Source organism: Aulostomus chinensis, chromosome 15, assembly GCF_037954235.1.
Source record: "Aulostomus chinensis isolate RoL2024-O1b breed Wild chromosome 15, RoL_Achi_v1.0, whole genome shotgun sequence".
Taxonomy (NCBI): Eukaryota; Metazoa; Chordata; class Actinopteri; order Syngnathiformes; family Aulostomidae; genus Aulostomus; species Aulostomus chinensis.
In genome coordinates, this window is record NC_141334.1 from 24,838,359 (window position 1) to 24,910,447 (window position 72,089).

The 72,089-nt window shown below is 43.3% G+C and overlaps 7 non-coding genes across 7 annotated transcripts; 6 read left to right on the plus strand and 1 right to left on the minus strand.

Moving 5' to 3' along the window:
• Positions 1 to 5,443: 5,443 nt before the first annotated feature.
• Positions 5,444 to 5,515, minus strand: trnam-cau (transfer RNA methionine (anticodon CAU)). The gene has a single exon. It is a non-coding gene; the product is annotated as a tRNA-Met (tRNA).
• Positions 5,516 to 16,590: 11,075 nt separating this feature from the next.
• trnam-cau (transfer RNA methionine (anticodon CAU)) lies at positions 16,591 to 16,662 on the plus strand. The gene has a single exon. It is a non-coding gene; the product is annotated as a tRNA-Met (tRNA).
• Positions 16,663 to 17,532: 870 nt separating this feature from the next.
• Positions 17,533 to 17,605, plus strand: trnaa-agc (transfer RNA alanine (anticodon AGC)). Its single transcript has one exon. It is a non-coding gene; the product is annotated as a tRNA-Ala (tRNA).
• Positions 17,606 to 29,403: 11,798 nt separating this feature from the next.
• Positions 29,404 to 29,476, plus strand: trnaa-agc (transfer RNA alanine (anticodon AGC)). The gene has a single exon. It is a non-coding gene; the product is annotated as a tRNA-Ala (tRNA).
• A 15,265-nt stretch (positions 29,477 to 44,741) lies between these two features.
• trnam-cau (transfer RNA methionine (anticodon CAU)) lies at positions 44,742 to 44,813 on the plus strand. The gene has a single exon. It is a non-coding gene; the product is annotated as a tRNA-Met (tRNA).
• An 8,763-nt stretch (positions 44,814 to 53,576) lies between these two features.
• On the plus strand, positions 53,577 to 53,649 carry trnaa-agc (transfer RNA alanine (anticodon AGC)). The gene has a single exon. It is a non-coding gene; the product is annotated as a tRNA-Ala (tRNA).
• Positions 53,650 to 53,943: 294 nt separating this feature from the next.
• On the plus strand, positions 53,944 to 54,015 carry trnam-cau (transfer RNA methionine (anticodon CAU)). The gene has a single exon. It is a non-coding gene; the product is annotated as a tRNA-Met (tRNA).
• The last annotated feature ends 18,074 nt before the right edge of the window (positions 54,016 to 72,089 follow it).

Genomic DNA, 72,089 nt, shown 5'->3' on the forward strand with positions numbered 1-72,089 from the left:
TATTCAACCTCACAGACGGAGATTGTACCTTGCAGGTTGCAGCTCCTAGACTCTGGAACGCTCTCCCATTGGACATGAGGACACTGTGGACACCTTTAGAAGAAGCTAAAGACCCATTTGTTTGGTAATATTATTGTTCATGATGGAATCGTCCCTCTGTACCTGCCCACACAGGTCAAATGATTCCCTCTTTAAAACAGCTCTTCCATTACATGGATGTGCATCACAACAGTCACAGCTCACAGATGCTCCTATTCCCTCCAGTGGGAGGCACTACAAGTGACTGATAAGGGTCAGGGGGTCAGGCTTCGTTGAAGTAATGGATCTGGATGAGGTTGTTAGGGGAGGGATAAGGTAGTGGCAAAGTTCAGGCTGTAGTGGTGCTCAACAGGGCAGGACAAAACATAACATCCTGATGGCATTGAGTGTGATTTCTGCAACAACCAATCAATGACAGCGGGTGGTGACCTGCTCATGTGACGCTTGTGTTGATGATTACTGGGTCTCCTCGATGCTCATTTATCATGAAATGAATCTCTCTGTGTGAAACACCTGAAGACTCCTGAGTTCTTTCACATGCTGGCATCTTTGAAACTCCCACTGGAACATTCACAACTGCTCCGTTATGTCTTTATATTAGAGGTGGACTTTTAAGATAATCAAGGGCTCCAGACTAAACGCTCAAAGGACCGGCCAGGGCTCAGAGCTGTTTTTGTTTCCTTTTCTCTTTTTTTGCCCTTGTGTGTTCTGTTTCTGGTTCAACAGTACGTGGCACTGTAAAGTGTCATGCAAGTCCAGGTCTCCAGCAATTCACGGCAATTTGCAGGCAACACAGAAAACTGGCCATGAGCCTACCCTAATCCTTCCAAATGCAGGGAGTATTTCAGCCGTCTTTACGGTCTGCATGAATGGCAAAAAGGCTTCTGGACTGCAACTGGTTCTGGTTTTATCAGCAACTTTGACTGTTTTTGGACCGATCCTGTCCTTCACAGATCTGATGGCCCACACCCCAACATGAAAGGTGTTTGACAAAACTTCATGAAGTTCATTGCTTTTCATTCTGATTGATGCTCATGTCAGCATGACCCTGAGCCAGTAGCCACTCCCACTCATCATGAAGAGCATCTTTCCTCCCTCAATAATTTACCAGCCACCAAACAGGTGTCAAGTACTCCAGGACATTACACAGCAAGACTGTCAAAAAAACCTGTTTGTATGTGTTTGCACAGGTGGGTTCTGTCTGACTTGATTACTATTAAAATACTTCCTGCTAGTCAGTTTAGTCACTCACTTTCAAAGGGTTGTCTGTGGAATCTAAGAGCCATCTTTAATTGGTAATGATTTTATTTTAGCACATTGTATTTTCCTTGTTGAAACTTGGTCAGAGTCTGAAGTTCCTCTCATTCAGGCATCCTCATGGTCATAGTTTTTGGAATAATCTTAGGCTCTCTGTTTTGAGGGGGGGCTGCTTCACTTGGATAAATGCTGAGTGGAAATGGAAATCCTCTACAGTGTGATCTCGTTATGATGAAGGATCTTTTAAAGGATTTTAACAGAAGAGGAACGATCTAAGTACTTCTCTCAACTTACTGCTGCTAACCCCCATAACCCTAGGCTGCTTTTCAAGACCATCAGTTCCCTGATCCACCGCCCTCCTGTGACTGCTGAAGTAACTTCTTTTGAGAGATGTCAATCTTTTCGTTCCTTTTTGTTCATAAGGTCTCAAACATCAGAACCTCAAATGTTCCATCTCTGTTTACTTCATCATACAGAAAACTGGACCACACCTTCAGGTCTTCACTGTAACAAATTGCTGTGTATTTACGGTGGATTTACAACAGTATTCTACTGTATTTCATGACAATTGTAAAATACTGTTCAATATTCATCTCTTTCATGTAAATTAACAGATAAAATGGCCAGTTAACAATGACATCAAGACAACGGTCAGATAACTGAATTTAACAACACTAAACAGTATTTGAAATGAATTACTGTAAATTTACAGTGGATTACAACACTATATTACAGTACTTTATAATAATTCTGAACTACTGTTTTATATCCATGCTTACATGTTGATTAACAACTAATGCTCAGTCAATAAAAAACTTAATTTCACAGCATGAAACAGTATTTTCTTCAAACCAGTGGAAACCAGTGTCAATTGCAGCCAGAGCAGCGCATGGAGAGCAGGGAAAGTAACAAAAAAATAGGTCTCCACTATCAAAGACACACATGCCCCAACATCCTTCTTCTTTAAGCCTGAGAAAAAGGTCAGAGAGAATAATGTGATGATGCATCTCAAGCTTCCAAATGGAGTCACAACAATAGGTCCAGTAAAGATGAGGAAGCTGGCCATAGATTTGTACACTGATCTCTTGAGTGCTGGAAGCTGTGAACTGGAGTGTGTGGAGGAGATCCTGGAAGGATGACCATAGCTGAGTGCAGCACATGCTCATGTCAGCATGACCCTGAGCCAGTAGCCACTCCCACTCATCATGAAGAGCATCTTTCCTCCCTCAATAATTTACCTGCCACCATACAGGTGTCAAGTACTCCAGTACATTACACAGCAAGACTGTCAAAAAAACCTGTTAGTATGTGTTTGCACAGGTGGGTTCTGTCTGACTTGATTACTATTAAAATACTTCCTGCTAGTCAGTTTAGTCACTCACTTTCAAAGGGTTGTCTGTGGAATCTAAGAGCCATCTTTTTTTGGTAATGATTTTATTTTAGCACATTTTATTTTCCTTTTTGAAACTTGGTCAGAGTCTGAAGTTCCTCTCATTCAGGCGTCCTCATGGTCATAGTTTTTGGAATAATCTTAGGCTCTCCGGTTTTGGGCGGGGGGGGGGGGTCTGCTTCACTTGGAAAAATGCTGAGTGGAAATGGAAATCCTCAACAGTGTGATCTCGTTATCACAAAAGTTTTAAAAAATGGACTCAAAGTGAGCTGGGTAGGACGCTGTCACAGAAGCTGAATGAATGAGTGGGTTCTCTATTTCATGTGACGTGGATGAGAGTGAAACAAGAACTTCCTGGATCCAACAGGATTTTAGTTTGTTGGCATTTTTTCAAAGAGACCAACCAAATCTCTTAGTGGTGCAGATGTCTGATGACTCCACAGAGCAGACTGGAGCGCTCAGCCTCACTCACCTGTGTGAGCCACAGCAGAGCCACCGTGTGTGATGGAGTTTCATTTTAGGCTCCAAGAGACTGGATTTAATTGGTGTTTTGTGTGTTTTGAGACCAACTGGCAGCGATGAATGAATGAACCATTGTTCCATGAGGGAGCTGGTGTCAGGTCAGTCACTGTTTCTACAAGACCTCCTGCTTCAGAGACAAATGGTGAAACATTCAAGACTCAAATTCCTGTTCTTGTCACAATCCTGCACTCCTAAAGCAAAGCCTGTTCAATAAATGGTAGAGCAGAGTGGTGCAGCGGAAGCGTGCTGGGCCCATAACCCAGAGGTCGATGGATCGAAACCATCCTCTGCTAAATGAAAAGAACAAAATAAACCTGTTTGTTTAGAGATGTTTATCTGTTAAAACAGGGTGGAAAAGAAACTGGTCTTCCTGCAGAACCACAAACCATTCTGAGTGTTAATAACAGTCCACTTTTGACTGAAGCAGAAGTTTACTGATAGAGGTGTTCAATTTAACCTCACTGATAAATTTCCATTTTTATACTGATGATCTGCAATGGTACGAGGGGGGTGGAGCCTATCCCAGCAGCTTTCGGGCGAGGGGCGGGTTTTATCCCGGATAAGTTGCCAGTCCATGGCGGGGCCAACACATATAAACAGAATGATTAAAAAAATGTTCATTCCCAGTTTTCAGTTAGAGACAGGATTTAAGTGTGGAAGATTTTTTTGTATCTTCAATTTAATTCTAAGTGTTGTAAACTGTTTCAAAACAATTCTACTGTGAAACAGTTCAAGTGTTTTCTAATGAAGCTGAATGTTCTCTTATGTACTTTTTTATTGTGTTTCTTTCATGTCCTCCTGAGATTAAAGACAGAATTCTAGGTACAAATAAATACACCATCAAAGCCCTGATGACATCATCATAAATTCTGACTTTGATCTGGAGGCTCTTGCTTCAAATAAAATCAGTTGTTCAGGGGAAAGTCTGCACATAAACACACAAACAAACACACACACACACACACACACACACACACACACACACACACATACACACACACACACGCTCCCAGTGAATAACACATATTTGTCATCACTTAAACCTCCAATGGACGATTCAAAAAGATTCCACATGTTGGTCAACCAGAGAAGCTTCAACTGGTGAATCACACAACCATGCATGAAGGTCAATCTGCATTATCTGCTGTGGCCATTAGCAGGGGAATTAGCTCAAATGGTAGAGCGCTTGCTTAGCATGCGAGAGGTAGAGGGACCGATGCCCTCATTCTCCAGAACACTTGAGCTTCTTCTGTTGTTGACCAGAGGAGCTGCTGTTTGAAGAATGCTGATGTTTGTCCACAAGTGTGAGAAAGTATCACCCTGCTACTGGAAATGTGAATGAACATGTGCTCAGGTCAAAGCTGGAATGAAACCAGTGACTTTGAACCACCCACATAGTGAAGGAGTTCATCCTGCAGGTTGAGGGCAGCTTTTAAATTAATTCAACATTGATTATGACCTTCATGCATGGTTGTGTGATTCACCAGTTGAAGCTTCTCTGGTTGACCAACATATGGAATCTTTTTCAATCCTCCAGTGGAGGTTTAAGTGATGACAAATATGTGTTAGCCAGTGTGTGTGTGTGTGTGTGTGTGTGTGTGTGTGTGTGTGTTTATGTGCAGACTTTCCCCTGGAACAACTGATTTTTTTTTAAGCAAGAGCTTCCAGATCAAAGTCAGAATTTATGATGATGTCATCAGGGCTTTTATAGTGTATTTATTTGTACCTAGAATTCTGTCTTTGAACTCAGGAGGACATGAAAGAAACAAAATAAAATGTATATAAGAGCACATTCAGCTTCATGAGAAAACATTTTGACTGTTTAATAGTAGAAGTTGTTCAGAACACTTAGAATTAAATTGAAGATACAAAAATTCTTCCACACTTAAATCGATCTGAAAACTAGGGATGAACATTTTTAAATCAGTTTGTTTATATGTGTTGGCCCTGTCAGGGACTGGCGACCTCTGCAGGATAAACCCCGCCCCTTGCCCGAAAGCTGGTGGGATAGGCTCCACCCCCCTTGTACCATTGCAGATCATCAATATAGAAATGGAAATTTATCTGTTAGGATAAATTGAACGCCTCTATCAGTAAACTTCTGCTTCAGTCAAAAGAAGACTGTTATTAACACTCAGAATGGTTTGTGGTTCTCCAGGAAGACCAGTTTCTTTTCCACCCCGTTTTAAAAGATAAACATCTCTAAATAATCAGGTTTATTTTGGTCTTTTCATTTAGCAGAGGATGGTTTCGATCCATCGACCTCTGGGTTATGGGCCCAGCACGCTTCCGCTGCGCCACTCTGCTCTACCATTTATTGAACAGGCTTCGCTTTAGGAGTGCAGGATTGTGACAAGAATAGGAATTTGAGTCTTGAATGTTAGTTCAAAGAATAACATTATAAGAGAATTAGAATGTTAGTTAGTCACTGGGAGTGTGTGTGTGTGTGTGTGTGTGTGTGTGTGTGTGTGTGTGTGTGTGTGTGTGTGTGTGTGTGTGTGTTGATGTGCAGACTTTCCCTTGTAACAAGTGATTTGATTTGGAAACCATCTTTTCTAAATCTTACTCCAAAGACCCTCGTTTGCAACTTTGTACCACAGTTGTGTCCTCATCAGGCACCACAGTATCCAGTATGTTCAGTTCAAACAAGTCGTTCTTGATTGATGTTCATGTTAAATATTGATGTCATCATTGATTCTCCTAGAATCATCTGAACAAACCCTCCCTCAACATCATGAAGCAAAACATATTCACATTAGTGATTCCATTGATGAAGTGAAAAGCTGAGTTCTTCATACTGGTTTGATAGGATTAACTACTGTTGGCTCTGTAGTGGAAACAGCAACCTGTCAGGAAACATGAGTCAGATCAAAGTACAGCAGCATCTGAAAAGAGCACTTAAAACTTGTGGCTTCCCAGACTGGACCTTTGTAAAATCCTCTTCCAGGTCCAGAAAGGAGGAGAGCTCCAGGAGGAGGGAAGATGAAGAAGGAAGGAGAAAAAACATAGTGATCCCCTATGTGGCAGGGGTTTCTGAGAAATTAAGGAGAATCTATAATAAGCACCGCATCCCTGTGTCTTTTAAACCAGACAACACTCTGAGACAAAGACTGGTTCACCCCAAAGATCCCACCCCTCACAGCCAGAAAAGCAATCTGGTATACGCTGTCAGATGCAGTGAGGCCTGCACGGATCTCTACATAGGGGAAACCAAACAGCCCCTCAACAAGCGCATGGCCCAACATAGAAGAGCCAACTCTGGAGGACAGGACTCAGCGGTTTTCCTCCACCTCAAGGAGGAAAGCCACTCCTTCCAGGACGACCATGTCCAAATCCTCGACAGAGAGGACAGATGGTTTGAAAGAGGAGTTAAAGAAGCCATCCACGTCAGGATAGAGAAACCATCTTTGAACAGAGGAGGTGGACTGCGACATTTCCTTTCACCTATTTACAACCAAGTCCTTTCAAAGCTTCCCCAAAGAGCTCAGCTGAAAGACCCATGTGGAACGGCTGATGCCAGCACAGCCCATTAGCATCTGAGTGGTCGGTGAAACTCCCTAACGACCACCCCTGAAACTCCCTGACACCGCACAACGACTGTCGTTTGGGGAGGCCAGGTGAGTCTCGGGAGGGTCGTTTCCACCACAATAGCACTGACAACTCCCACATAGGTTTATAAGCTGGAGTTTCCACACTCTTCACAGGAACTGAAGAAGCCTCTCGGATGAGAGGTGAAACGTCTTCAAGATAAACTTACGTCCAGTTAACCAGATTTTACTTCGCTTCGATCTACGATGACCTGGATGAATGAGAACCTACACAGACATCAAAGTCAAGATTAAAGCAAGAGCCTCCAGATCCAAGTCAGAATTAACGATGATGTCATCAGGGTTTGATGGTGTATTTATTTGTACATACAATTCTGTCTTTGATATCAGGAGGACATGAAAGAAACAATAAAAAGTATATAAGAGCACATTCAGCTTCATTAGAAAACATTTTGACTGTTTAATAGTAGAATTTGTTCAGAACACTCAGAATTAAATTGAAGATACAAAAAATCTTTCACACTTAAATTCTGTCTCTAACTGAAAACTGGGGATGAACATTTTTATAAACAGTCAGTTTATATGTGTTGGCCCTGCCACGGACTGGCGACCTCTCCAGGATAAACCCCACCCTTCGCCCCAAAACTGCTGGGATAGGCTCCACCCCCCAAGAACCTTTGCAGATCATCAGTATAGAAATGGAAATTTATCTGTGAGTTAAATTGAACACCTCTAGCAGTAAACTTCTGCTTCAGTCAAAAGAAGACTGTTATTAACACTCAGAATGGTTTGTGTTTCTGCAGGAAGACCAGTTTCTTTTCCACCCTGTTTTAACACATAAACATCTCTAAACAAACAGGTTTATTTTGTTCTTCTCATTTAGCAGAGGATGGTTTCGATCCATCGACCTCTGGGTTATGGGCCCAGCACGCTTCTGCTGCGCCACTCTGCTCTACCATTTATTGAACAGGCTTCGCTTTAGGAGTGCAGGATTGTGACAAGAACAGGAATTTGAGTCTTGAATGTTTCACCATTTGTCTCTGAAGCAGGAGGTCTTGTAGAAACAGGGACTGACCTGACACCAGCTCCCTCATGGAACAATGGTTCATTCATTCATCGCTGCCAGTCGGCCTCAAAACACACAAAACACCGATTAAATCCAGTCTCTTGGAGCTTAAAATGAAACTCCATCACACACGGTGGCTCCGCTGTGGCTCACACAGGTGAGTGAGGCTGAGCGCTCCAGTCTGCTCTGTGGAGTCATCAGACATCTGCACCACTCAGAGATTTTGTTGGTCTCTTTGAAAAAATGCCAACAAACTAAAATCCTGTTGGATCCAGGAAGTTCTTGTTTCACTCTCATCCACGTCCCATGAAACAGAGAACCTACTCATTCATTCAGCTTCTGTGACAGCGTCCTACCCAGCTCACTTTGAGTCCATTTTTTAAAACCTTTGTGATAACGAGATCACACTGTTGAGGATTTCCATTTCCACTCAGCATTTATCCAAATGAAGCAGCACCCCCCCCCCCCCCCGCCCCCAACCAGAGAGCCTAAGATTATTCCAAAAACTATGACCATGAGGACGCCTGAATGAGAGGAACTTCAGAATCTGACCAAGTTTCAACAAGGAAAATAAAATGTGATGAAATAAAATCATTAACAATAAAAGATTGCTCTTAGATACTACTGTTACACCGGCCTGCGCTCCCCTTCCATGAACCAGTCTGCCATCCAGTCCCCCATCAAGCTGGCTTGCTCTCCCTGCCTCCCCTTCCAGATGCTTCCTTCTTCAGCTGTTATTAACATTTCCATGTTTCTCACATTCTGCATTGTAAACTGTTTTCTTGTCCGTAACAACATCTACTGCACGTCTGTCTGTCCTGGGTGAGGGATCCCTCCTCTGTTGCTCACCCTGAGGTTTCTCAGATTTTTGCCCTGTTAAAAAGGTTTTCTATGGAGTTTTTCCTCAGTCCTTCCCTGTCCTTCACCAGATGGTGACGGAGGAAGTGAGGATGGACTCAGTGATGGCTGTGTAGAAGTGCACCATCATTGTCTTTGGCAGACAGAATTTCTTCAGCTGCTGCAGGAAGCACATCCTCTGCTATGGTTTCTTGATGAGGGAGCTGATGTTTGGCTCCCACTTGAGGTCCTGGGAGATGATGGTTCCCAGGAAGCGAAGAGACTCCACAGTGTCAATGGTGGAGTGACAGAGGGTGATGGGGGCAGGGCTGAGTTCTTTCTTAAGTCCACAACCATCTCCACTGTTTTCGAGCGCTGAGCTTTCAGTTCACTGGAAAGTCCTGAGGCTCGTCCCATTCTGAAGCAGCAGCTGCTCCAAGCCAGCCAACACTTTAACTCTCTTGTGTAGGAGTGAAGAAATCAAAATCAAAATTAAGAATTATGACTTTTTTATCAGGGCACATTTCTCCTGATTCTGATTAAAAAACGTAACAGATCCCATCATTTAATTTTCAGGAAATGTTGATGACACACGGGAAATTTTTGATTTTGTGCCATCAGTCAAGCGCCAGCTTAACATGTGAGAGGCAGCAGGATCCATACATGTATTAATTTTTACAGTAGCAAAGGGAGGCAACCTTGTAGGATTCAGTTGAGTTTTGTCAAAGGTTCACACTTAAGGTGTGAAAACGTTTGAGTAAGAAGTTTGAACTGAACTAGCCAGGAGTTGAACCTACAATCTTCTGTCCAGTCATGACCCCGGGGTAACCAATAGTGACAGATCTCCCATCAATCCATCCATCCATTTTCTACCACTTACTCTGTTAAGAATCACGGGGGGAGGGAGGGCGGGGTGGAGCCTATCCCAACAGCCTTCCCCCTGGATGGGTCACCAGTCCATGGCAGGGCCAACACATAGAGACAGACAACCATTGGCTCTCCCAGCCACGCCTACAGTCAATTTAGAGTCTAGATTAACCTGGTCCCCTCTTGATGTCTTTGGACTGTGGGAGGAAGCTGGAGTAACAGAGAGAACCCAAGCAGGAACAGGGAGAACATGGAGACTCATCCAGAAAGACCCCGTGCTCCAGCCGGGGCTCAAACCAGGAACCTTTTTACTGTGAGGCGAAAGTCCTGACCACTGCACCACCGTGCTGCTCTGATTGAATCCCTGACATTGAAACAAGACCTTCATGTATTTATGGATGACATCACAAATACGAGCCTTCACAGTCTGTCAGGTGGTAGAATTCAGTCACCACCAATGACATCAGAGTCAGAACTTAGACATCAAAGCCAGAGATTAAAGTCTCTCTTCTAAAAAGGGGAATACAGTGTAATATCCTGCAAAATATTAAATCGGTTCCCATCCATGGAAATATATTTGTAATATTGTTTATGGTACTGCAATAATAATGGAGCATCTGTGACAATGTAATGATAGATATTTCAAGGAGTAAAAAGAATTCTGATCAAAGAATTTTGAGATCAGTTTGATCCTTTGTGATGGGAGGGGAGGCATCGAGGCTTCTCTCTCTCTCTCCTCTCCTGCATTGCATGCTGGGAGTCTGAGTGTGTGAGTGGCTGTGGAGTGTTTAGTGCAGCTGAATGAGGGGGGAAACTTTGTGACACCTTGTTTCCAGTTTCTGCATGTTTTTCTTGGTGACAGGTAAGAGGTGTTTAATTCAATGATTTGTGGTTCTTGTTGAAATGACTTAATCAGTGGCGTTTGTGCTGGGAACCATGGTGTCCCTCCCTGAGGAGGGCTCGCCTCCCATGTCGATCAGACACGGGGTCAGAGTTGTGGCTGATGCTCGGGACACTGGGGGACAGGTTCAGCTGATCAGATGGGACACAGTAACATCACGTGGCTCTCGGATGAGTAAAGCCGTGGGGGCTTTGTCCGGGAGGAGTGTTTGGTTCACCTGTCGGTTGACAAAGTCCTGGTGCTTGATACCGTTTCACGGCTGTATGTGCCATCGACCCGTATCACCATGTCAGGTGTTCTCCTTGGGACTCGGCGAGAGCAGTCGCACTCCTCCTCTTCTTTTCTGTCTGACTGTCATTCTTTGTGACGCAAATGGCACGTACTATCCTCCCCCATGTGTTCCTGACCCCTGCCTCTGCCCTCTCCACCTCCCTTGGGGTGGCAGCGCCGACCTTGTAGTCTGGCTGCAGGCCTCACTCTCACTTGCCTCTACTGGGTCAACGGACTGTTCAAGTTTAGCGTACATTCACAACAAATGTATATGTGCTGCTGTTAATTCTGAAGTGTACCATTATTACAATTAACCTGTAATAGTTGTGACTGCGTGTGTTAGCTGTATCAGGCATTTGAGTGTGGAATGGAATTTCCCCTTGGCGATTAATAAAGCATCTATCTATCTATCTATCTATCTATCTATCTATCTTCCTCCTTTCATCCCAAACCAGATAATTGAAAAAGAACTGACGTGGTTGCAAGTGGTTTCAGAACAGTTCGTCTGGGCTGTAAAGACGCCAGACTGCAGCACGTTTGCCATGGTTCAACATTATGGAATATGAGATGCCAGACTGCAGCACGTTCAGTCTCTGAGGAGGCAGGGGTTCATGTATTTAAATGATCCCTTGCAAACTCTGGAGGTGTCCTTTAAAGTAAAGTTTGAAAACAGGTTCTACACTGTGTATGCTAGTTCTGGCAACATGAAATGCTTTGAATGGGGTGACACTGGTCACAAATGTTCATCCTGCCCACACAGGGACCAAGCATACAACAACAGGCTTCTTTGGGCCACAATGTCACCTGTAGGTTCCTCAGACCATCATTTGCTTGTGGTAGATACTTCCTTGCAGGTGACTTCTTGACACTGTCCATACTGGCATTTTAATGTGAGGCTGATTCATAACCAAAATTTTGAACAGTTCTTCTCTGATTTCTGGGGGCAGTGGAGGCTGAGAAAAAAATGATTTTGAAAACTGAGCTTGGTGGTGGGAGGTCGAAAAAATCACAAATCAAAATTTTCATCCAGCAGTACACGAAACACACGGGTGGCATGGAGGATTTGAACAGCTTGAGAAAGAAGTTAAGGTCCTGGAAGATGACGACACACGAGAGAAAGATGGCAGAACGCTCCCATTGCAAGGCAGGTGCGACCGGTGCCGGAAACGCCACTTCAAAATTAATCAATAATCGACCTGGTTTTTGTTTTAACATTAAGATTAAACAGCGCAGATTTATCACTGATTTGATACAGTCGGCCATAATTGCAAGTTACATCGTTACAGTTCTGGCTTTGTCTGTGCATTGTTGTTGGATAACAACGAATCTACACCAGCAAAAACAAAATGAACTTGCTACCTTTGATCCACGGAGTCAATACATCTCATACTCCATGATGTTGAACCATGGCAAAGCGGCTTCCCCGACGAGGCAGATTCCATCCAGGGAGAGAGAAGGACCATCAGAACAACTGAGAAGATCTCTCGGATACCTCGTTATGACGCTGCTACTTGCAGGAGATATCCACCGAAACCCTGGGTCTATCTTCAGTTGTCGCGGTGACCTATGGGCTGCTTCTAACAAAGCACTTTAACCTCACTCAACTAATCCAAGGCCCCACCAGAATCACACCATCATCTCAAACACAAATTGATTTCATATTTAGTAATAAGCCAGAGAGAATAACAAAAACATTTAATTTCTTAACTGGATTATCAGATCATAATTTAACATTGATATCAAGGAAATTAACAAAACAAAGGTTTATGTACCGACAGGAAAATAGAAGAACCTCAAGTATTGTACCAAAGAGACTTATTAGTGAATTTGAATGTCAGTTTAAGCAACAGAATTGGAATGAGATCTTGTCTACTAGGGAGCTTGAAAATGCCTCTGAGAACCGAATGACTATTATTAACAGGATTAAGGCGATTTTAGCAAAAATGTTACATTCTCAAGAAAAACCAAAAATCTACCTTGGCTTTGTGATCAAGTTTGGGACTTAATGCGTCAAAGGGATCACGCATTGAAAATTGTACTTAAATCTGGGTTAGCAAGTGATAGGAGAACCTTTCAGCAGCTACATAACAAAGTAGTGAATAAATTGAGAAAGGCCAAAGCAAATTTTTTTATTAACATTATAAATGACCTAACCCTAACCCAGGGAACTCCAGGAAAACGTGGCAAAATATGAATAGAGCTCTTAAGAAAGACAGCAATAAAAAAATATACTGGGTATGAATTGCAAGTGCAGGGGACCCTCATCCAGGACAAAGTCCAAATTTCCAAGAGTTACTTTATTGATTCAGTTCATGATCTAGCATTAGGTTTTGGCGCAAGAGAGAAAATCATTACATTTGTGAAAGAAGATATTCCATCCTTTAACATCTCAGAAGTGGCAGAAGTGTCTGTAGCTAAAATCCTGAAGCAGCTCAGAAATTCCAAGGCAAATGACATTTTTGACTGTGACTGTGCATTTGTTAAAAAGTTTGCAAATATTCTTTGTTCTCCTATTACTCACTTGGTCAATTTATCCATTGCACAAACTTACTTTCCTACTGCCTGGAAGACAGCAGTAATAACCCCCATCTTTAAATCTGGGGATGCAGCCAATGTCTCAGTTCATAGGCTTATCAGCACCCTCCCTACCATCTCTAAAATAACTGAAAGGGTTGTATGTGACCAGCTGATAGCCTACTTGGAGGGCCACTCCCTACTGCACCCTATGCAGTTTGGATTTCGGGCAAATCATTCAACGGAAACGGCCTTTGTTACTTTATAGAGCAAATTAAATCTAAGCTTGACGGAGGTGGTGTAGTTGGTGCTGTCTTCCTGGATTTTAGGAAGGCGTTTGACACAGTAAATCATGTTTTGTTGTCCAAACCCTCACAGCTTGATTTCTCTGCGAATGCTTTGTCATAGATGGAATCCTATTTAGTTTCAAGAGAGCAGTGTACAGGAATTATTGACACATGCTCCACCCTGTCTAATAGCACCACTGGAGTGCCCCAGGGACCAATTTTATTTAGTCTATATTAATGATGTACCCTTGATTTGCCCAGATGTTCACATGCCAATGTATGCAGACAATAGTTATTTATGTCCATGCCAAAACTAGAGAACAAGCTGCATGAAAACTTACCTCAGCCTTAAACAGAGTGTCAGATTGGCTGACATACAATTGTCTTACTCTTAATGTGAGCAAGACAGTAGCCATGTATTTCTCCATCAAGAGGTGTGATGTAGATCAGCAACCTGACGTCCTTGTTAATGGGGAGGGCATAAAAACTGTTGACAGTCTTAATTCTTTCAGGTCCATTCATGTCAAGAAAAACAGATGATAATGAGCTTGATTTGTTTATTATAGTACAATTGGCAGTATGGCTCTGTTCAGGGGAGTCCCCTGATAATTTTTCATTAGCACCATGAAAAAGGGGACCAGCAGCATGAGGGAAGGTTCTCCCAGTTTAAGACTGGAAGAGCAATCATACCCCTGTGAAAAGAGCAAGCGACATGACATGGAACGAACTATGCCATGTATACACGACAAGGTGGAGCTCGGGAGGTGGAGGGTAGCAAGTTGCAAGCAGGAGCAGGAGCAGGAGCAGGAGCAGGAGCAGGAGCAGGAGCAGGAGCAGGAGCAGGAGCAGGAGCAGGAGCAGGAGCAGGAGCAACTGGAGCAGCAGATAACAGCAGGCAGAGCAGCATAATCCAGTAGCTAGCAGAGCGGTAGCTGAGGCCAGATGATATTTAAGTTGAGAGGGGCCAATCAGAAGCGAGGGATTTGATCAGTTGATGCGGAGCAGCTGTAGATCGGCTGATTGATCAGTTGATTGACGGACAGGAAGCCAATAGCGCTTGACTACCATAGCCTGACAGAACTAACGCTGACGCTCGATGTATCTGGGTGTCATTAAGAAGACTGGATTATTAAATGTCAAGCTCTCTCTTTCTCTCTCGCTCGGATATGTGCGTAACTTGGTGCACACACTTTTGGTAACAAGTCACCTGTTGAGTGAGTCCAGGTGGTTAAAAACCCTCCACACCAGACAGCTGCTGTGTTTGTGGGGCCCGTGGATCCTGCTGGAAGAAGCAGGATGGAGCTCTGAATGTTTCCTGTCTCAAAGAGCTTCTCTGTGCAGCTCACATCCCCTCCTAAAAACATGAACCCATCAGATTCAATGTTGAACGGTGTCGTCTAAACTGTTTAAAAAGCCGTCCTGTCCAAACATTTGTTGGTGCAAAGACATTTAAAAACACAAGTTGAACATTTTCCAAAGCTGCTCTCTCTTTCTTTCAACACCTGGAATGATTTCCTCCAAATCCAAAGAAACCGGTATAAAAACCTCCTGGAGAATCAAAGTCCACCCTCTGCTACAGCTGGACTTGGGACTTAAAATGACCCCCATTAAAAGCCTTCCTGCCTTCCCATTCACTGACTGTTGTGCTGTGGGTCTCCTGGACAAACATGGCGGGGATCCTCTTGATCTCCATGAGTTTAAGAAGAGCAGCTCTTTTAAAATCGGCTCTGGCTCCATTCAGGTTTAGAGAGCTGCGATTAAAATCACACATGAATGAAAGAGGAAACACAATCAAACATTTCAGCATGAAAGAGGAGCGGATTTTAAAATTCATCATTGCCACCTCCAGGAGGGAAGCCTCCCGTGACCCAAGAGGCTCCAGCTGGTAGAGCTCTCTCACATTTCTCCACCACCTCGCAAACCTTAGCTGTAGCATCCAAGCCAGTGCCACCCCCCCCCCCCCCAGCCTCCTCCACACGATGACTTCATTGAATGACGAAAGGGCCTCATCAAGAGCTCTGTCAGGTGCCTCTGCTGTGGAGGGTCTATCTGTCCGTCCACATTCAGACTGAAACAACGACTCTGCTAGAATCAAACTACTCAGGATGAAACAAACCAATGTTGAGATCAAGGAGCAACTCACCAGCTGATCAAGAGTCCTCAGCACCAGTAAAGCCTGGTCCTGGTCCCTGGGTGGGCTCCAACCACCAGCCTCTGGGTTAACAGCTGAGCACTGACCGATTGCACCACAGAGACTCTGAGTCTCCTGCTGTTCATGAAGAGTTTTCAGACTAAATTCAGTGTGTGAGGTCCACACTGCACATTTGAGGGAATATGAAGGACAGATGAGAGTCTGATTGTCATGGCGAAAGCCTTCACCACCAGAGCTGAAACAGCCCACACCATCTTAACCCCCCCAGACCAAACAGGCTTCACCAGAAACAGACACACCTCAAATAACATCCATTGATGATTCAATCTGATTAATAGAACATGCAAACAAACGAGACAGTGATATTGTATGATCAGATGCTGAAAGATATTTACACGTTTTTTTATGTTCTGGTTTGTTTGTGTTTATCACACAAGTTTTAAAAAATGGACTCAAAGTGAGCTGGGTAGGACGCTGCAGCTCACAGAAGCTGAATGAATGAGTGGGTTCTCTTTTTCATGGGACGTGGATGAGAGTGAAACAAGAACTTCCTGGATTCAACAGGATTTTAGTTTGTTGGCATTTTTTCAAAGAGACCAACCAAATCTCTGAGTGGTGCAGATGTCTGATGACTCCATAGAGCAGACTGGAGCGCTCAACCTCACTCACCTGTGTGAGCCACAGCGGAGCCACCGTGTGTGACGGAGTTTCATTTTAGGCTCCAAGAGACTGGATTTAATTGGTGTTTTGTGTGTTTTGAGGCCGACTGGCAGCGATGAATGAATGAACCATTGTTCCATGAGGGAGCTGGTGTCAGGTCAGTCCCTGTTTCTACAAGACCTCCTGATTCAGAGACAAATGGTGAAACATTCAAAACTCAAATTCCTGTTCTTGTCACAATCCTGCACTCCTAAAGCAAAGCCTGTTCAAGAAATGGTGGAGCAGAGTGGCGCAGCGGAAGCGTGCTGGGCCCATAACCCAGAGGTCGATGGATCGAAACCATCCTCTGCTAAATGAAAAGAACAAAATAAACCTGATTGTTTAGAGATGTTTATCTGTTAAAACAGGGTGGAAAAGAAACTGGTCTTCCTGCAGAACCACAAACCATTCTGAGTGTTAATAACAGTCTCCTTTTGACTGAAGCAGAAGTTGACTGATAGAGGTATTCAATTTAACCTCACAGACACATTTCCATTTCTATATTGATCATCTGCAATGCGACAAGGGGGGTGGAGCCTATCCCAGCAGCTTTTGGATGAGGGGCGGGATTTAACATGAATAGGTCACCAGTCAATGGCAGGGCCAACACATATAAACAGACTGATTATAAAAATGTTTATCCCCAGTTTTCAGTTAGAGACAGAATTTAAGTGTGGAAGATTTTTTTCTATCTTCAATTTAATTCTAAGTGTTGAAAACTGTTTCAAACAAATTCTACTGTCAAACAGTTCAAGTGTTTTCTAATGAAGATGAATGTGCTCTTATAAACTTTTTTATTGTCTTTCTTTCATGTCCTCCTGAGATCAAAGACAGAATTCTAGGTTCAAATAAATACACAATCAAAGCCCTGATGACATCATCATAAATTCTGACTTTGATCTGGAGGCTCTTGCTTCAAATAAAATCAGTTGCTCCAGGGGAAAATCTGCACATAAACACACAAACAAACAAACACACACACACACACACACACACACACACACACACACACACACACACACACACACACTCCCAGTGGCTAACACATATTTTTCATCACTTAAACCTCCACTGAAAGTTTGAAAAAAGATTCCACATATTGGTCAACCAGAGAAGCTTCAACTTGTGAATCACACAACCATGCATGAAGGTCAAGCTGCATTATCTGCTGTGGCCATTTGCAGGGGAATTAGCTCAAATGGTAGAGCGCTCGCTTAGCATGCGAGAGGTAGAGGGATCGATGCCCTCATTCTCCAGAAGACTTGAGCTTCTTCTGTTGTTGACCAGAGGAGCTGCTGTTTGAAGAATGCTGATGTTTGTCCACAAGTGTGAGAAAGTATCACCCTGCTACTGGAAATGTGAATGAACATGTGCTCAGGTCAAAGCTGGAATGAAACCAGTGACATTGAACCACCCACATAGTGAAGGAGTTCATCCTGCAGCTTGAAGGCAGCTTTTAAATTCATTCAACATTGATTACGTTCCCGTCTCCTGCTGAATCACCATCCAGAACCTGGTCAAGAGGAGACTAGAGTTCAGGAGGTGATGTGACGGCTGGTTGGACAACTTAGCATCCAGAGCTGTCCAGTCTGAGATCCCAACTCCACACCATCGAGAGTCTCCTGAATAATGTCCTCAAGCAGCAGTCCCTGTTTGTCTCCTGGCTGGACGCGCTGCACCTGGATGGCCTCGCAGCTCTGAGAATCCAGCAAATAGTGTTGCTCTTGGCTCATCTGATGTCCATCCTCTCCTGTGCACGTCGGTTATGGAGAAGGGGAGACGGATTTCTTTTCCTCAATTCTCTCTAGACGACCTTCTTGTGTGTCAAACTACTTTGCTCAAAGAGCTCCCTGACCCAGTGGCCACAGGTGCCTCGACTTCTCTGGAGCAGCCCGTCCTGAGTGGATCCAACGGTTTCCCATGGGAAACGCTGTGATTGTCTCTCTCCTCTTGCTGTGTCCAACTCTGTGAGCGCTTCTACTGGTCTCTCGCCATCGTCCCTGCTGCTAGCCAAATCAGGCGATATACCAGTCTTGTTGTCATCGTCCCCATTTAGTAGTATACCTGTCTCATTACTACGCAAACCCCAGTGTTCTGATCTTTTGTTTATTCCCCAGCTCCATGGAAGTCCTCACGACCAGAGTTCAGATTATCCATATCTTGCTTTACCAGAAAAGTCTCTTCTACGCACAAAATGTCAGCGTTCTCCAGGAGCTTGTCTATAACAAAACGTTGGGCTGTAAGATATAACTCTAATACCAGTCATAGGAACAGACATAATATCTTTTCAGCACCTCGTTCTCAGGCATAGATATTTTCCTTGTGTCTTCCGGTACATTCCTTGTATCTGCAGCAGCCCTGGGTTTGCAGTCCTTATAGAATCATCACACTAAAAACCCTTCAGGCCACAGCTGAGGCTCGTTCATTTCTTCCACCTCTTTGCAAACGGCAGTTATTTTAAACAAGCTAAATTGGTTATGATCAAGGGCTATCTTTCACATGGGAAGTCGCGTTTTAGCTTTTCTTCCAGACAACTAGCCAGTGGTGACATCACCTCTAGCTGAGACTTGCCAGTTGATACTGCTTCATTAAACTCTGCTGCCTCTGCCACTGCCCTCGCTGGTGAGGCTGACCGCAGGTTTTCTCTCTCATCTGAACTCTCTGTTTACGATGGTGGCTGAAATCCTTGTCATTGGTGATTCAATCATCAGGTCTGTTGAACTCCAAGGTGCTATCACTGACTGTCTTCCTGGTGCCAAAGTTATGGACGTTATCAAACTGTCCCCAGTACTCATCGATCTCCACCCATCAGCTCAAATTCTGATTATACAGGTGTGCACCAATGACGTCATGAGGAGTCAGTCAATCACACTTCATGACCAACTCCAGTCTCTTGTAATTTCAATTCTGTGTTTCTTCTGGCCCCATCCCTGCTCCTTCCAAATGCAGGGAGCATTTCAGCCGTCTTTACCGTCTGCATGAATGGCTGAAAGACTTCTGGACTGCAACTGGTTCTGGTTGCATCAGCAACTTTGACTGTTTTTGGACCGATCCTGTCCTTCACAGATCTGATGGCCCACACCCCAACATGAAAGGTGTTTGACAAAACTTCATGAAGTTCATTGCTTTTCATTCTGATTGATGCTCATGTCAGCATGACCCTGAGCCAGTAGCCACTCCCACTCATCATGAAGAGCACCTTTCCTCCCTCAATAATTTACCAGCCACCATACAGGTGTCAAATACTCCAGTATATTACACTGCAAGACTGTCAAAAAAACCTGTTAGTATGTGTTTGCACAGGTGGGTTCTGTCTGACTTTATTACTATTATAATACTTCCTGCTAGTCAGTTTAGTCACTCACTTTCAAAGGGTTGTCTGTGGAATCTAAGAGCCATCTTTTATTTTTAATGATTTTATTTTATCACATTTCCTTGTTGAAACTTGGTCAGAGTCTGAAGTTCCTTTCATGAAGACATGTCCTCATGGTCATAGTTTTTGGAATAATCTTAGGCTGTCTGTTTCGAGGGGGGGCTGCTTCACTTGGATAAATGCTGAGTGGAAATGGAAATCCTCAACAGTGTGATCTCGTTATCACAAAAGTTTTAAAAAATGGACTCAAAGTGAGCTGGGTAGGACGCTGTCACCGAAGCTGAATGAATGAGTAGGTTCTCTTTTTCATGGGACGTAGATCAGAGTGAAACAAGAACTTCCTGGATTCAACAGGATTTTAGTTTGTTGGCATTTTTTCAAAAAGACCAACCAAATCTCTGAGTGGTGCAGATGTCTGATGACTCTTCTTCTTGTCACAATCCTAAACTCCTAAAGCAAAGCCTGTTCAACAAATGGTAGAGCGGAGTGGCGCAGAGGAAGCATGCTGGGCCCATAACCCAGAGACCAATGGAACAAAACCATCCTCTGCTGAATGAGAAGAACAAAATAAACCTGTTTTTTTAGAGACGTTTATTTGTTAAAACAGGGTGGAAAAGAAACTGGTCTACCTGCAGAATCACAAACCATTCTGAGTGTTAATAACAGTCTACTTTTGACTGAAGCAGAAGTTTATTTTATATACATATAAATTAAATGAATATGTAAATATATATTTTTGAAGGAGGCTGCATGGTGGTGCAGTGGTCAGCACTGTTGCCTTATAGCAAGAAGGTTCTGGATTCGAGTCCCGGCTCGGGCACGGGATCTTTCTGTGTGAGTCTGCATGTCCTCCCTGTGCCTGTGTGGGTTCTCTATGGTCGTCTGGCTTCTTCCCACCATCCAAAGACATGCAATTGGGCACTTGGCTTATTGATACTCTAAATTGACCGTAGGTATGAAAGTGAGTGTGAATGGTTGTTTGTCTCTATATGTTGGCCTTGCGATGGACTGGTGACCTTTCCAGGGCAAACCCCACCTCTCACCTGTTGATGCTAGGATAGGCTCCAGCCCCCTGCGACCCTTAAAGTAGGAATAAGTGGAAGACAATGGATGGATGGAAATTTATAAAGGTGTTTGTGATTCAACCTAACAGATAAATTCAATGTCTATACTGATTATCTGCAATGGTTTAGGGGGTGGAGCCTATCCCAGCAGCCTTTGGGCGAGAGGTGGGGTTCACCCTGGATGGGTCACCAGTCCATGGCAGGGCCAACACATATAGACAGACAACCATTGGCTCTCCCAGTCATGCCTACGGTCAATTTAGAGTCTGGTTTAATCTCTCTGGCAGAATGAGACCTGTGTCAACGTTAAACATGTCAGCCCACATAACAAAGTCACGAGTCTTGTGGGAAAGCAAGCTGTGACGGCCTCCTGCCTTACTGGGTCTGCTTATGTTGTTTTTCCCCATGTCTGATGTTCTGTTTGTTTCCCTGCAGGCCTCAGGAGGAGGGGCCAATTAGTCCAACTGCGAGCACCTGGCCAGTGCTCCCAGGGGTATAAAAGGCTGGCTGATCAGGCCGTTTTCTCTCTTCCTCCACATGCCCGGCACCTTTTGGTTTGGTTGCCTTCGGCCATCTTAGCATTTTATGTTCACACCATACAACACTCTGCACACCATGTCCCATACATACACCACTGATGACACACCTCATACCTGTATTGAGTGTTTTTAGTTATCCTTTCTTTTGTTAAGTAAACTTATCCATTTCTTTATAAACTACTGTGTCCCCCCCTTTTTTTTCTCATGGCTCCTGAGCCAAGTCATGACAAAGTGGGGGCTCGTCCAATTACAGTGTAATTGTGTAGATTGTAAGCCTTGATTGGTTTTGTGATGGTAGTTAATCTGCTAGGGTGAAGCACAGTTTTTTGAGTTGAGAATATGATTGGTTTTTGTTTCAGTGTTGTGGCCAGGCGGTTTAGGTAGGTGTCAGTTGGTGCAGATTTGTTTGTGAGTGCATTATTCTCTGTTAGACATAGCGGCGGTACCCCTTTGGGTTCGTCTTTTTTTTTTTCTTGTATTGTTGCAGTAAACGTGGTTGGAGCAACTGCTCGGGAGCACTTTCTGTAGTTGCAGGGAAGTTGCCATTTTTTGGTTGTTTATCTGCGCTAGCGGAAGCCAGTGCATGAGTACCCGCCGTTAGAACTGCATGAAGGTTGAGTCGAGTTAGATTTGGATAGGTAGAGGGGATAAGCACTGTTTGTGGGTTAATTTGGACCCTGTACCCACCGTGTTGGCACTTGCTTGGCCCTCTGTGGCTGTGGCGTTGTGGGGTTTAGACATTTGGTTTTGTTGCATGATGGCTGATATTACTAATTTTGTTAGTGCTCCATCAGAGGAGTTTTTGGACAGGTGTACAAAAGAGCAGTTTTTAAGAATAGCAGAGCATTATGACATTGGCATTCCTGATAAGCGGTTGAAAGATAATAAAGTGATATTGAAAGCAAACCTAAGGGAAAGTGGGGTTTTGGCTCTTCAGGAAGAAGTATCCGCCCCTCTGGTGTCTAATCTAACTTCTGCTGCTGGGTTGATACCATCAGTTATGGCGACTGGTGGTTTGACATTTGACCAGCAGAAGGAGTTGTTGTTGTTGCACTTGGAGCATGATGGCATAAGACACAAGGCTGATATTGAAAGGGACAGACTAAAGCTTGAGCGGGCAAAGTCGGTTTCAGAGCAGAGGAAGCTTGACTTCATTGAGAATGGGAGGTTGGCTGCTGATGGTTCTTGGGAGGTAGAGCAGTCCTCCTTTAGTCTTGGGTCTACAGAGGAGTCTTTTGATATTTTGGGCAACCTGAAACTGTTGCCAAAGTTTAATGAAAAAGACCCAGAGACATTTTTCTCTTTGTCTGAGTGTGTGGCCGACACAAGGAGGTGGCCGGAGCCTGCTCGTGCTGTAATGTTGCAATGTGTGTTGATTGGGAGAGCCCAAGAGGCTTACTCATCTTTGTCTTTGGCAGAGAGTCAAAAGTATTCGATTGTTAAATAAGCTGTATTGAAGGCGTATGAGTTGGTCCCTGAAGCGTACCGTCAGCGTTTCCGTACATGGAGGAAAGGGGATAAAGAGACACATCTGGAGTTTGTTCGTGATCTAACTGCTCACTTTAGTCACTGGTGTTTGGCCTTGAAGGTTGAAAATTTCGAAGCGCTGTGCGATTTGATAGTCTTGGAGCAGTTTAAGAATTCCATCCCTGAAAGTATTGCTACATATGTAAGTGACCAAAAGGTAAAAACTGCTGCTGAAGTGGCTGCTTTAGCGGATGACTATGTGCTGACGCATAGGCGTAATTTTGGTGGTTTGTGTGCTCGCAGTACTGGATTTGGGGAAGTTTCAGGTGGTGTGTATTTTCCTACCCAGTCATTGAAACCTGACGTGAGGGAGCGTAGCATGCGCAGTGCTGATAGGGTCTGTAACTTTTGCCATAAAAAGGGGCATTGGAAGGCAGATTGTTATGCTTTTAAGTCTAAGGCTAGACCAACTGGTACGGTGGGGCAAGCAAAGGGTGCATGTCTAGCGGTGCCTATGTCAAACAGGTCATCTGTGGGGGTAGTAGGTGATGGGATGCGGGAAGAAGTGCAGACTGGTGAACTGGATTCATTTTTACCTTTTGTATCGGAGGGTTTTGTCTCTCTTGTGGGAAGTGAGGTGAGGGTGCCTGTTGGGCTACTGCCTGATACCGCTGCTTTCGACGCTTTGATCCAAGCTTCAGCATTGCCTTTTTCAGAGGAAAGTGATACTGGGTGTTCTATTCCTGTGCTAGGAATGGGGATGAAAACTTTGCAGGTCCCTTTGCACAACGTCATGCTGTACTCTGACTTGTTCCAGGGCCAAGTTGTTGTTGGTGTGCGTCCGGCACTGCCTATCAGGGGCATCACATTGATTCTGGGTAATGGTGTGGCAGGAGGGCACATTTGGGCAGATGTTCCACTGCCGCCCCCTCCTGTGGTTTCTTCAGTTCCATTGGTGAGACAACCTCTCTCCATCTCGCAGGAAGACCTGAAAGCAGAACAGCAAGCTGATCCGTCTTTAAAGGGTTTGTTTGAGCAGGTGCTTCCCGGTGAGGAGGTAAAAAGTAGCTCTCAGGGCTACTTCAAGCATAGTGATGTGTTGGTACGAAAGTGGGTGCCTCATGGTGACAGTTTTTTTGGGGACCCCATTATTCAGATTGTGTTGCCATTTAAGTTTCGGGAATCAGTGTTGAAACTAGCTCATGAGGAATCTGGACATTTGGGGGTCAGGAAAATCTATGATATGGTTTTGCGAAATTTCTTTTGGCCCCATTTGAAAAAGGATGTTGCGGCACATATTAAAACATGTCATACTTGCCAACTCACTGGGAAACCCAACCAGAGCATAGCTCCTGCTCCTTTGTCACCCATTTCACTGTCTGCCAGCCGTTTGAACATCTGATAATTGATTGTGTGGGTCCACTTCCGCATTCGAAGTCTGGTGCAAGTTATCTCCTAACAGTAATGTGTCAGAGTACTCGTTATCTGGCCGCATACCCATTGCGCACTATTACAACAAGGGCTGTGGTTCGTGCTCTTCCAGTTTATTTCTATTTTTGGTATCCCAAAGATCATCCAAACTGACCAGGGGTCAAACTTCACTTCCCATCTCTTCGCTCAAGTACTGAAACAACTTCATGTCAAGCACAACAAAGCATCTGCTTATCATGCGCAGAGTCAGGGTGCGCTAGAGCGGTTCCTTCAGACTGTGAAGTCTCTGTTACGTGCTTATTGTACTCAGATGGAGAGGGATTGGGAGGAGGGGTTGCCCTGGTTGATGCTAGCTGCTAGGGAGGTAACACAAGAAAGTACTGGTTTCATGTGGGAAAGCAAGCTGTGACGGCCCCCTGCCTTACTGGGTCTGCTTATGTTGTTTTTCCCCATGTCTGATGTTCTGTTTGTTTCCCTGCAGGCCTCAGGAGGAGGGGCCAATTAGTCCAACTGGTAGCACCTGGCCAGTGCTCCCAAGGGTATAAAAGTCTGGCTGATCAGGCCGTTTTCTCTCTTCCTCCACATGCCTGGCACCTTTTGTTTTTTTTGGCTTCGGCCATCTTAGCATTTTATGTTCACACCATACAACACTCTCAACACCATGTCCTATACATACACCACTGATGACACACCTCATACCTGTATTGAGTATTTTTAGTTATCCTTGCTTTTGTTAAGTAAACTTATCCATTTCTTTATAAACTACTGTGTCTCTCCCGTTTTTTTTTTCTCATGGCTCCTGAGCCGAGTCATGACAAAGCAAAGTACACCACACATACACTTGGTACAGAGACGCACACATACAGACAGCCAAGGTCCAAGATGTGACCCCTTGATGGGCTCCTTTGATGTGGACAGCGACTGGACAGGAAGGGTCCTGGTGGAGATTCCCCATCAAGAGCATCATCTCCTGTAAAACAAAAAGGAAATTTACATGCTTCTGTGTCCCTGCGGCCTCTCCTACATTGGCAAAACCACAAGACCTTTAAAAACCAGAATCACAGAACACAGGTGCGCTATCCGCAACCAGGACCCTTCCAGTCCAGTCTCTGTCCACTTCACAGAAGCCCGTCACGGGGTCACCTCATTAAAATACATTGGGATTGAATCCATCAAACCCCCTCACAGAGGTGGGAAAGTGGACACGTTACTCCTCAGGAGGGAACTATTCTGGATAAAGACATTGGGTACTCCAGCATCGAAAGGACTTAATGAGGACTTCAACATGAAGCCATTCCTATGAACTGTTCATGGTCCTCTTTCTGCGATGTTTGAGTGACTTTTTTGATGGCCTTGCGGCCATCGAAATAATTTCCATGTGGTTTATGAAGGTGGTGTTTCATGTACCTCTGACTTTCTTATTTATGTGCCTGCGAGATTCTGCTACTATATTTCTATCTGTGTACTGCTTCAATACAATGGATATGACAGGTACCTTTGGTCCTGTCTAAGGATGGATCAGTTTAAATTATCATATAATTTAAAACATCTTTAGATTCAACATGTTAAATAACCATCCTATTGATAAAGCAATGTCTTAAAGATATTAAGAGGCGCCTCTATATTCTACTAGATTTATACCGGCCGGCCGGCCTGATATGTTTTCCATCTGTTTTAATTTAAAGTCCTATGTATATATGACATAATTATCTTGTGTTTTTTGATGGTTTTATTTTTGTACATATGTATGTATTTGTCATGGTGTGAATAGTGGAAAAAAAAAATTCCTGATCATGTGACCCCTCAGGGTGGATTAAATAATGGAGTCCTGTACACAGGATTTAGCCTGAAGAAGAGCAGCTACGCTCCAAACGCCGCTGTATGGTGATGTGCTAAATAAATGCACAAAGGTGAGCTGATGTGTGCGGACTCTTTTTTGCCTTTCTATATTGATGTGTAGTCCAGCGCCTATTCATGAATTGTGTGCAACTTCTCTACTTTTGCATATCCAGGAATGTCCAATTCCTTTCTGGTACTTGAAGATAGTATAACGTCCATCACGTCACACAGACACACACACACACACACACACACAAACTCACAGCCTGAAATCAGTATAAAAATGTATATCATCTTCTGTATCATTGGAAGACATCTCTGACTGCATTGCTCGTAGGGTTCATTGCTGAGAATAAAGAGGTCCCCCATCTGGCACCTGACACTCAGTCGTCTGATTCCTCTCATCCACCTTTTTCTGCCACGACACCTCATCCCCTCTTGATGTCTTTGGACTGCGGGAAGAAGCCGGAGAACCAGAGAGAACCCACACAGGCACAGGGAGAACATGCAGTCTCACCCAGAACCCACACAGGCACAGGGAGAACATGCAGTCTCACCCAGAAAGACCCTGTGCTTGAGCCAGGGCTAAAACCCAGAACCTTCTTGCTGTGAGGGGACAGTCCTGACCACTGCACCACCGTGTTGGATTTTCTGCAAAATCATGAACTGGCACTTGACAGTGAGAGCATTCAAACCAAACATCCCAGTGTCATCAACATTTCTGTAATTACATGATAGAAGCTGATGAGTTTTTGTATCAGAACAAGAGGAATGTGCTCCATGGAAACAGTAACAATTCTTTATTTTGATTTTGTCCTTCACTCCTACACAAGAGAGTCAAAGAGTCATCTGGCTTGGAGCAGCTGCTGCTTCAGAATGGGACGAGCCTCAGGACTTTCCAGTGAGTGCTGCAAACTTCCACCAGCGCCCACTGCCAGCACGTCTTCATGACGTAGCTGAGAAGAACTCAACAACACCAGAGCACTGAAGAGGATCAGAACACTTCTTTGCTTCCTCATCTCTGTCTATCTGTCTCACCATCTGGAGCTGGGGCCAGGACCTTCACATAGTTTTTCTCTTTTTTTCCAAAAGTGAATGACAAGACTTCCTCTGTATATTAGAATATGAACTACTTAAAACTGCTCATCCCCAGTTTCAGTTAGGATTAAATTGAAAATACAAAAAAAGCTTCCAAACTTAAATCCTGTCACTAAGTGTTGTAAACTGTTTCAAACAAATTCAACTGTTAAATAGTTCAAGTGCTTTCTAATGAAACTGCATGGGCTCTTATATACTTTTTTTGTTCCTTTCATGTCCTCCTGAGATCAAAGACAGAATTCTAGGTACAAATAAATACACGATCAAAGCCCTGATGACATCATCAGAACCCACAAAGGAACAGGGAAAACATGCAGACTCTCCCAGACAGACCCCGTGCTCCAGCCGGGGCTCAAACCTGGAACTTTCTTACTGTGAGGCAGCAGTTCTGACCACTGCACCACTGTGCTGCCAGTAAGTCCATTACCCAGAATTCCTCACTCACAACAGTCATTCCATTAACAGCTCTTATCGTTCAACAGTGATACACTATGACACACCACCTCTCCATGTTTGAGATTGGCCATTTAATGCATGTGTCCAGGGCAATGCCCCTCCCCTTCATGTATTCCTTAAACAAAATTTCCTGGATTGAACAGGATTTCAGTTTGTGATTTTTCAAAGACAACAAAGAAATCTCTGTGGAGTCATCAGACATCTGCACCACTCAGAGCAGACTGGAGCGCTCAGCCTCACTCACCTGTGTGAGCCACAGCAGAGCCACCGTGTGTGATGGAGTTTCATTTTAGGCTCCAAGAGCCTGGATTTAATTGGTGTTTTGTGTGTTTTGAGGCCGACTGGCAGTGATGAATGAATGAACCATTGTTCCATGAGGGAGCTGGTGTCAGGTCAGTCCCTGTTTCTACAAGACCTCCTGCTTCAGAGACAAATGGTGAAACATTCAAAACTCAAATTCCTGTTCTTGTTCCAATCCTGCACTCCTAAAAAAAAGCCTGTTCAACAAATGGTAGAGCAGAGTGGCGCAGCGGAAGCCTGCTGGGCCCATAACCCAGAGATTGATGGATCGAAACCATCCTCTGCTAAATGAAAAGAACAAAATAAACCTGATTGTTTAGAGATGTTTATCTATTAAAACAGGGTGGAAAAGAAACTGGTCTTCCTGCAGAACCACAAACCATTCTGAGTGTTAATAACAGTCTACTTTTGACTGAAGCAGAAGTTTACTGATAGAGGCGTTCAATTTAACCTCACAGATAAATTTCCATTTCTATATTGATGATCTGCAATGGTACGAGGGGGGTGGAGCCTAAACCAGCAGTTTTCGGGTGAAGAGCGAGGTTTATCCTGGAGCGGTCGCCAGTCCGTGACAAGGCCAACACATATAAACAGACTGATTATAAAAATGTTCATCCCCAAGCTTCCATACTTAAATACTGTCACTATGTGTTGGAAACTGTTTAAAACAAATTCTACTGTTAAACAGATTTTTTGTATCTTCAATTTAATTCTAAGTGTTCTGAACAAATTCTACTGTTAAACAGTCAAAATGTTTTCTAATGAAGCTGAATGTGCTCTTGTATACATTTTTATTGTGTTTCTTTCATGTCCTCCTGAGATCAAAGACAGAATTCTAGGTACAAATAAATACACTATCAAAACCCTGATGACATCATCATGAAGTCTGACTTTGATCTGGAGGCTCTTGCTTTAATCTTGACTATGATCTGACTCATGATTTCTGACAGGTTGCTGTTTCCACTCCAGAGCCAACAGTAGTTGATCCTATCAGACCATTCTGATGAGCTCAGCTTTTCACTTCATCAATTGAATCACTAATGTGAATATGTTTAGCTTCATGATGTTGGGGGAGGGTTTGTTCAGATGATTCTAGGAGAATCAATGATGACATCAATATTTAACATGAACATCAATCAAGAACGACTTGTTTGAACTGAACATACTGGATACTGTGGTGCCTGATGAGGACACAACTGTGGTACAAAGTTGCAAAAGATGGTTTTTGGAGGGAGATTTAGAAAAGATGGTTTCCAAATCAAATCAGTTGTTACAAGGGAAAGTCTGCACATCAACACACACACACACACACACACACACACACACACACACACACTCCCACTGACTAACACATATTTTTCATCACGTAAACCACACTGGAGGATTGAAAAAGATTCCACATGTTGGTCAACCAGAGAAGCTTCAACTGGTGAATCACACAACCATGCATGAAGGTCAAGGTGCATTATCTGCTGTAGCCATTAGCAGGGGAATTAGCTCAAATGGTAGAGCGCTCGCTTAGCATGCGAGAGGTAGAGGGATCGATGCCCTCATTCTCCAGAATACTTGAGCTTCTTATGTTGTTGATCAGAGGAGCTGCTGTTTGAAGAATGCTGATGTTTGTCCACAAGTGTGAGAAAGTATCACCCTGCTACTGGAAATGTGAATGAACACGTGCTCAGGTCAAAGCTGGAATGAAACCAGTGACATTGAACCACCAACATAGTGAAGGAGTTCATCCTGCAGGTTGATGGCAGCTTTTAAATTCATTCAACATTGATTAGGTTCCCCTCTCCTGCTGAATCACCATCCAGAACCTGGTCAAGAGGAGACTAGAGTTCAGGAGGTGATGTGACAGCTGGTTGGACAACCAAGCATCCAGAGCTGTCCAGTCTGAGATCCCAACTCCACACCATCGAGAGCCTCCTGGATGATGTCCTCAAGCAGCAGTCCCTGTTTTTCTCCTGGCTGGACGTGATGCACCTGGATGGCCCCGCAGCTCTGAGAATCCAGCAAATAATGTTGCTCTCGGCTCATCTGATATCCATCCTCTCCTGTGTATGTCGGTTGTGGAGAAGGGGAAGCGGATTTCTTTTCCTCAAATCTCTCCAGATGTCCTTCTTCAGGTGTCAAACTACTTTGCGGTGCTCAAAGAGCTCCCTGACCATGTGGCTACGGGTGCCTCGACCTCTCTGGAGCAGCCTGTCCAGAGTGGATCCAATGGTTTCCCATGGGAAACGCTGTGATTGTCCCTCTCCTCTTGCTGTCTCATACTCTGTGAGTGCATCTACTGGTCCTTCACCATCGTCCCTGCTGCTAGGTGGGGCACTGGTTATGACTAAAGCCACTCGTAACATCACCTCGAGCTGAGACTTGCCGGTTGATACTGCTTCATTCAACTCTGCTGCCTCTGCCACTGCCCTCGCTGGTGAGGCTGACAGCAGGTTTTCTCTCTCATCTGAACTCTCATTTTATGATGGTGGCTGAAATCCTTGTAATTGGTGATTCAATCATCAGGTCTGTTGAACTCCCAGGTGCTTTCACCAACTGTCTTCCTGGTGCCAAAGTTGTGGACGTTATCAAACTGTCCCCAGAACTCATCGATCTCCACCCCTCAGCTCACATTCTGATTATACTGGTGTGCACCAATGACGTCATGAAGAGGCAGCCAATCACACTTCTTGACCAACTCCAGTCTCTTGTAATTTCAATTCTGTGTTTCTTCTGGCCCCATCCCTGCTCCTTCCAAATGCAGGGAGCATTTCAGCCGTCTTTACGGTCTGCATGAATGGCTGAAAGACTTCTGGACTGCAACTGGTTCTGGTTTTATCAGCAACTTTGACTGTTTTTGGACCGATCCTGTCCTTCACAGATCTGATGGCCCACACCCCAACATGAAAGGTGTTTGACAAAACTTCATGAAGTTCATTGCTTTTCATTCTGATTGATGCTCATGTCAGCATGACCCTGAACCAGTAGCCACTCCCACTCATCATGAAAAGCATCTTTCCTCCCTCAATAATTTACCTGCCACCATACAGGTGTCAAGTACTCCAGTACATTACACAGCAAGACTGTCAAAAAAATCTGTTAGTATGTGTTTGCACAGGTGGGTTCTGTCTGACCTGATTACTATTAAAATACTTCCTGCTAGTCAGTTTAGTCACTCACTTTCAAAGGGTTGTCTGTGGAATCTAAGAGCCATCTTTAATTGGTAATGATTTTATTTTAGCACATTTTATTTTCCTTGTTGAAACTTGGTCAGATTCCGATGTTCCTGTCATTCAGGCGTCCTCATGGTCATAGTTTTTGGAATAACCTTAGGCTCTCTGTTTGGGGGCGGGGGGGGGGGGGGGCTGCTTCACTAGGATAAATGCTGAGTGGAAATGGAAATCCTCAACAGTGTGATCTCATTATCACAAAAGTTTGAAAAAATGGACTCAAAGTGAGCTGGGTAGGACGCTGTCACAGGAGCTGAATGAATGAGTAGGTTCTCTTTTTCATGGGACGTGGATGAGAGTGAAACAAGAACTTCCTGGATTCAAAAGGACTTTAGTTTGTTGGCATTTTTTCAAAGAAACCAACAAAATCTCTGAGTGGTGCAGATGTCTGATGACTCCACAGAGCAGACTGGAGCGCTCAGCCTCAGTCACCTGTGTGAGCCACAGCGGAGCCACCGTGTGTGATGGAGTTTCATTTTTGGCTCCAAGAGACTGGATTTAATTGGTGTTTTGTGTGTTTTGAGGCCTACTGGCAGCGACGAATGAATGAACGATTGTTCCATGAAGGAGCTGGTGTCAGGTCAGTCCCTGTTGCTACAAGACCTCCTGCTTCTGAGACAAAAGGTGAAACATTCAAGACTCAAATTCCTGTTCTTGTCACAATCCTGCACTCCTAAAGCAAAGCCTGTTCAACAAGTGGTAGAGCAGAGTGGTGCAGCGGAAGCGTGCTGGGCCCATAACCCAGAGGTCGATGGATCAAAACCATCCTCTGCTAAATGAAAAGACCAAAATAAACCTGATTGTTTAGAGATGTTTATCTGTTAAAACAGGGTGGAAAAGAAACTGGTCTTCCTGGAGAACAACAAACCATTCTGAGTGTTAATAACAGTCTACTTTTGACTGAAGCAGAAATTTTACTGATAGAGGCGTTCATTTTAACCTCACAGAAAAATTTCCATTTCTACACTGTAAACCCGAACAGTACTACGAACTCAAAAGTATTGTGAGAACAGCAATCAAAATTGGCTATCAAGTCAACCAAACTTTAAATTGCCAAGTGTTCCGAACGAGTAACGTAGTTTTAATTTAATGCTACTTAAGTTGTCTGAGTGATCATCTCGGCCTTACTCAAAACCTTTGAATGCGCGGATGCATGCAGCCTAATGACATAAGCATGTCGCTACATTGGCGGGACCGAATGAAGCCAGAAAAATCCAACCAACATGGAGGACGTGAAGCGAGGGGTACGAGTCGGTCTTCGAGGTTAAGAAAATTGCAAGTGTAAGGGAAAACACTTCAAAAGTCACTTTCATATTGTTTAATCACATTAATACCGCAATGAAATTGCTTTTTTAGTGTGTCTGTGCTTTTTTCATGTTCAGTCTAACATGCGGCCTTAAGGCCACGAGGACCTGTTGCGTGAACGGAGAGCAACGGTCATAATGACGATAGTTCCTTTCAGTCGGTATTAGTATCTTTGAATGTGTGTGCTGATAATGTTAAGATTAGATTGGAATAAACCTTTTTGTTTAGAGATGTTTATCTGTTAAAACAGGGTGGAAAAGAAACTGGTCTTCCTGCAGAACCACAAACCATTCTGAGTGTTAATAACAGTCTACTTTTGACTGAAGCAGAAGTTTATTTTATATACATATAAAATAAATGAATATGTAAATATATATTTTTGAAGGAGGCTTCATGGTGGTGCAGTGGTCAGCACTGTTGCCTCATAGCAAGAAGGTTCTGGATTTGAGTCCCGGCTCGGGCACGGGATCTTTCTGTGTGAGTCTGCATGTCCTCCCTGTGCCTGTGTGGGTTCTCAATGGTCCTGCGGCTTCTACCCACCATCCAAAGACATGCAATTGGGCACTCGGCTTATTGATAGTCTAAATTGACCGTATGGTATGAAAGTGAGTGTGAATGGTTGTTTGTCCCTATATGTTGGCCTTGCGATGGACTGGTGACCTGTCCAGGGTGAACCCCACCTCTCCCCTGTTGATGCTGGGATAGGCTCCAGCCCCCTGCGACCCTTAAAGTATGAATAAGTGGAAGACAATGGATGGATTGAAATTTATAAAGGTGTTTGTGATTCAACCTAACAGATAAATTTCCATGTCTATACTGATTATCTGCAATGGTTTAGGGGGTGGAGCCCATCCCTGCAGCCTTTGGGCGAGAGGTGGGGTTCACCCTGGATGGGTCACTAGTCCATGACAGGGCCAACACATATAGACAGACAACCATTGGCTCTCCCAGTCATGCCTACTGTCAATTTAGAGTCTGGATGAACCTCTGTAGCAGAATGAGACCTGTGTCGACGTTAAACATTTCAGCCCACATAAAGTCGGGAGTCATGTGGGAAAGCTAGCAAAGTACACCTCACATACACATGGTACAGAGACACACACATACAGACAGCCAAAGACAAGATGTGACCCCTTGACGGGCTCCTGTGATGTGGACAGTGACCGGACTGGAAGGGTCCTGGTGGAGATTCCCCATCAAGAACATCATCTCCTGTATAACCAAAAATGACATTTACATGCTTCTGTGTCCCTGCGGCCTCTCCTATATTGGCAAAACCACAAGACCTTTAAAAACCAGAATCACAGAACACAGGTGCGCTATCCGCAACCAGGACCCTTCCAGTCCAGTCTCTGTCCACGTCACAGAAGCCCGTCACGGGGTCACCTTATTAAAATACATCAGGATTGAATCCATCAAACCCCCTCGCAGAGGTGGGAATGTGGACACGTTACTCCTCAGGAGGGAACTATTCTGGATAAATACATTGGGTACTCCAGAATCAAAAGGACTTAATGAGGACTTCAACATGAAGCCATTCCTATAAACTTATCATGGTCCACTTTCTGCGATGTTTGAGTGACTTTTTTGATGGTCTTGCGGCCATTGAAATAATTTCCATGTGGTTTATGAAGGTGGTGTTTCATGTACCTCTGACTTTCTTATGCATGTGCCTGCGAGATTCTTCCTCTATATTTCTATCTGTGTACTGCTTCAATACAATGGATATGACAGGTACCTTTGGTCCTGTCTAAGGATGGATCAGTTTAGATTATCATATAATTTAAAACATCTTTAGATTCAACATGTTAAATAACCATCCTATTGATAAAGCAATTTCTTAAAAATATTAAGAGGCGCCTCTATATTCTACTAGATTTATCCCGGCCGGCCAGCCTCATGTGTTTTCCATCTGTTTTAATTTAAAGTCCTATGTATATATGACATTACAATTATCTTGTGTTTTTTGATGTGTTCATTTTTGTACATATGTATGTATTTATTTGTCACGATGTGAATCGTGGAAAAAAAAAAAACCCTGATCATGTGACCCCTCGGGGTGGATTAAAAGATGGCGTCCTGTACACAGGATTTAGCCTGAAGAAGAGCGGCTACGCTCCAAACGCCGCTGTATGGTGATGTGCGAAATAAATTCACAAAAGTGAGCTGATGTTTGCGGACTCTTTTTTGCCTTTCTATATTGATGTGTAGTCCAGCACCTATTCATGGGATGTGCGCAACTTCTCTACTTTTGCATATCCAGGAATGTCCAATTCCTTTGTGGTACCTGAAGATAGTATAAAGTCCATCACGTCACACAAACACACACACACACAGCTTGAAATCAGTATAAAAATGTGTGTCATCTTCTGTATCATTGGAAGACATCTCTGACTGCATTGCTTGTAGGATTCTAGGAGGATTGTAGGAGCTGTCCAGTCTGAGATCCACACCATCGAGAGCCTGCTGGATGATGTCCTCAAGCAGCAGTCCCTGTTTGTCTCCTGGCTGGACGCGCTGCACCTGGATGGCCCCGCAGCTCTGAGAATCCAGGAAATAGTTTTGCTCTTGGCTCATCTGATGTCCATCCTCTCCTGCGTACGTTGGTTGTGGAGAAGGGGAGACGGATTTCTTTTCCTCAATTCTCTCCAGATGTCCTTCTTGTGTGTCAAACTACTTTGCTCAAAGAGCTCCCTGACCCAGTGGCTACGGGTGCCTCGACCTCTCTGGAGCAGCCCGTCCTGAGTGGATCCAACAGTTTCCCATGGGAAACGCTGTGGTTGTCTCTCTCCTCTTGCTGTCTCCAACTCTGAGAGCGCTTCTACTGGTCCTTCACCATCGTCCCTGCTGCTGGGTGGAGCACTGGTGATGACTAAAGCCACTGGTAACATCACCTCTAGCTGAGACTTGCCGGTTGATACTGCTTCATTAAACTGTGCTGCCTCTGCCACTGCCCTCGCTGGTGAGGCTGACAGCAGGTTTTCTCTCTCATCTGAACTCTGTGTTTACGATGGTGGCTGAAATCCTGGTCATTGGTGATTCAATCATCAGGTCTGTTGAACTCCTAGGTGCTATCACCAACTATCTTCCTGGTGCCAAAGTTATGGACGTTATCAAACTGTCCCCAGTACTCATCGATCTCCACCCCTCAGCTCACATTCTGATTATACAGGTGTGCACCAATGACATCATGAGGAGGCAGTCAATCACACTTCATGACCAACTCCAGTCTCTTGTAATTTCAATTCTGTGTTTCTTCTGGCCCCATCCCTGCTCCTTCCAAATGCAGGGAGCATTCCAGTCGTCTTTACGGTCTGCATGAATGGCTGAAAGACTTCTGGACTGCAACTGGTTCTGGTTTTATCAGCAACTTTGACTGTTTTTGGACCGATCCTGTCCTTCACAGATCTGATGGCCCACACCCCAGCATGAAAGGAGTTTGACAAAACTTCATGAAGTTCATTGCTTTTCATTCTGATTGATGCTCATGTCAGCATGACCCTGAGCCAGTAGCCACTCCCACTCATCATGAAGAGCATCTTTCCTCCCTCAATAATTTACCAGCCACCATACAGGTGTCAAGTACTCCAGGACATTACACAGCAAGACTGTCAAAAAAATCTGTTTGTATGCGTTTGCACAGGTGGGTTCTGTCTGACTTGATTACTATTAAAATACTTCCTGCTCGTCAGTTTAGTCACTCACTTTCAAAGGGTTGTCTGTGGAATCTAAGAGCCATCTTTTATTGTGAATGATTTTATTTTAGCACATTTTATTTTCCTTGTTGAAACTTGGTCAGAGTCTGAAGTTCCTTTCATGAAGACATGTCCTCATGGTCATAGTTTTTGGAATAATCTTAGGCTCTCTGTTTTGAGGGGGGGCTGCTTCACTTGGATAAATGCTGAGTGGAAATGGAAATCCTCTCCAGTTTGATCTCGTTATGATGAAGGATCTTTTAAAGGATTTTAACAGAAGAGGAACGATCTAAGTACTTCTCTCAACTTACTGCTGCTAACCCCCATAACCCTAGGCTGCTTTTCAAGACCATCAGTTCCCTGATCCACCGCCCTCCTGTGACTGCTGAAGTAACTTCTTTTGAGAGATGTCAATCTTTTCGTTCCTTTTTGTTCATAAGGTCTCAAACATCAGAACCTCAAATGTTCCATCTCTGTTTACTTCATCATACAGAAAACTGGACCACACCTTCAGGTCTTCACTGTAACAAATTGCTGTGTATTTACGGTGGATTTACAACAGTATTCTACTGTATTTCATGATAATTGTAAAATACTGTTAAATATTCATCCCTTTCCTGTAAATTTACAGATAAAATGGCCAGTTAACAATGACATCGAGACAAAGGTCAGATAAGTTAATTTAACAGCACTAAACAGTATTTGAAATGAATTGCTTTAAATTTACAGTGGATTACAACACGATATTACAGTACTTTATAATAATTGTAAACTACTGTTTTATATCCATGCTGACATGTTGATTAACAACTAATGCTCAGTCAATAACAAACTTAATTTCACAGCATGAAACAGTATTTTCTTCAAACCAGTGGAAACCAGTGTCAATTGCAGCCAGAGCAGCGCATGGAGAGCAGGGAATGTAAATTCATGCTCATCTCCTAAAGCTGAAGTGTCCACTGTCGTTTTGTCTGCATGATTCTTGAACTGTTGACTTTTCAATTGATTGTTCAGTCCTTTTCAATATTTCAGGTTGCTAAAGCAAGCTCTGTTGCTAGCTTGAGCCCAAGCCTTGTTGCTCGCCTTCAAAAAGTGTTTTTCATTGTTTTTATTGTAGTTCATGTGTCATAACCACCGTTCCTTCAGTCGGTAGGGGTGGGGGGCGATGAAACTATCGCTGGCCTGCATGATAATATCTAATCACTGTTAGAGCTGGCCCGCTGGATTATTGCATGCACCGCTAATACACTACAAATCCCACAATGCACCGTAAGTGAGTTAGCGTGTCAATCGGGAGCCCGCGAGCGCAAGTCCTCTTGCACTCATTCATCAGCACTCTAAAGGCATGTTCAGACTTGGTACAGAAATGGTAAAAATCTTGGTATATCATCCACCAGAAATTTCTTGTAGAGAAATATTTCCATGATAAATGACTATGGAAAGCTCCCAATAAGAAGTGAATACACCTGATTTTTGAAATTTATAATAATTATTAATGTTCTGATATGCTTTGCAGGCTTTGTTAATTTCAGGTTCAATTCATGCAATAAGGTCATTTGCAAGGTCTCAATAAACACTGAACCAGTCTGGCCCTCGACTTTTACCAATTTTTAAAATTTTGGCCAACTGTGTATTTGAGTTTGACACCCCTGTCTTAGAAACTACAAATAAATTGCCAATTACAATGTGGAACTAACTTGTGTCAACTTGTGATATTACAGAGCTGCCTGTGCTCCTCAAACGCAAAGGAAGGATCTTCCACAAGTTTAGATTTAGTATGTTAGTATATCACATGATTTTTGTGGTCAAAGATAGACATTTAACTAAAGCAAAATAATCTTGTGTGACGTGTGCTAAGACATGCACTCATATGTTAACATATGTTAGGCATATGTGGACCCACAGTTGCACACCCAGTGCTTCTTGTAAGTGTGTTTTTCCTGGATGTCATAGAACTTTCCAAAAGTTCAGAACATTTAAATCTCACAGCGACCGCCACTGCTGTCCACTTCCCAAGATACTAATGGAGATAGTGCTGTGAACAATCAGAAGTCTGCCCAGAGGCTGTGGAAGAAAATCAGTTCTTCAGAAATTTAGCAATGTTTTATCTCAAGTTGCAAGTCAAATTTCTCCTCCCAGCTTCTGTGATTCAGGCTATCATAGAGGACTATCAACAGATGCACGACATTCGTCAGTCGAACCTGCTTTTCAAACTCTAGTAAAAGCTTGCAAATCTTGGTCTTGCAGAAACTGACATAGAGAATGTTATTGATACACGATGATGTGAAGATCCTTTCAGAAAATGTAACACCCAAACACTGAAAACTGACCAGGGGCCTCATGTATCAATGAGATTTACGCAAGAAAAACGTGCGTTCGCAAGGATCGAAGTACGAGTTTGAAGTCGAAGTACGAGTTTAAAGTGGTACTTCGAGTTAAAAAAAAAGTTGAAGGAACAAAAAACTAAGATAACAGCAAAAAAGACAAAAGTGTTCCTTAAAAAAAAGTTGAAGGAGAAAAAGAAAAAGTGGAAGGAAATAAAGACAAAATGTCAGGGGAAAAAATAAAAATTGAGTAGAAAAAAAAAACTTAGGAGAAAAAATAAAGCATTAGGATATAAAAAACAAAGTTGTAGGAGAAAAAAATCAAGTGTGAGGCGAATGTCCCCTAGGGGGCACAAATTCAACAACCCTTTGTTTCAATAGAGATATAAAAAAAAATTCTACTGGAAATTGTTTTATGAAAATGTACTTACCAGCTCAGAAGAGCAGAAGTGCTGTAGTAAAATATCCCTGGGATCTTGCAGTCTTTGTGATGAAGGCACAAAAGTGAAGTCTGTGCGCACCGCTGAGCCATTAAACCCGTTCAAGTCACTTGAGCATGCGCTGACGTGATTTGACCAACAAGACGAACGCGCTTGAATTTTAAAGCATGTCGTCTTGTTGTGCGGACAAGGAAATTCTATTTCGACCAACCATAGGGGGTTGCTTGTTGAGGAAACAGTTCTGTAAATTGAATACAAAATACTCTTATTTTGAGTCAGATCAATGAAAAAACTTAATATAGACCAACATTAGCTCGTTATCTTTTTTACAGTGTGGAAGATGAATTAATCTCAACCAGTTATGGTAGGAGTGAGAATTGGGAAAATAGGAGAAAGGCTCTAGGTGGGTTCCTTCATGAAAAAGCTGAAGGGGCTTTGATTAAAAATAGTCTCCACTATCAAAGACACACATGCCCCAACATCCTTCTTCTTTAAGCCTGAGAAAAAGGTCAGAGAGAATAATGTGATGATGCATCTCAAGCTTCCAAATGGAGTCACAACAACAGGTCCAGTAAAGATGAGGAAGCTGGCAATAGATTTGTACACTGATCTCTTGAGTGCTGGGAGCTGTGAACTGGAGTGTGTGGAGGAGATCCGGGAAGGACGACCACAGCTGAGTGCAGCACAGGCAGCTCGCTGGAGGCCCCATGTCCTTTGAGGAAATGACTGCAGCAGTTCAACAGCTCAGCTGTGGTCAAGCCTCAGGAGTTCATGGACTTCCCTCAGAGTTCTACAAGGGGTTCTGGACTTTGATTGGTAAAGACTTGTATGAGGTTTTCATGGAATGCTTGGATTCTGGGACCTTGCCATTAAGTTGTATGAGGGCAATCTTAACATTATTACCCAAAAAATAGACCTGGGGTTGCTAAAAACCTGGAGACCAGTGCCGTTGTTATGTACAGACTATAAGATAATGGCAAAATGTCTTTCTAGCAGACTCAAGAAATTCATGGACAGTGTTATTCACTCCAGTCAAACATACTGTGTCCCTGAACGCACAATTATGGACAACCTATTCCTAATCAGAGACATTATTGACATTTCCAAGTTACAGGATTTAGATGTATATCTTTTTTCAATTGATCAAGAAAAGGCTTTTGACAGAGGCGATGGCAGGTTTCCAGTTTAAAACACTTGAAGGTTTGGGCTTTGGTAAAAAGTTCATTTCATGGATTAAGTTGTTGTATTCTGAGGCCAGTGTCCTTTTAAAGGTGGGGGGAGGACTCAGTCGACCAGTGGCGTCAGACAAGGTTGTCCCTTATCCGGGATCTTGTGTTCTCTGGCCATGAGCCTCTCTTAAACCAGCTAAGGCAGGGTCTCTCAGGGCTGGCCTTCTCTGACAACAGTGATACGTCTGCTTACACTGATGACGTTACAGTGTTCCTAACAGGTCAAAAGGATGTCATAATTCTTTTTTAAAAAATTTGCTTTATATGAGCAAGCATCCTCTGCAAAAGTTAACTGGTCCAAGTCTGAAGGTCTGCTGTTAGGTAAGTGGAGAAATAAAGAGAAGCCAGTATTCCCAGCTGGGCTTCAGTGGAACACTGAGGGGATGAAATTCTTCAGTGTTTTCCTGGGCAGTGAGAGCTTTGTGAGTAAAAACTGGGAGGGTGTAGTTGAGAAAGTCTGTGCCCGATTGTCAAGGTGGACTTGGATCCAGCCTCTCTGTGGAGCTGTGGCTACAAACAGACATGCAGACACTGCTTCTACTTCAATAGTGAGGAGTCTCTGCAGCTTTGTGGCTTGGATGTCCAAGACTGAGTCCTCTCTTCTCAGTGCTGCGTCAGCTGCTAAGTGATTTAGACGACAGCTTGTTTGTATTTGGGCCCTGACACGTAGCGGCACAGCAGAGCCGTGTCCCTCTGGTCAACTTCCTCATCAGTCAGGCTAAAATGAGCATCTGGCTGAGTAGAAGACACAAAATGAAAGGTCTGGGGTCGACTGAGGCCACACTCATGTTCAAAGGTTTAGTTGCCACTCAGGTGAAAGTTGAGTTGACATCTTACAGGATGATGTCTCACGTAGAAAGATTGGTGACTGTTTGGGGGGGGGAGTGTTTTATGTACTGTGGTCGACCTCTGAATCACAGAATGTCTGCTCCTGTTTGTGTTTTTGCTGTAGATGTTGATTGATGTTTGTTGTTCATTAATGTAGGTAATATATTGGATGATTAAATGTCAAGCTCTCTCTCTCTCTCTCTCTCTCTTGGAGTGTGTAACTTTTGGCCCACTTTGTACCTGTAAACCCACCATGAAATCTGCATTGTGCTCCTTCTTGGAGAGAGCAAGAGGCTTGCAGCACCTGGTATCCCAACAGTCTCCATCCAAGTACTAACCAGACCCAATCAGGCTTAACCTCTGAGATCAGACCAGATCAGGTGTTCACAGGCTGGTGGGGCCTTGAGCCGACGGGAAGGCCTCATGTTGGTCTGTAGTGATCCCAGTGATCATAGTGATCACATGCAGTTCAACATTTCAGAACCTGACCAGACCAGAGCTCCCTGTGCTGACACACCTAGCAGGTGGCTGCTAAATGGCCCTGATTTCTCCAGGACCCTGCAAAGCCTGCAGGTCTTCCTGCTCAAACTCCAGATTTTCAAAGATGAGGTTCAGTCTCCAGTGAGCCGTCCAGTGAACTGCTGGCAGAGTTGCTGAACTTGAGCTTTGGTAAAATCCCACCTCTGCCGAGAGTCAGGAAAGGCAGGCCTGCTCTCCTGGGACACTCCCAAAAATACTGACAAGCACTTCTAAAAGCCTGGTGGGTGAGAAGAGCTGTGTTCAAATGCCAACAGGAGCTTTGAAATGAATATTTTTCATAAAAACAGAACAGGAGACAGAAGAGTGATCACTAAAACTCTCAGGCAGAGTGTGACATCTTCTAAAAACATTGAAAAGATGAGTAAAACCATAGAAGCGGTCCTGTCTAGTCAGTGGTAACAAGTTACCTGTTGAGTGAGTCCAGGTGTGCTGTCTATGATCCTGTTAAAAACCCTCCACACCAGACAGCTGCTGTGTTTGTGGGATCTGTGGATCCTGCTGGAAGAAGCAGGATGGAGCTCTGAATGCTTCCTGTCTCAAAGAGCTTCTCTATGCAGCTCACATCCCCTCCAAAATACATGAACCCATCAGATTAAATGTTGAAACGTGTCGTTTAAACTGTTTAAAAAGCCGTCTTGTCCAGGAGGAGCGCATTTTATAGGTGCCATAGAGATTTTGAAGGGGGTATTAATTCTTGTTCTGTGGTGTGATATGTAACCCCTCAAAAAATGGTTGGGTCTGTGATGGCTCAGAACCTTCCTAAAAGGCTCTCTGAAACCGCTATGTTACCATGTTGGGTTTAGAATGCGTCGTTTGTCCCTATTGGGGTCGTTTCTGACCTTATCTGGCAACCTCATTATTTATGCAAGTGCATGAGTTGAAGGCAATGGGTTGCCGTTTTTTTATCTGGCAACCTCATTTAACTAAGACTCCGTGATTGGCTGCCCTCACTGTCCCTGAAAAGAACTCCCACTTTCTCGGCGACTGCTACTGTCAATTGACAACATTCCATATCATACAAAAACATTCGTAAGATAAGATACCAAGTAGCCACGGCCCAGTCGCAGATCCAGCTGAATATGCAGTGGCGGGGTGGCCGTCGGGACAACCGGGAGTTTTCCTGGTGGCCTGGCCCCTTGGTAGCCTGCCTGGCTGGCGAGATTCCTTCCCCCTCAAGCCAGGCCAGGTAGCGACAGACAGCGCAGATAAAAAAAAGGTGTCAATTCTATCGAGGCCATTCATTCAATCAATCTGCTCAGTCACTGCTGCTTCAGTCTCCTGTTTGAGTCGCGCGAGGCGAGTGACACGAGAGAGCTGCACTCACTCGGCTCGTTCGCATAATCGTCCCCTCCTGAAATATGTCGAAGGGGTGTGTGTGAAAGGGGTGGGTTCAGCGTGTGTAAGTGTGTGTGGGGGGGGGGGGGGAACTGACTGAACTGTGATGTAACACTTCAGCCAAAAACACATTTGTCCGTTTTCCCGCGGCGATTTAAAAAAGGGGAGATACTTCAAACAGAGGTTATGACACTGCCTCACACTTCGTGTTTCTTCCCCACAACTGGGGGACGTTGAATAAACACCAAAAACACGAAAACAATGATTTTCATTCTAGGGGACCTTTGAAATTCCTCATCATTGCCACCTCCAGGAGTGAAGCCTCCCGTGACCCAAGAGGCTCCAGCTGGTAAAGCTCTCTAACATTTCTCCACCACCTCGTGAACCTTAGCTGTAGCATCCAAGCCAGTGCCCCCCCCCCCCCCAGCCTCCTCCACACGATGACTTCATTGAATGACCAAAGGGCCTCATCAAGAGCTCTGTCAGGTGCCTCTGCTGTGGAGGGTCTATCTGTCCGTCCACATTCAGACTGAAACAACGACTCTGCTAGAATCAAACTACTCAGGATGAAACAAACCAATGTTGAGATCAAGGAGCAACTCACCAGCTGATCAAGAGTCCTCAGCACCAGTAAAGCCTGGTCCTGGTCCCTGGGTGGGCTCCAACCACCAGCCTCTGGGTTAACAGCAGAGCACTGACCGATTGCACCACAGAGACTCTGAGTCTCCTGCTGTTCATGAAGAGTTTTCAGACTAAATTCAGTGTGTGAGGTCCACACTGCACATTTGAGGGAATATGAAGGACAGATGAGAGTCTGATTGTCATGGCGAAAGCCTTCACCACCAGAGCTGAAACAGCCCCACCATCTTAACCCCCCCAGACCAAACAGGCTTCAACAGAAACAGACACACCTCCTATACATGCAAACAAACAAGACAGTGATATTGTATGATAAGATGCTGAAAGATATTTCCATGTTTTATGTTCTGGTCTGTGCCTTTTTCATCACACAAGTTTTAAAAAATGGACTCAAAGTGAGCTGGGTAGAACGCTTTCACAGAAGCTGAATGAATGAGTGGGTTCTGCAAGACTGTAAAAAAAAAACCTGTTAGTTTGTGTTTGCACAGGTGGGTTCTGTCTGACATGATTACTATTAAAATACTTCCTGCTAGTCAGTTTAGTCACTCACTTTCAAAGGGTTGTCTGTGGAATCTAAGAGCCATCTTTAATTGGTAATGATTTTATTTTAGCACATTTTATTTTCCTTGTTGAAACTTGGTCAGAGTCTGAAGTTCCTCTCATTCAGGCGTCTTCATGGTCATAGTTTTTGGAATAATCTGAGGTTCTCCAATTGGGGGTGGGGGTGGGGGGGCTGCTTCACTTGGATAAATGCTGAGTGGAAATGGAAATCCTCAACAGTGTGATCTCGTTATCACACAAGTTTTAGTTTTAGAAGCTGAATGAATGAGTAGGTTCTCTTTTTCATGGGACGTGGATGAGAGTGAAACAAGAACTTCCTGGATTCAACAGCATTTTAGTTTGTTGGCTTTTGTTCAAAGAGACCAACCAAATCTCTGAGTGGTGCAGATGTCTGATGACTCCACAGAGCAGACTGGAGCGCTCAGCCTCACCCACCTGTGTGAGCCACAGCGGAGCCACCGTGTGTGATGGAGTTTCATTTTAGGCTCCAAGAGCCTGGATTTAATTGGTGTTTTTTTTGTGTTTTGAGGCCGACTGGCAGCGATGAATGAATGAACCATTGTTCCATGAGGGAGCTGGTGTCAGGTCAGTCCCTGTTTCTACAAGACCTCCTGCTTCAGAGACAAATGGTGAAACATTCAAAACTCAAATTCCTGTTCTTGTCACAATCCTGCACTCCTAAAGCAAAGCCTGTTCAATAAGTGGTAGAGCAGAGTGGCGCAGCGGAAGCGTGCTGGGCCCATAACCCAGAGGTCGATGGATCGAAACCATCCTCTGCTAAATGAAAAGAACAAAATAAACGTGATTGTTTAGAGATGTTTATCTGTTAAAACAGGGTGGAAAAGAAACTGGTCTCCCTGCAGAACCACAAAACATTCTGAGTGTTAATAACAGTCCACTTTTGACTGAAGCAGAAGTTTACTGATAGAGGTGTTCAATTTAACCTCACAGATAAATTTCCATTTCTATACTGATGATCTGCAATGGTACGAGGGGGGTGGAGCCTATCCCAGCAGTTTTCAGACGAGGGGCAGGGTTTATCCTGGATAAGTCGCCAGTCCATGGCAGGACCAATGCATTTCAAATGAAGCTGAATGTGCTCTTATATACTTTTTTATTGTGTTTCTTTCATGTCCTCCTGAAATCAAAGACAGAATTCTAGGTACAACTAAATACACTGTCAAAGCCCTAATGACATCATCATGAATTCTGACTTTGATCTGGAGGCTCTTGCTTCAAATAAAATCAGTTGTTACAAGGAAAATCTGCACATAAAGACACAAGCACACACACACACACACACACACACACACACACACACACACACACGCTCCCAGTGGCTACCCAGCGGGCAAAATTTTTTTTGACTACTATCATAAATGGCTTGCAGAGGTTAAGACATCCTCATTTTTGGAAAAAGATCCTACAAAGGGATCAATCCTACATCAGGTTACTGTGCTACACATTGTAAGTCAAAATATTTGACATCAAATTAACGTTGCTGCTTTATACCTGACATCAAATTGGTGTGAGTTTGATGCGCATTCAGTGCTTCGGCGGCATTCCACCGAGTTTTAAGTGCGCCGACACCGCCTTGTGTGTGTGTGTGTGTGTGTGGGGGGGGGGGCATAGCAGAGGGGTGTGAATCTCAGCACTGAGGACGATTCGATACACATCTCGATGCACTACCAGCGATGCGATACTTTAACGATACATGGAATTTTCTGACGACACGATGCGATACCTTTCACCCTCTTCACGATACGATACGATTCGATAATCATTTAGTTCAAATCAATGCGATCCGATACATTACGATGCAATTTGTTACGATATTGTGCGATTCAACATGATGTAAATAAATAAAGAAAAAAAAAGTTTTGAAAAAGATGAAATTCAGTATGGTATTACAAAAAGGATTCGGCTTTATTCCTTATAGACAGTAGAACGTGTAAAACTACTTTTACCCTTTCACAATTGGGTTTTGTGCAAAGAAAATATAAACAATGTGGCACCTGAGACTCACAGCTGCTGCTGTAGTGTAAACACAAACAGACTACTCTCACTGAGTGTCTTCTATGAAATATCCATCTCCATGAGACAGAAAGTAAAATACAATTTAAACAATATGGCAGTCACAGGCTCAAAGCTGCTGTGTGCATAGTATACACAGACCACTCTCACTGAGTGTCTCAATATGAAATGTCCATAAGAGTTAAGAAAGAAAAAATTAAAACAGATCTTTCTGTAAATGCCACTCTCAATATCAACACCTCACTTTGTGATGCACTTTAAATGGCGTTGCTTCAGGTTTTTTTTCAGGAAGATTAGTTGGTCCACATGTTCATGAAGAAGCCGGCTGCGCTCTGCTGTTATAATGTCACCTGCTGTGCTGAACACTCGTTCAGAGGGGACACTTGTTGCAGGGACGGACAAATAACTCCTGGCCAATTTTGAAAGCAGTGGAAGATCCACTTGTTCTTTCCACCACTGCAACACATCACCATTGACATCCAACCCATCCCTCCCCCTGTATTTTGTTATTTCCTCCTTTGCTCTCTCCCTTATGGTCTTCTCTGGTGCTCTAGGAGCAAGGAAACCTCCAAGCAACTGGTCCATAGCTGACTTCTTCTTGGGGGGCTCTGGTTCATCATCTGGGGTAGACAAGACAAAGCAAGACAGGACAAAAGAAACATGAGTCACAACAATATGTCTACAGTACTATCACAAACACAAACAACAAAAAAACTGTATAATGCACATCCTCCTCCTGGTGCTGATACATTAACAGGAATCAAAAACAATAGCACAGTCTCATAACTCACTTTGCAATGCTCCAAATTAATTCACACGCAGCTGCACAAACCTGTGCTTTTGTTTACAATAATACCAGCATTAGACTAGTTATTAGTTAAATACCATATGACTGCATTACAATACCATCATAGATAATATACCCAAGTCCCAAAACAAACCTCTCTCATCTTCCTCCACCTCCTCCACATCATTTTCATTGTCCTCCTCCTCCTTGTGGCCTCTCCCATCACCTTCTGCCTTAGCTGCCTGGCTCTCATCATCCAGCATACCATCAACCCTTGCCTGACAATCAGCAGATCAGAGAGCAGCTGAGATGATCATCATCATAATTTATTTTCCATGTGAAATAAATAAATACATAAAATATCATTAGAACTAAAAGTAGAGTAAAACTAACTGCTGATAATATTGTATTTCTTACCATATCCTCCACTTGTTCTGCTATCCTCAGGAATATCACATCCTTTGCAGTGTTGTCAGCATCCATGAAGTGCAGGTCTTGGAATCGGGGGTCAAGGGCTGAGGCATTGTCGAGGAAGTCTTGGATGTAGTTGTAACGGGAATCAAAGTCCTGTCTGAAATTTTCTTTCATCTTGCCAATGACTGCTAGATCGCTGTGGTTTTCTCTAAATACTGACCGTAGTTTGGCCAGTAGTGGGGAAACGATGGAGATGGTGGGGGTCTTTTCCTCACTGAGAAGCTCGGTTGCCAATTTCAGGGGGGACATCAGTTTCTCAATTTCTGGGATAATTCTCATCTCATCATCTGAGAGGGGAGGCAGTGGTTCTCCCCTTGGCTTAATTTTCCTTAATACTGCCGCCACAGCATCCTTCTTTTCCCAATAACGCTCCAACATCTCAAGGGAACTATTCCACCTTGTGGAAACATCATGGATTAGCTTGTGGTGTGCCAGACCCAAGTTGTGCTGCTGATCACGGAGAGCATCAGATGCTTTGGTACTTTTGTGAAAAAATGTAACGACTCTCCTTATTTTCACCAGGATAGGTTTCACCTGGTCTACTTTAAATGTTCTTTGCGGGGACAAATTAAGTGTGTGCGCTATGCATCGCACATGCGGCTTCATTTCTGCACCAGACCCAGCCAGTATCATGTTAGTGGCATTATCCGTGACTAACGCTGGCTTCTTGTCGCCAGTGTTCCACTCGCGGCTAACGTCGCGCAGTAACTCTGCAAGATTTGCTCCGGTGTGCGACTCACGGAAAACTCTGGTCTGGAGAACGAAGTTTTGCATTTCCCACTCCATGTCAACGTGGTGTGCCGTCACTGTTATATATGAGTCAGTAGCGCAAGACGTCCACCCATCCACTGTAAGCGCGACTCTTTGTGCACTGTTCAGCGACTCAATAATCTCACGTCTCACTGTGTTGTACAGATCGGGAATATGTTTATAAGTGAAGACAGACCTGTCTGGTATTTTATACCTGGGTTCCAAAACGTGCACGAGCTGTCTGAAGCCCTCATTGTCCACCACGCTATAAGGCTGGAGGTCTTTGCATATGAAATAAGCAGTGGCCTTAGTTATAGCCATTGCGCGGTCACAGTTTGCTGCGAGAGGACCCCCAAAATAAGAGGCGACACTTTTCTGATCCTGACCCGTTTTGCGTGATTTTTCTCCTGTGTCCGACGAGGAACTAGACGGGGAGGCGGGGGAGGTGGCGGGAGATTTGTCGGTGATGTGGTGCACTCTTTTTAAGTGGATCTGCATATTTGTCGTGCTGCCATTGTACGGCTTCTTAACGCGGCATTCTTTGCAAATGACGGACGTTTTGTCAATCCTTCCCTCTGTTCTTTGCGAATCCGTAGTGTTTCCAAACATACGACTTAAACGTTGTGGGTGCATTACAAATACAATCTTCCTCACTGCTGCTCGCGCGGACGTCCATGGTGTTTTACTGGTAGTGAACTCTACGTATGTGACTCACGGCTTCCATCCGTATTCAATACGAAACGCAAAATAATGATGGTGCATTCATTGCGCCAAGGAAACAGCAGATGCGTGACGTTTAACACGTTTAACAAATAAGCATCTGCGGCTTACATAACGGTGCGCTGTATCGTCCGGAATTTACGGTATGTTAAAAATATCACAACACAGGCTTCAGAACATCCAGCAGCTCCATAAACCTGAGCCTGTATTAACTCTGTTGATGAGAGAAAGCGGTGTTACAGCTGTTTTTCAGACACATGCGCTGGTAGAATCGAGATCCAGGGTAGACCTGAGACACCACACTTGCGATTAGAAAAAGCTGCCCCCATAGCTTTCCCCGTTTCGCGACAATGTAGCACAGTTGGCTGCGGGAGGGTTCCGACCCACCAGGACAGATTCTCCTTGCAACTTTTCCTGTTGTAGCACTCAGGGACCTTGAGCTTTGGAGCCTTACATGGAACCCAGCCGGAGTTATCCTTTAATGAATAAATACAGTGGTTGATGAGTGTAGAGGAGGGGAGAAGCAGAAGCCAAGCTAGGGGGCTTTTTTTCCCAAACATTTCTTTTGATGCTCAAAATCATGAAAAACCAAACCCCACTGTTTAAAAGTTTATCAATGAATAGGCACATTCAAAGAGTGAATAATCATATCTTTTATTTCAATAGCAATCAAAATAATAGTGATTATAGTTCTTTCCATAATTGTGCAGCTCGAGACACAAAAGGACCGTGTCAATGCCAATACCACACAGCAGGTCCCCATCAACAAAGGTTAACCGCTGCAGGTCAGGGTCAAGATCAGGCTACCAAAGGTCCCAGAGAGGAGATCCCTTCCCCATGGAAGAGAAGAGTAAGTGTGTACTAAACAGAAAATACTGCATGGGGTACCGAACATGAACTGACATTGCTGTCTTTGGTCTGACATTCAGAGTTCCAAAAGAGAGTGCTTTTTTTGCTCTCGGACATCAGAGCAAAACTGTCCAAAGTTGGCAAGCAGTCTGTGCCCAAAGACTCTCTCGTTCATCTCGAAGTCATTGACTCTATGGAAGAGCTTCACAATCTTAACAGACAGCTGAAATTGGATGTCGAAAGAAAAGGGATGGTAGGTTTTTATTTTATAAATATATAATTTTTTTAAACTTATTTACTCAGAATCACTACTGGGTTTGCTGGGGAACTGTACTTTGAAATTTCTGGCATGAAACATTGATAGGGCAGGTAGAAGGATCAGTACACAACAAAATACTGTTGCACCAAAAACTCATTTTTTTACAAAAATTTGGCTTGTGTTGCATTTTGGAAAAGAGCTCTTCATATATACATATATACAAATATGTATGACTGTGTCTGTGTGTGTTTGTCCAAGTATCTGTGTTGTCCCCTTCAAAGTAACACCTGGAAGTGTATTTATACATATTTAATATAATGTTGGAAACTTATTTTTTCAGACTGCTCAAATGATCAAGATTGGTGGCAGTGGCATCCGTGACAATGTCAGCAACGTCATGAAGAGGTTAGCTGTGTTCTTTATCAGTTAATCCTAGAAAAATTGCAGCAGTTAAACTGCAGTTGATCATGATTAACTAATAACCTTGATGTGTATGTGTTCGACAGAGTCCTTACAAATAGGGTAATGGCGGGGCTCAATATGGATGGCGGTAATGGCAAGGGTGCCTTCAGAGCAATGAGCCTTTGCCAGGTCATGATTGGTAAGTAGAATCTCCTTTTGTGAATCTCTTTTTGTGCATCGCCTGTTGTTGAAATACACTGCTCAGAAAATAAAGGGACGACTAGAATAATTCATCCTAGATGTCATTTAAGGAAATGTTTCAGTGAAAAATCTTTATTAATCAAACAGGGGAATGTGTTGAGAGTAAAATAACAAAAGAATGTTTAATGTAAAATGAAATGCTTGCTATGCTTTCCTAAGGGTCCTGGCATGGGTTGGGCCTGTGGCTGTTTCCTGGGGGAGGGGTGGCCTGGGGCTCCCCGTGTCCTGGGGGTTTCTGGGTGCTCTGGTGGCCTGGTCCTGACCTACCTGCTATCCTGGACTGGGGGTGGGATGTCCTGGCTCCCCCACATCAGCTACAGCCAGCTACGCACAGCATCCAAGACAAACCGTAGCACACACACATACACGCATGGGGCGCAAAGCTGACCCATAAACACACACTCAGACATTTATCTTAAAATTATATTAAACCAAATGGTAAGCCTGCACCGGAAATTCTGCAACCAATGTTTTTTCTTTCTGTTTTTGTTGTTGTTACTTTTTCTTTGTTTGTTTATTTGTTTTTTGTTTGTTTTTTGTGTTTTTTATTGTTGTTGTTTTTTTTTCTTCTATTGCTGTTGTTGTTTTTGTCTCCCCCCTCCCCCTTGTCCTCGCTGTCCTGTCCCTGTTCTCTCTTCCTGTCCACTCCTGAGCCTCAGTCCGGTAGCTTCATCAATGAACCAATACCATTCCTAATAAAATTAAACATAAATGGCAATAGGAGGAGTTTATCAGATTCCTCCTATACAGAATAAAACTGCTTCAGTACAACAAGGCACCAGGAACATTGATGCTGCTTGCCTCAGCTACTGAACAGGACAGGTTTTTAAAAAAAAAAAGTAAAATGAAATTATCAACACATGGAGTTCTGGATTTGGAATCCTGCTCAAAATGAAAGTGGAAACTCAGAATACAGGCTGATCCAACTTCAGTGGAAATTCCTCAGGACAAGTCAAAATGAGGCTCAGTCGTGTGTGTGGCCTCCTTGTGCCTGTGTGACCTCCCTACAATGCCTGGGCATTCTCCTGATGAGACAAAAAAATTCTCTCCCTACCAGACCAGGATGTAAGCATCCATCAGCTCCTGGACAGTCTGGGGTGCATTGTGGCCTTGGTGTACGGATGGAGATGTCCCAGATGTGTCCAATTGGTTTCAGGTCTGGGGAACGTGCAGGCCTGTCCAAAGCATAAATGCATTCATCATGCAGGAACTGCCAACAAACTTCAGCCATACAAGGCCTGGCATTGCTATGCATTAGAAGGAACCCAGGGCCAATACACCAGCATATGGTGTCACAATAGGTCTGAGAATCTCATCCTGGTACCTAACAACAGTCAAGGTACCTCTGGCAAGCACAAGGGGAGCTGTATGGCCTTACAAGGAAATGCCTCCCCAAAACATTACTGACTCACAGTCAAACTGGTCCCACTGGATGATGTTGCTGGCAGCGTAGTGGTCTCCATGGCGTCTCTAGACTCTGTCACATCTGTCACATGTGCTCAGTGGGAACCTGCTCTCTGAGGAAAAAAGAGCGCCAATGGCGAATTTGCCAGTCATGATGTTTGGTGATCAGAGGCATTTCCTGAGCCTCATTTTGACTTGTCCTGAGGAATTTCCACTGAAGTTGGATCAGCCTGTATTCTGAGTTTCCACTTTCATTTTGAGCAGGATTCCAAATCCAGAACCCCATGGGTTGATAATTTCATTTTACATAAAACATTCTTTTGTTATTTTACTCTCAACACTCTCAACATTCTGCTGTTTGATTAATCAAGATTTTCAACCAGAACATTTCCTTAAAAGACATCTAGGATGTATAATTTTAGTGTTCCCTTTATTTTTTTGAGCAGTGTAAGTTGTTTTGCAGGGTTTCCCCCCAGTGCATTTTAAACAAGGCGGGCCACCTGTCAGGAAAAGCTGGTGCGCAACAGTTTGGGTGGGCTTCATTATAGCCACTAGCGTCCCCTGCGGTGAGCTGTTGTTTGCTTGAGGACCGATCACGAAACCCCCCCACCCCATCGCCAGGCTATGCCTAATTTCTGGGGGAAACCCTGTTTTGATAAATGTTAGGTCCTCAATCAAAAAACTCATTTTATTCAACACTTGTAAAATTTGCTTTTTTCAGACGCCATTCAGAAGTCAGAGCCTGGCGCGACTGAGGCTGCTATTGTGTCCAGGATTGCAATATATTTGCGGTCAGCACCGGACAGAAAAGGTGGGGGTGGGTGCAGGCCTGCAGCTGTGATTGATTGATAGATTGATTGAAATTTATTTGTGTTTTGAAAAAGTTTTTGTAAAAAAAATTGTGTAAAATAGAAAATAAAATGTTTTGAGCATACATGTATGCTTGATCATTGAGAGATATTCTCAGGTGGAACCTGTTGTAGAAAAAGAAAATGTAGCACTGCCACTCGCACTCATGCAATACTGCAAAACGACATGGATCTCAAGCTTTATTTTATTGCTTTGAACTGGAATCACAAGATCTTCTTCTTTTAATCCTGATAGAGATCCTTCAGTGAGACAAAGTCTAGAGGAAGGCAATTCTACTTGCAATACTATATTGACATTCAAATGATGTCAAAATAACATCATATTGTATGGCTGAAAGTTGAAAGAATCACATTGAAACATCAGAATAACATCAATATCATGATTTGGCTTCAGCACAAAAGAATCTTAACATCAAAGCAATATCAAAATAAGATCAATTTGATCATTATTTGGCAGAAATTTGACAATAATCAAATTAATGTCAAACTTTGACATCATGTTGATTTAGGTTTTTGACCACATCATGATTTCATTTTGATATCAACGTTTGAAATCATATTGAGGTCGCATTGACATCAGATGCCCACTGGCTAAAACATATTTGTCATCTCTTAAACCTCCACTGGAGGATTGAAAAAGATTCCACATGTTGGTCAACCAGAGAAGCTTCAACTGGTGAATCACACAACCATGCATGAAGGTCAAGCTGCATTATCTGCTGTGGCCATTAGCAGGGGAATTAGCTCAAATGGTAGAGCGCTCGCTTAGCATGCGAGAGGTAGAGGGATCGATACCCTCATTCTCCAGAAGACTGAAGCTTCTTCTGTTGTTGATCAGAGGAGCTGCTGAGTGACGAATGCTGACATTTGTCCACAAGTGTGAGAACGTATCACCGTGCTAAATGTGAAGAACACGTGCTCAGGTCAAAGCTGGAATGAAACCAGTGACTTTAAACCACCCACATCGTGAAGGAGTTCATCCTGCAGGTTGATGGCAAGACCTCCTGCTTCAGAGACAAACGGTGAAACATTCAAAACTCAAATTCCTGTTCTTTTCACAATCCTGCATTCCTAAAGCAAAGCCTGTTCATGGAACCGTAGAGCAGAGTGGCGCAGCGGAAGCGTGCTGGGCCCATAACCCAGAGGTCGATGGATCAAAACCATCCTCTGCTAAATGAAAAGACAAGATAAACCTGATTTTTTGGAGATGTTTATCAGGGTGGAAAGGAAACTGGTCTTCCTGCAGAACTGCAGAGTGTTTAAACAGTCTACTTTTGACTGAAGCAGAAGTTTATTTATATATATATATATATATATGAATTAAATAAATATGTCACTATATATTTTGAAGGAGACTGCATGGTGGTGCAGTTGTCAAAACTGTTGCCTCACAGTAAGAAGGTTCTGGGTTCGACTCCTGGCTCAGGCATGGGATCTTTCTGTGTGAGTCTGCATGTCTTCCCTGTGCCTGTGTGGGTTCTCTATGGTCCTCCGGCTTCTTCCCACCATCCAAAGACATGCAATTGGGCACTTGGCTTATTGATAGTTTAAATTGACCGTATGATATGAAAGTGACTGTGAATGGTTGTTTGTCTCTCTATGTTGGCCTTGCGATGGACTGGCAACCTGTCCAGGGTGAACCCGTTGATGCTGGAATAGGCTCCAGCCCCCTGCGACCCTTAAAGTAGGAATAAGTGGAAGACAATGGATGGATGGAAATTTATAAAGGTATTTGTCCTTCAACCTCACAGATCAATTTCCATGTCTATACTGATTATCTGCCATGGTTTGGGGGGTGGAGCCTATCCCTGCAGCCTTTGGGCGAGAGGTGCGGTTCACCCTGGATTGGTCACCAGTCCATGGCAGGGCTAACATATATAGACAGACAACCATTGGCTCTCCCAGTCATGCCTACGGTCAATTTAGAGTCTGGATGAACCTCTGTAGCAGAATGAGACCTGTGCCGACGTTAAACATTTCAGCCCACATAAAGTCGGGAGTCATGTGGGAAACCTCGCAAAGTACACCACACATACACATGGTACAGAGACGCACACATAAAGACAGCAAAGGTCTAAGATGTGACCAACCAGGACCCTTCCAGTCCAGGCTCTGTCCACTTCACAGAAGCCCGTCACGGGGTCACCTCATTAAAATACATCGGGATTGAATCCATCAAACCCCCTCGCAGAGGTGGGAATGTGGAAACGTTACTCCTCAGGAGGGAACTATTCTGGATAAAGACATTGGGTACTCCAGCATCAAAAGGATTTAATGAGGACTTCAACATGAAGCCATTCCTATAAACTGTTCATGTTCCTCCTTCTGCAATGTTTGAGTCACTTTTTTGATGGTCTTGCGGCCATCGAAATAATTTCCATGTGGTTTATGAAGGTGGTGTTTCATGTACCTCTGTGCCTGCGAGATTCTGATGAAAAAGAGAACCTACTCATTCATTCAGCTTCTGTGACAGCGTCCTACCCAGCTCACTTTGAGTCCGTTTTTTAAAACTTGTGTGATAACGAGATCACACTGTTGAGGATTTCCATTTCCACTCAGCATTTATCCAAGTGAAGCAGCCCCCCCCCGGAAAACCGGAGAGCCTAAGATTATTCCAAAAACTATGACCATGAGGACGCCTGAATGAGAGGAACTTCAGACCCTGACCAAGTTTCAACAAGGAAAATAAAATGTGCTAAAATAAAATCATTACCAATTAAAGATGGCTCTTAGATTCCACAGACAACCCTTTGAAAGTGAGTGACTAAACTGACTAGCAGGAAGTATTTTAATAGTAATCAAGTCAGACAGAACCAACCTGTGCAAACACATACTAACAGATTTTTTTGACAGTCTTGCTGTGTAATGTACTGGAGTACTTGACACCTGTATGGTGGCAGGTAAATTATTGAGGGAGGAAAGATGCTCTTCATGTTGAGTGGGAGTGGCTACTAGTTCAGGGTCATGCTGACATGAGCATCAATCAGAATGAAAAGCAATGAACTTTATGAAGTTTTGTCAAACACCTTTCATGTTGGGGTGTGGGCCATCAGATCTGTGAAGGACAGGATCGGTCCAAAACAGTCAAAGTTGCTGATGAAACCAGAACCAGTTGCAGTCCAGAAGTCTTTCAGCCATTCATGCAGACCGTAAAGACGGCTGAAATGCTCCCTGCATTTGGAAGGAGCAGGGATGGGGCCAGAAGAAACACAGAATTGAAATTACAAGAGACTTGAGTTGGTCATGAAGTGTGATTGACTGCCTCTTCATGACGTCATTGTTGCACACCAGTATAATCAGAATTTGAGCTGAGGGGTGGAGATCGATGAGTACTGGGGACAGTTTGATCTCGTCCATAACGTTGGCAGCAGGAAGACAGTTGGTGGTAGCAACTCGGAGTTCAACAGACCTGATGATTGAATCACCAATGACCAGGATTTCAGCCACCATCGTAAACAGAGAGTTCAGATGAGAGAGAAAACCTGCTGTCAGCCTCACCAGCGAGGGCAGTGGCAGAGGCAGCACAGTTTAATGAAGCAGTATCAACCGGCAAGTCTCAGCTAGAGGTGATGTCACCACTGGCTTTCGTCATAACCAGTGCTCCACCTAGCAGCAGAGACTATGGTGAAGGGCCAGTCGAAGCGCTCTCAGAGTTGGAGACAGCAAGAGGAGAGAGACAACCACAGCGTTTCCCATGGGAAACCGTTGGATCCACTCAGGACGGGCTGCTCCAGAGAGGTCGAGGCACCCGTAGCCACTGGGTCAGGGAGCTCTTTGAGCAAAGTAGTTTGACACACAAGAAGGTCATCTGAAGAGAATAGAGGAAAAGAAATCCGTCTCCCCTTCTCCACAACCGACATACGCAGGAGAGGATGGACATCAGATGAGCCGAGAGCAACACTATTTGCTGGATTCTCAGAGCTGCGGGGCCATCCAGGTGCAGCGTGTCCAGCCAAGGGAAAAACAGGGACTGCTGCTTGAGGACATTATTCAAGAGGCTCTCGATGGTGTGGAGTTGGGATCTCAGACTGTACAGCTCTGGATGCTAAGTTGTCCAACAAGCCGTCACATCACCTCCTGAACTCTAGTCTCCACTTGACCAGGTTCTGGATGGTGATTAAGCAGGAGACAGGAACGTAATCAATGTTGAAGGAATTTAAAAGCTGCCCTCAACCTGCAGGATGAACTCCTTCACTATGTGGGTGGTTCGAAGTCACTGGTTTCATTCCGGCTTTGACCTGAGCACGTGTTCATTCACATTTCTAGTAGCAGGGTGATACTTTCTCAAACTTGTGGACAAATGTTAGCATTCTTCACACAGCAGCTCCTCTGATCAACAACAGAAGAAGCTCAAGTCTTCTGGAGAATGACGGCATCGATCCCTCTACCTCTCGCATGCTAAGCGAGCGCTCTACCATTTGAGCTAATTCCCCTGCTAATGGCCACAGCAGATAATGCAGCTTGACCTTAATGCATGGTTTTGTGATTCACCAGTTGAAGCTTCTCTGGTTGACCAACATGTGGAATCTTTTTCAATCCTCCAGTGGTGGTTTAAGTCAAGGCAATTTTATTTGTATAGCCTGTTTTCACAAACATTTGTGTTAAACACAATGACATCATAACAACATCCTCTGCCCTTAGACCCTCACATCAACTGAGGAAAAACTCCATAGAAAAACCAAGCAAGCTTGATGGGGGATTTGATGGCAGACTGGTTCATGGGAGGGGAGTGCAGGCCGGTGTAAAAGCAGGGAAAAAAGGGGGGTAGGAGGGCAATGAAGGTGGCGCTTGGAGCAGAGAGATGGAGCTCCAGTAGATCTGTGGAAACACAGAGAGACTGAAAACCAAGGCCAAACTACAAAGGGCAACAAGTAATGGTAATGACAGTTCCAAAATGTGCGGGGAGGAGAGGAGGGGATGAAAAATATGGGTTAGTCACTGGGAGTGTGTGTGTGTGTGTGTGTGTGTGTGTGTGTGTGTGTGTGTGTGTGTGTTGATGTGCAGACTTTCCCTTGTAACAAGTGATTTGATTTGGAAACCATCTTTTCTAAATCTCCCTCCAAAAACCCTCTTTTGCAACTTTGTACCACAGTTGTGTCCTCATCAGGCACCACAGTATCCAGTATGTTCAGTTCAAACAAGTCGTTCGTGATTGATGTTCATGTTAAATATTGATGTCATCATTGATTCTCCTAGAATCATTTGAACAAACCCTCCCTCAACATCATGAAGCAAAACATATTCACATTAGTGATTCCATTGATGAAGTGAAAAGCTGAGTTCATCAGACTGGTCTGATAGGATCAACTACTGTTGGCTCTGGAGTGGAAACAGCAACCTGTCAGGAAACATGAGTCAGATCAAAGTCAAGATTAAAGCAAGAGCCTCCAGATCCAAGTCAGAATTCATGATGATATCATCAGGGCTTTGATGGTGTATTTATTTGTCCCTAGAATTCTGTCTTTGATCTCAGGAGGACATGAAAGAAACAATAAAAAGTATATAAGAGCACATTCAGCTTCATTAGAAAACATTTTGACTATTTAATAGTAGAATTTGTTCAGAACACTTAGAATTAAATTGAAGATACAAAAAATCTTCCACACTTAAATCGAACTGAAAACTGGGGATGAACATTTTTATAATCAGTCAGTTTATATGTGTTGGCCCTGCCACGGACTGGCGACCTCTCCAGGATAAACCCCACCCTTCGCCCACAAACTGCTGGGATAGGCTCTGACCCCCAAGAACCTTTGCAGATCATCAGTATCGAAATGGAAATTTATCTGTTAGGTTAAATTGAAAACCTCTATCAGTAAACTTCTGCTTCAGTCAAAAGTAGACTGTTATTAACACTCAGAGAGTTTGTGGTTCTGCAGGAAGACCAGTTTCTTTTCCACCCTGTTTTCACACAAAAACATATCTAAAAAAACAGGTTTATTTTGTTCTTCTCATTTAGCAGTGGATGGTTTCAATCCATCGACCTCTGGGTTATGGGCCCAGCACGCTTCCACTGTGCCACTCTGCTCTACCATTTGTTGAACAGACTTCGCTTTAGGAGTGCAAGATTGTGACAAGAACAGGAATTTGAGTCTTGAATGTTTCACCATTTGTCTCTGAAGCAGGAGGTCTTGTAGAAACAGGGACTGACCTGACACCAGCTCCTTCATGGAACAATGGTTCATTCATTCATCGCTGCCAGTAGGCCTCAAAACACACAAAACACACAAAACACCAATTAAATCCAGTCTCTTGGAGCCTAAAATGAAACTCCATCACACACGGTGGCTCCGCTGTGGCTCACACAGGTGAGTGAGGCTGAGCGCTCCAGTCTGCTCTGAGTGGTGCAGATATCTGATGACTCCACAGAGATTTTGTTGGTGTCTTTGAAAAATCACAAACTGAAATCCTGTTGAATCCAGGAAATTTTGTTTAAGGAATACATGAAGGGGAGGAGCGTTGCCCTGGCAATAGGCATTCAATGGCCAATCACAAACATGGAGAGGTGGTGTGTCATAGTGTATCACTGTTGAACAATCAGAGATGTTAATGGAATGACTGTTGTGAGTGAGGAATTCTGGGTAATGGACTTTAGTTTCAGGCAGCACAGTGGTGCCATGGTCAGAACTGCTGCCTCACAGTAAGAAAGTTCCAGGTTTGAGCCCCGGCTGGAGCACGGGGTCTGTCTGGGAGAGTCTGCATGTTCTCCCTGTGCCTGTGTGGGTTCTGAGGATGTCATCAGGGCTTTGACAGTGTATTTATTTGTACCTATAAATTATGTCTTTGATCTCAGGAGGACATGAAAGAAACAATAACAAGTATATAAGAGCACATTCAGCTTCATTAGAAAACACTTGAACTGTTTAACAGTTGAATTTGTTTAAAACAGTTTAAAACACTGAGTGACAGGATTTAAGTGTGGAAGCTTTTTTTGTATTTTCAAATTAATCCAAACTTAAACTGGGGATGAGCAGTTTTAGGTAGTTCATATTCTAATATATAGAGGAAGTCTTGTCATTCACTTTTGGAAAAAAAGAGAAAACTATGTGAAGCTCCTGGCCCCAGCTCCAGATGGTAGAGAGAGATAAGAGAGAGAGGAGGAAGCAAAGAAGTGTTCTGATCCTCTTCAGTGCTCTGGTGTTGTTGAGTTCTTCTCAGCTACGTCATGAAGACGTGCTGGCAGTGGGCGCTGGTGGAAGTTTGCAGCACTCACTGGAAAGTCCTGAGGTTCGTCCCATTCTGAAGCAGCAGCTGCTCCAAGCCAGATGACTCTTTGACTCTCTTGTGTAGGAGTGAAGGACAAAATCAAAATAAAGAATTGTTACTGTTTCCATGGAGCACATTCCTCTTGTTCTGATACAAAAACTCATCAGCTTCTATCATGTAGTTACAGAAATGTTGATGACACTGGGATGTTTGGTTTGAATGCTGTTACTGTCAAGTTCCAGTTCATGACTTTGGAGAAAATCCAACATGGTGGTGCAGTGGTCAGGACTGTCCCCTCACAGCAAGAAGGTTCTGGGTTTGAGCCCTGGCTCCAGCACAGGGTCTTTCTGGGTGAGTCTGCATGTTCTCCCTGTGCCTGTGTGGGTTCTCTCTGGTACGCCAGCATCCTCCCGCAGTCCAAAGACATCAAGAGGGGATGAGGTGTCGTGGCAGAAAAAGGTGGATGAGAGGAATCAGAGGAATGAGTGTCAGGTGCCAGATGGGGGACCTCTTTATTCTCAGCGATGAACCCTACGAGCAATGCAGTCAGAGATGTCTTCCAATGATACAGAAGTTGATACACATTTTTATACTGATTTCAGGCTGTGTGTTTGTGTGTGTGTGTGTGTGTGTGTGTGTGTGTTTGTGTGATGTGATCGACTTTATACTATCTTCAGGTACCACAAAGGAATTGGACATTCCTGGATATGCAAAAGTAGAGAAGTCGCGCACATCCCATGAATAGGTGCTGGACTACACATCAATATAGAAAGGCAAAAAAGAGTCCGCACACATCAGCTCACTTTTGTGCATTTATTTAGCACATCACCATACAGCGGCGCTTGGAGCGTAGCAGCTCTTCTTCAGGCTAAATCCTGTGTACAGGACTCCATCATTTAATCTACCCCGAGGGGTAACATGATAAGGATTTTTTTTCCACTATTCACACCGTGACAAATAAATACATACATATGTACAAAAATCTGTGTTGGCCCTGCTATGGACTGGTGACCCATCCAGGGTGAACCCCACCTCTCGCCCAAAGGCTGCTGGGATAGGCTCCACCCCCCAAACCATTGCAGATAATCAGTATAGACATGGAAATTGATCTGTTAGGTTGAATCACAAACATCTAAATAAATTTCCATCCATCCATTGTCTTCCACTTATTCCTACTTTAAGGGTCGCAGGGGGCTGGAGCTTATCCCAGCATCAACGGGCTAGAGGCTGGGTTCACCCTGGACAGGTCACCAGTCCATCGCAAGGCCAACATATAGAGACAAACAACCATTCACACTCACTTTCATACCTACAGTCAATTTAGAGTATCAATAAGCCAAGTGCCCAATTGCATGTCTTTGGATGGTGGGAAGAAGCCAGAGGACCATAGAGAACCCATACAGGCACAGGGAGCACATGGAGACTCACACAGAAAGATCCCGTGCCAGAGCCGGGACTCGAATCAAGAACCTTCTTGCTGTGAGGCAACAGTGATGACAACTGCACCACCATAAAGCCTCCTTCAAAAATATATATTGAGATATTTATTTAATTCATATATACATATATATATATATATATATATATATATATATATATATATATATATATATATATATATAAACTTCTGCTTCAGTCAAAAGTAGACTGTTATTAACACTCAGAATGGTTTGTGGTTCTGCAGGAAGACCAGTTTCTTTTCCACCCTGTTTTAACAGATAAACATCTCTAAACAATCAGGTTTATTTTGTTCTTTTCATTTAGCAGAGGATGGTTTCGATCCATCGACCTCTGGGTTATGGGCCCAGCACGCTTCCGCTGCGCCACTCTACTCTACCATTTTTTGAACAGGCTTTGCTTTAGGAATGCAGGATTGTGACAAGAACAGGAATTTGAGTCTTGAATGTTAGTTCAAAGAATAACATTATAAGAGAATTAGAATGTTAGTTAGTCACTGGGAGTGTGTGTGTGTGTGTGTGTGTGTGTGTGTGTGTGTGTGTGTGTGTGTGTGTGTGTGTGTGTGTGTGTGTGTGTTGATGTGCAGACTTTCCCCTTGTAACAAGTGATTTGATTTGGAAACCATCTTTTCTTAATCTCCCTCCAAAAACCCTCTTTTGCAACTTTGTACCACAGTTGTGTCCTCATCAGGCACCACAGTATCCAGTATGTTCAGTTCAAACAAGTCGTTCTTGATTGATGTTCATGTTAAATATTGATGTCATCATTGATTCTCCTAGAATCATCTGAACAAACCCTCCCTCAACATCATGAAGCTAAACATATTCACATTAGTGATTCCATTGATGAAGTGAAAAGCTGAGTTCTTCAGACTGGTCTGATAGGATCAACTACTGTTGGCTCTGGAGTGGAAACAGCAACCTGTCAGAAAACATGAGTCAGATCATAGTCAAGATTAAAGCAAGAGCCTCCAGATCAAAGTCAGAATTAACGATGATGTCATCAGGGCTTTGATGGTGTATTTATTTGTACCTAGAATTCTGTCTTTGATCTCAGGAGGACATGAAAGAAACAATAAAAAGTATATAAGAGCACATTCAGCTTCATTAGAAAACATTTTGACTGTTTAATAGTAGAATTTGTTCAGAACCCTTCGAATTAAATTGAAGATCCAAAAAATCTTTCACACTTAAATTCTGTCTCTAACTGAAAACTGGGGATGAACATTTTAATAATCAGTCTGTTTATATGTTTTGGCCCTGCCACGGACTGGCGACCTCTCCAGGATAAACCCCACCCCTTGCTTGAAAACTGCTGGGATCGGCTCCACCCCCCTCGTACCATTGCAGATCATCAGTATACACTGTAAACCCGAATAAGTTCAGAACACTCAAAACTTTTGTGGAAACTGATTACCTCGAAGTTTTTGAGTAAATGATTTAATAATTTTTCAGTTTTCAACCACTTAAAAAATTAAAATTATTACACTGCAACATTGCTTGTAGTTTTTTTTTTTACTTCACTATACTCAAAACATTTGTTTTAATCTTTATGTATTTTTAAATTTCATAGTACTTGCTTATTCTGATGTAATGGTACTTAATTGTATAACACCTTTAAACAAAAAAAAATATACTGGTTAATAACCTAAAAGATAATTTTACATAACTCATAAAACATGAAATGTTTTTTGAGTTCACTTGACTCAAACTTCTTCGCACAAACTAATGTAGAATAGTTCAGTGTCTTTCTTCAATTTTTTTCCTCTCTCAAAACCACTTAGGACACTGCAGCAGAACTGTAACCACGCCAACTGCACATCCATACATTTGTGTGCATAAACCTTTGCAAACACGTAAGTATTTATACAAAGATATTATGGATAAGAACAAGAGCACCAAGAAATAAAGTGCTCAATATCAAAAAGTGTGGTATCTTAAGATCTTTTATCTATGGCCATTCAACTTCCAAATTATACTAAAAGATTTGGATTTTTAATTAAACACAATAAGGACACAAAAAAATAAGACTTCAAGTCCCATATGTAAAGACAGACCAACAAATAGACAACATAAAAATGTGATTAACTAATTAACCTTTTTGGTTGGAGGAAACCTTGAATCTCAAAAGAACTGTAAACACACACACACATATTAAAAACCAGGTCTGTATGAGTATGTTCTTATATGAACAAGAGCAGTGGAAACTTGTGGGCTAGCCTCTCACAATGGCATCTATGGCCAGCCTACTTCAAAAACAAGACAAACAAGGAAATCTACATATCAAAATAAACTATTTTAAATAAAAATAAATAACCAAAAAGGTAATCTAAAGATACAAAAATACATCATTCTAATAATAAAAAAATGAATTTAATAACCAAAAGAGCTATAGATATAAAATCTTGCGCGTACACATGTATATACACACCTTTGAACTACATTCTCTCTAAAACAGAAAAACTCTTCCAGTTTAAGGCACATCTCAAAGAACGATCAAATAAACAACAGTGCAATACAACAGCAAACTTGCTATCGTGATCCAAGTTTCTGGACAAATTCACAACTTCTACAGTGCCATTAGCAGGTCATTTTTCAGACAGAGCAAACAAGGTTTGAGTGGTGCACCATCATCCAATCCCATGAGTATCTTCTGAATGAAGGCGACTGTGTTCACAAGCTTTTTTGGGTAGTTCAGATGCAAAGCATAAACCAGGCCAAACAGTAACACACATGCTTCTGCAAACGTGGCGATGTCTGTCATGACGAGCTCATCTTCCACCACAATGGCTGTGCTTGAAGGACTGAAGTGAATGGGAGATGTGCTTCTCTCTGTGATCACTGTGAGAAGACCAACAGGAGTGTGACTGATGTCAGGTTCCTCCGATTCCTCCCTCTGGAAAATGCAAATGGAGATTCAAATCTGATTAACTGATAAGTATGTAAGAAAACATCTCTACAGCTGCGTACTCACAAATTAAGTATATGGCAAAGTGTTATTCAAGAAAATACAACAAAGATAAGTAACCTCCTTCACTACCCCTCTGCCCTTTCCATTCAGGGCAAGTGGCTACTGAGGTCAACTATAAAAATTTCCCCTCAGATACCCCAGACCACTGCTGGAGGTGCCATCTTAAGATGTGTGTCTGTGTCTGGGAGAGACAGAGACACAGAGAAAGACAAGAGTGTGTATGTGACAGTGAGTGAAAGAAGCCTTGGGGCATTAATTGCATCACCAAGGTGCTCCTAAATAGCTCCAATGCTAAAACGTGACGACTGATGCCATCTTTTATATAAATATATCAAGACTTACATCCCAAGTCTTGAGAAACTGCGTGTCCTCCTCCCGCGGATATATTGAGAGAGCACGAAGGGCTAGAGTGCGTTTGATGTTGACATCATGCACATCCTGGATGGACAAACAAAACATACATTAGAAAAATAAAACACTGCCAACATGTAATGACTTAAGGTGCTAAATATGTACATGTTGCAGGATAACTCATCAACAATGTAGTTATAAAGTGAAGGACTGCCCCTTGTGCTGCAGTTATGACAGTATGTGACCTCAATAATGTAGTCTATGACAAATAAGACAAATGATTGTGGTAGTAAATGCTGACAAACCTGGGATCCAGCTGTCCTATATGGATAGAAGTTGGATAAAGTACATTCTACCTTTTTTCCCCAACTCACCTCCATCTCATAATATTGTAGAATATCTTTCAGTGCTTCAGCCACTCTTCCTTTTGTCTGTACAGTGCTATGAGCTGTGGAATGTGCCGATCCAGTTCTGCATAAAACTGCTTCCGTAGATTTATGTTGTTGATCCCTTGGAACTCAGCACAGACCTACAAAATAATGACAAAAGAAAGTATGTGAAACACTATGAGTAAAACACAAGAAAATACCTCACAGGTCAAAGTTAAAATGAAGATAGTTGAAGATGAGCAAAAAATATATATATTTTTTTTTACCTGTGACTGAACCTGAAGGGCCGGCCATCTCTCAAGAAAGTACTTCACCAATTGGTCTCCCTGGACAGTCTCTTGACGACGAAGGGCAAAGGTCATCTGCATTAGTTTTTTGATCGACTGTAGATTTCTGTCAGCTCTCTCGACTTCATCTTTAATCTGTATTCTCATTTCCTCCAGACTGGACTCATTTTGTCCTGGAGGAAAGTTTGGTAGAAAAGTCACTTCAGCCCGCCTGGCTTTTTTAATGTTGGAGTGGGGATGAGATTTCTCTGATTATTTCTGCCTCTTTTTCCTGTATTTACAGACACCTCCTTGCATCCAGATCTTGCCAGTTTTGTACGGTAGTTGCCCATTTTAAATTTCAGGCTCACTTTCCATCCATAAAATCCACTCGCACTCCCAGGTTCTTTCAGACATGGGTGAGCTGTGACAAGGGCTTCAGCTGCCATGCCAACATCCCTGTCGCTTGGGTATGGTTTAAAAGTACATTAATGAAGCCATGGCCTAAAGAACTGTGTGTTTTTGTCCTCTGTTTAATTTTAAAGTCTTTCCAGAGCTCTCAAAAACACTGTCTCCCTCTTGCAAGACGTGTTTAACATCATACGAAAAAGTTGGCACTGGGAAAATATCTGGCCAGGATTTACGTTGGGTCACATGAGGCAGGATGTCTGTATCAGAATTGGCACATGAACTGTTATCGCTGTCTGATCCGACAACTCTTAGAGTGCTCTTCTGTGGCAAGTCCTCTACATCAACCAGACAGCAGAGTTGTCCTCCAAAGTCTGGATCTTCATACTGCAACGTGAATTCAAAATTCAGCCTTGGCTTTACTTTTTCACGCAAGATGCTGATGAGCTCATCAACTGATGTTGGCCTGTCATTCAAAGTCACTTTCACAGCCACATCAGTGGCTATGTAGACATGAAGAAGGTACTTTGAAGGCGTGGCAGTCATCTGAAAATCATGAGAAAGGAAACGGTTGTCAAATTTTGTGACCTATGAAACAACATAATACATACATTTATTCCCACCATCAAAAACTTTAGTTTAGAGTTTAGTTATTTTATCTCAATAAAACATTACTTTCATCTTAAAATCAACTCAACATTCAGCTGCTCTGTAATCATTTTAATCACAAGGTAAAAATTACCTTATGTTCAGCTGTATGAAACGTTTGGGTGTCAACAGAAGTTGTCCGTTAACGTGGTATGCAGAAAGTGGTAAGCTGTCATTAAGCTCTGATATGTTGTTGACAGTCAAGTTTCCAGGGTACAGTTTGTACGATCTAAAGTGATCAATGTAGTATGATTTGTGTTCTCTGCATAGAAATATGACATCACTGTTAACAAGTAGGATCTGTTCAATCTTGCTAAATTGAGGCAGTCCCCCCTCTTGTCCCACAGACACAAATTCCCAACATCATACATGGTGCCAACTAAAGTGATGTTTGACGTGCTGTATATCATACAACTTTCTGTTTTTTGTCCAATGTGCTGCTTTGCAACATCCAGAAGCACTGAAACCAAGACTGAAGAGACATTTGATGTCTGCTGGTGTGGTTTAAAGAATGAGGGTGCACTGAGGTAGTATGCTACCATGTGCTGATGCCGTGTTGCTAGGGTTTTTAAGACATTCTTAAAATTTTGTGCATCATGCACGACACGTTTGAAAAACCTCTGTTTCCCCTCAAATCTCATAGTCCACAAATGGACAAGGGGTCCAAAACAACGTATTAAATCTGGGTAGTGCTCCAAATAGTGATGCTTGGGAAGCAGTCTGAACTCAGGGAAAACCTCCTGAAGCATTTGTCTGTGATCCTGAATCTTAATCCGCAAATACTCAATAGATTCATCATCAAATGTTGGGGACAAGACTAGTTCAACAATATCTTTTAAATCCATCAGTACAGTCCAAGCCCCATCTCCATCAGGAACTGTCTGGCCTATCATCAGTGGCAGTAGTCTTCACAATGTGCTGTTTTCATGACCATTACCACCAACTGACCGCTTTCCTGCAAAGTTCTTTGAAATAGGCTGTGGTCTGTCAACTTTATCTGAGTGATGGTATGGGAATGACTTTATGTTTTTGTTTCATCCTTCAAGAGTAAAGTATTTCAGCCTTATCATTTCCTGTATACAGAGGGCCAATTCAACTGGGACAATGCCCTCAAAAATGTCATGCAAAATATCAGGTGGGAAGCCAGTGGTTGTGTGAAAATACTGTAAACTCTCATTCAAGACACAGCCCCCTCTGACACCACCCGCACTGTGACTACCTCCTTGCATAACATCCTGCAAATTGTCATCATAACTGGCTTTGGTCCTCAGACAAAATTCGCTGTCTCCAACTTCATGTGACAGAATTTGGTCTCGTGTAGCGTTGCAAAAACGACAAATGTGGCCTGCACGGAAAGACTGCATGAAGCCTGCCAATGAGTGTGCTGCCAGGTTATCAGACACAACACACAAAACAGTACCTTGAACTGACTGGCCAAGAGGCTCAATGAATACACCATCTTTTTCCAGAGTGCAAAGGTCTTGTAATAACGGGCTGAGCACCATTTTATATCCATACTTCTGAACGTCAGACACCTTACAAATTGCTGCTAGCTGAATAACATGCAGCGCTGATCTGTATTTAAGAGGTAGATCTGCAAGCACCCAGTAAACTGAGCACAGTTTATGGATTTTCCTTGAAGTGCCTAGAGGATTAGCAATTTCCACATCATCAATGTACCGTATTTTCTGGACTACAAGTCGCTCCGGAGTATACGTCGCACCAGCCCAAAAATGCATAATGAGATCGAAAAAAACACACATAAGTCGCACTGGAGTTTAAGTCGCATTTTTTGCGGGTTATTTATTTTACAAAATACATCAAAAATACACATTTCACCTTGGAAGGGAGGTTAACATTAATGAAATAATAGAGAACAGGCTGAATGGCTGTAAGATATGCCAACATAAACAACATTCAGCGAAACGAAAAATAAACATGAACGGAAAAAGTGTCTGCACAAACATACGGTAATAAACAGGTAGAGCATGAAGAACAAAACAACTACTGTACTTTTACATTAATAAGAGCTCGCAATCACTCCACATCGCTAAAGCCGTTGAACTTCTCCAGTCCCTAACAAGCTTCTCACTTACTCCGAAATTCCTGTCTGCTGCTCGATTGCCGTTTTCAGCTGCAAATCTCACAACTTGCAGCTTGAAGTCCGCAGAATATGAATTTCTTTTTGGCGGCATTTTTGTTTAGTGGTGATCGGTAAGCTAATGTTTATTTTATTTGTTTTAATTTTAAATTGTTACAGAGTAGGAGATATCGGTGCGTAACTCTAGAGCACCCCCTCGTGGCTGTCTGTGATTTTTTTTTCACCCATATTTAGGTCACTCTGGAGTATAAATCGCAGGACCAGCCAACCTATGTAAAAAAGTTTGACTTATACTCCGGAAAATACGGTACAAAAGAAGTGGCAGAGACAGTTCTGAGGAAGACAACAAATCATTGTCTTGGAAGTATAAGCCATCTCGGTGGCTCATGCAATGGCCTTTTTGTGACATCTTTGTTTCCCTAATTCTTTCAAGAATGTCTGTGTGTTTGAACAATTTCTGGATCATCTGGAGAATAGGAACATAAGCTACTTTACATCCGGGCTCTAACTCATACTGCACTGGCTTTACAACAGGGACATTTTTCTTAACAAATGTTTTTCTTCATTTTGTGGTACACATCTCCTCCCCTTTAGATGTGGCACTGACAAAAATGTTTGTGTTCATAACCTCATTCACTAAATCATTCAGGGTAGTGTCAGTAATTGCAACACCATGCCTCAGTAATGTCTCTTTTACAGTATCCTTGATCAGAGGCTGAGACAAGGATAATATCTGACTGAGATGATCAACTATTTCCTGAGTTGCCATGTCAGAAACATGGAGAACAGTCTGCATCTTCAGGAATAAAGAGGACAGATTATGGCGCAACTGGGCTCTTAACTGGCTGGAGTCACATACATTGTCGTTCTCAGGCTTATCAAATGCGTCTTCATGCTGGCATGAAAAAATGTCTTCATGATCAAGACCAGTGGCATTTGCAGTCGCACTTTCTGTTGAAACCACCTCATCACAAAAGTCAGACATGTTTTCATGTACTCTACTTTTGTGTGCATTAAAAGAAGAATACACATTTGTGCTGTAGTTACAGTTTTGAAATGGGCATATTATCGTCTCATGTTTTTTTAAATGGCTCCTTAAATGAGTCAACAATGTTTCTTGTGAGAAGGGCTGTTTCACATTACACACAGAGCAGGTAAAAACTGCCCTTTCAGCTTGTGCTCCATCACTTGCACTGGGCCTACACACATCTCTGTGAAATCGTGACAAATGAATTTTCAAGGCATTAAATGACTGAAATGTACAAATACATGAGTCATGGAGACATGGTAGAGGACTAACTTGAGAATAAAGGCTATGCTTCAAGCGATAGTGCCGGAATAACTCGGGTGTCTGCAGAGATAGTACAAAACTTGCACTTCGACTCCATTGATCAAACAAAAGTAATATATGGAGATTCAGTTTCAAAATCGATGTTAACCATGGAGATTCTGTGCCATTCACTGCTCCCAATGCTCGTCACCGCTGGCCACTTCTTTACTGTCCGTCACCGCTCTTCACCCTCCGTCTCTGCTCTTCACAGCTCAAATCCTGTGGGATAACATAGATAAATAAGAGATAAAACAATACTCTGAAACCACTAGAATAATGCAGTCCAAATTTCAACATACACATTAAGAGACAAGTTAACAGTACGGAGGTAGAAGAAGTGTGCAAATGTCATGAATTAAATAAGCTTGGATCGATTACCTTTAAAATCAGTTTGTCTCGAACAACGGCAAATGCCCCCCGGAAAGAAAATGTGAGATGTCCGGGCAAGGTCAGCTTTGACAAAAACACAACAGAGACAGTTCAGACGCCGTCGGGAACTAATTGACAACTATAAACTGGAACTGGTGTTTCAGACAGCTAACTGCAAAAATGTCGATTTTCTTGCAGGCGCTCTGAATGTGGTCACTAGCAAACGGTAGCACCCCCTCCGGACTGTATCGGCTTTTTTCCAATCTAATCTTAACATTATCAGCACACACTTTCAAAGATACTAATACCGACTGAAAGGAACTATCGTCATTATGACCGTTGCTCTACGTTCGCGCAACAGGTCCTCGTGGCCTTTAGGCCGCATGTTAGACTGAACATGAAAAAAGCACAGACACACTAAAAAAGAAATTTCATTGCGGCATTAATGTGATTAAACAATATGAAAGTGACTTTTGAAGTGTTTCCCCTTACACTTGCAATTTTCTTAACCTCGAAGACCGACTCGTACCCCTCGCTTCATGTCCTCCATGTTGGTTGGATTTTTCTGGCTTCGTTCGGTCCCGCCAATGTAGCAACATGCTTACGTCATTAGGCTGCACGCATCCGCACATTCAAAGGTTTTGAGTAAGGCCAAGATGATCACTCAGACAATTTAAATAGCATTAAATTAAAACTACGTTACTCGTTCGGAACACTTGGCAATTTAAAGTTGGGTTGACTTGATAGCCGATTTTGATTGCTGTTCTCACAATACTTTTGAGTTCGTAGTACTGTTCGGGTTTACAGTGTAGAAATGGAAATTTATCTGTTAGGTTAAATTGAACATCTCTATCAGTAAACTTCTGCTTCAGTCAAAAGTAGACTGTTATTAACACTCAGAATGTTTTGTGGTTCTGCAGGAAGACCAGTTTCTTTTCCACCCTGTTTTAACAGATAAACATCTCTAAACAATCAGGTTTATTTTGGTCTTTTCATTTAGCAGAGGATGGTTTTGATCCATCGAACTCTGGGTTATGGGCCCAGCACGCTTCCACTGCGCCACTCTGCTCTACCATTTATTGAACAGGCTTTGCTTTCGGAGTGCAGGATTGTGACAAGAACAGGAATTTGAGTCTTGAATGTTTCATCATTTGTCTCTGAAGCAGGAGGTCTTGTAGAAACAGGGACTGACCTGACACCAGCTCCCTCATGGAACAATGGTTCATTCATTCATCGCTGCCAGTCGGCCTCAAAACACACAAAACACCAATTAAATCCAGTCTCTTGGAGCCTAAAATGAAACTCCATCACACACGGTGGCTCCGCTTTGGCTCACACAGGTGAGTCAGGCTGAGCGCTCCAGTCTGCTCTGTGGAGTCATCAGACATCTGCACCACTCAGAGATTTGGTTGGTCTCTTTGAAAAAATGCCAACAAACTAAAATCCTGTTGAATCCAGGAAGTTCTTGTTTCACTCTCATCCACGTCTCATGAAAAAGAGAACCTACTCATTCATTCAGCTTCTGTGACAGCGTCCTACCCAGCTCACTTTGAGTCCATTTTTTAAAACTTTTGTGATAACGAGATCACACTGTTGAGGATTTCCATTTCCACTCAGCATTTATCCAAGTAAAGCATTTTGACAATCTTGCTGTGTAATGTACTGGAGTACTTGACACCTGTATGGTGGCTGGTAAATTATTGAGGGAGGAAAGGTGCTCTTCATGATGAGTGGGAGTGGCTACTGGCTCA